Below are 72,089 nucleotides of genomic sequence, written 5' to 3'. Positions count from 1 at the left end.
ATTATCTCTAAGACTTACTCCCGATTGTATATGCTCTCAGCCTCATCTGAGTATGAAACTAAACTGATGCATACACAGCATAAATTTATACACAGATGTTCCAGCTATGTTGATGGTAGCAACCATATGTTGCCTATTCCACATGGAATGTTCAGGCTCACTTTGCTTTGCACAGTGGGAGTAATTGGGTTCAGTGGGAAGCATGACCTACTGAGATGCTGCACCTTTTTAGGTAAGAATGCAAATGAGTTGTTGATAAAAAGAAATCACTGTATCTGATAGCAGAAGAGTTAGAGGAAAAAGAATAAATACTTATTATAGTTAAATTGTGTGTCAAGAGACAATTAGAAATAAACAAGCGAAAGCCAAAGGAAGGAATAAGGTCACCCAGAGCAGACTAAAGAAAATACCTGAATTTCTTAGAATTAAACCTGGTATCTTTGGAAAGTATTATTAAATTCTGGCCACCAATTTACATGAAAATCAGAATATGGATCCCAGGACCATTCACAGATTGGTCTTTCAGTGATTTGGCAGTAAGCACTTTTCTGATCATTGGTCTAAATACAGAGATTTACAACAGTCAAAAATTAAGGAAGTACATGCAGGCAAGAAGGTTTAATAAGCACATTGTTAAGGCAGAGCTAGAAATAGATAACTACTGATATCCTTTGACTTCCTTGAAAACAGCTGATTTTAAACAAGCAGTATCCTTACCAGGACCAGCAGTGCCATAATTATGCAACACCTTGCCCATTACTTAATCAGAGATACCTCTAAGAAATAGCATTTCTAAATATAAATTTAGCACATTAATTCTAAAATTTAATTTTTTAAAAAATTTTATTTATTTTTTTGACAGACAGAGACACAGTGAGAGAGGGAACACAAGCAGGGGGTAGTGCAAGAGGGAGAAGCAGGCTTCCCGCAGAGCAGGAAGCCTGATGTGGGACTTGATCCCAGGACCCTGGGGGATCATGACCTGAGCTGAAGGCAGACTCTTAACAACTGAGCCACCTAGGCACCATAATTCTGAAATTTATTTGTATGTGCTTCTAAAAGGAGTAACCAGATTCATAATGTAGATAGAAAATTATTTAAATTCTCTGAAGCTATGGCTAGTCACCACACCTGTGCATCAATCCTGGCTGAACATTACTTAAGGCTACTTATAAAGCAACACATAACACCACTGTATCAGAAAGAAAGTTGCTGGGTTAATTTATTTTTTTCTTAAAGAGGGCTTTTTTTTTTTTTTAATTTCCTTTATATTTTATTTGACTGATAGGAAGCAATTACAATAGTTTTCAAAAGTCCATCCCTGACTATTGGAAATCCATGATATACAAATATGAATATGAAAAAGAGTGAATTTACTTTGTTTTAGTTTAGATTAAGGTAACAATGGCATCTTGCATTAAATTGAGAATATGACGTATGTCTCAGCTACCATTAGCAATGGATGTACCAAGAATGCTATAATAGAAGCTCACTAACTTTTTATCACCTGAAAGCTAAGAAGAGTTTTTACATTTTTAAAACGGTTTAGAAAATATGTAAAGAACATAATTATGTTGTTGTAGGTGAAAATTATATGAAATTCACATTTGTGCCCACAAATAAAGTTTTATTTGAGCACAGATACACTCATTCATTTATGTATTACTTATGTCTGCTTTCCTACTACAACGATAGAGTTGCAGAAATCTTATGGCTCATCCAGAAAAAGTTACCAACTTCTATTATAAGGTAAAAATAAAACAGCACATTAGTCTTTCCTTAGCAGGCTTAGTGGTTCAAGAGTTGACTCTCGTAGAAACTAAGGGTGTGAGGATTATAGACTAGAGCAGCTAGGTGACTGGATTGATACGAAAACTGTAGGTTTAAAATGTGAGGGGTTCATGATACCCACCGCTTAGGGTGTTCTCTTCCTATCTATGGTTGTGTCAGAGCAGTCAAAAACGTCTATGACTTACTTTGAGCCCTCTAAGGCCTCTTTTGATTTTATTTCTTCTCATTTTTAACTTCATGAAAATTAAGAGTTAAAAGGTAAATCTATGTATTTTCTAACAGAATATTTGTATTTACTTAAGGATAGAAAAATAAGAGTGTGTCAACCCCTCTGATGAACAGAGGTCATACATCACACTCCAGTTACAGCGATAGTCCATTAGTGCCAGGGTAAAGATTCAGGGCAAGACTACATCATCCTCTAGGTGCTTTCAGTCGCTTACCCTTGACCTGTGAAAAAGTTGCTTTGAAGAAAAGGTGGAAGTTCATGGAGAAAGGTTCTATTTATGTGCCACAGCTGCCCAATTAGTGGGGCATGGTGCTGAGTTTAAGGAACAATTATAAGAAATAGATGGACTTCCCTATGTCTAAGTCCCTTCTAAAAAAGGAATGATGGAGCAACTGATCACAAAAGTCATAAGAAAGTGAAGTGCCAAAAGATCACAACATGTTTACAGCAGTAACTTGAAGAGAACTCACAGAATGGGAGATGTAATCTTTTGGATATGGAGTTAAGATTATTTTAAAGCTGGGTTCATAAGCTATATTTTGTTGTTGTTCTTTTGGTTTAAATGTTTTTTTATCTCTAAACACGAGTCATTTTCCACTTTTCTATGTTGTTCATTCACAAAGATCTGTAATGAGAGAGGAGGAAGCAAATTTATTGCACAGCATGCATTCTTGAGCAGTGATGTGCTGATAACAGGCATTATTAGTAAGTACTTCTAGAACCATTCATTGTGGCCTGATATGGAGCCTCTTGCAATCTGTTCAATGGCAAGTGCTCATACAAACTATTTTCTAAAAATCTAAGAGCCTCTTAGAAAATGACAATAGCATCTGACCTATCAAGCATTCACTAACTGCTCAGTCACTTGAGTTCTTTTGGTGCTACTGAAAATAATACTTCACTTTTTTTTTTCTTTTTTATTCTACCTATTGGTTAGTTTTTTAGTATTACATAAATACTTAGTATTTAAAGGCCTTGTCAGAATTTAGAATCTTTCTTTAACATTTCTTGTTCTGTAGTAGAGGATAAATGATTGTACTCTCATCTAGCCAGCATTTTACTTGATTTTATTGTATTGACAGCAAAGGACTTAACTCTGAAGCACACACAAAATGAACACTGTCTTGTTAAATACATCTGATCTTTAAAAGGAGAGCTCACAACAATTCTTTTGAACGGGACTGTCTTTTATTATACCGACTATATTGCATTTACCTCTATCAAAACCTCAGTGAGGCATGATATATTATTAGATAATATAAATAAAAATGTAGAAAAAATTAAAAGGTTTTTGCTTATAAATTAAAATCTATAAGGTGACAATATCTAGCTTGTTAATTTTAGTAAATACTTGTTAATCATCTATAATAGTTCATGCCATGAAGGATAAGCTCACTTCCTAAAACAGAAATAAAAGTAAACATACAACATGATGATAACAGGTATAATGCGGTATGGTATATGTGAAAGTTGCAAAGGGAGTAGAGTGATTTCTCATCACAAGGAAAAACAAAATTGTTAAGTATATGAAGTGATGGATGTTAACTAAACTTATTGTGGTTTTACTATATACACATGTCATGTCATTTCACTATACATCTTAAACTTATATATTTATATATTATATGTTAATTTTGTCTCAATATAATTGTTGTATGCCAGTTATATATCAATAAAACTGGATAAAATAAAAATACTCATCATATGAAAATCAATAAAGGAAATTTCTTACTTATGAACCGGGAAGTTTTATTGAAAAGCATATGAATATATTCTATTATTATATTTTTAACATGGTATTTGGTACACTTGTGTGATATGTATGCAATGTGTTCAAGAAGAGTATGGTGAACTCCTAGCAGCCCACTGCTAAACTCAATTAAGAAAACTACCAACCAATCATTTTTTTACCTGCATATTCTCCTCCATCCCTCCTTACCTCTACTACAGATGAGTATCCCAAGTTTTGCATTTATCATTATTATGATTATTAAAACTTTATCATATTAAATGCAAAACAAATAATATAGTATTACTTTTACTAATCTTTATTAAATTATATCTTCATGTAGGTAGCTTTCTGGCAATCACTCTGCTCACTCCATTGTAGTTTAACATTTATGTATATCCTGAGTAGTTGTCACTTATTCATAGCTTGTTATTTCTCACATCTCATTGTCTACACTGCCATTTATTCACCTACTTTTTGTCAATATTTAGTTGTTTCCAGATGTTTGCTTTCCCAAAAACTGTTACTGTGAACCTTTTTTTTACATATCTCCTGGACCAAATGTGAAAATACTTATTTAAAACACATAATTAATTGATTTAGGATATGGGAATATTAAGGTAATGGCAAGGATTTTTCTAAAGTATGTTATCAATATATATTCTCACCACAGTCTATTAAAGGTTTCTTTAATCCACAGCTTCTTCACTATTTGGTATTAGGTTCCTTGGTAGTTGACAATCTAGGAGATATAAAATGGTCTCCATTGTGGCTTAAATTTGTATTTCCCCAATTAATAATTGTATTGAAAATTTTCCATATATTTATTTAATAAGCATGTCTTCTCTTCCAAGTAACACCTAGTCCTGTAATTTTTTCCCTCATTTTTATACCGTGTCATGTTCTTGCACACGTTTCCCTTCACACTGCCTTACGGAGTATGTCTTTTCAGGATCTTATATTACAGCAATAATATCATTCAGAGTACCATGCCAGAAGCCAGTAAAAATAGTTTTGACTATGTATAAAATAACAATAAAATCAGAATATAAGTTCAGAATTAGAGTATCTACTTTGACATCTAAATTTAAATATAATAAAAGCTCAAACCCAAGGGAAAACAAAAACACCTAGAACTAAGGGGTCAGTCAGGGCTCCCATGAGCTAGTACTTATGATGGGGCTTTATCATTACAGAGAGCAGAAACACCAAAACCAAAAATTCAAACTAAATCAAAGCCAAAAGCGAATTCCAAACTTGAAATCTAAAAGAGAACCCCCAAAATTTCAAATGGGTGAACACAAGCAAATAAAAATCAGGATATAGAGCCTGTTGCCAAGGACCAATACAAAGACACAAGTCCAAGTGTGAACCATTCTCAGAGTCAGTGGGAGGGGGCAGGGGCAACTGCCTAGAAATCCATGCTCTTGTCAGAGATGTGATCTTATACTACTGCCAAAATAAAATGAATAAATTAGACAGCTGAAGTCAAAGGGCCCAAGATGATAGGCATCATATTGTGATCTGCATAAGTTTTCATGAATTATTCAGAGCCAAGGCTGGAGTCAAATCAACTCATTATAAGTTCAGCATTCTTTGGTGTACAAGGAAGACAAAAATGTGGATTTGGAGAAAGGCCTGCCAGTTCCCAGGGGTTCATGTAATACTTAAGTCTAGAAGCAAGCTGGGGAAGTAAACGAAGGTCTGAAAAGTCCTATAGGATACACAGATGGCAATGATGCGCAAGGTAACAATCTGGGGAACTGAGGACAGGGATTGGAATGCCTGTGGAGAGAACACTGTGAAAAAGGAAGAGGTCAGTGAAGTGGCAGTTGCTGTCTCAACTAAGGCATATGATACAAATCCCAGTCTGGCCCCACTGACGATACTAAACAAAAATCACAGAGTTCTACTCACATTGAACAATCTATAAACTTTAATCCCATCAATCAAAATAAGAAGAAATCCCCAGGGCTTCTATCTATGATAATCTACATTTGCCTCAGGTAACACCTTATCAAACAAACTTGAAGTGTTCCTTTTCTACCTAGTGGGTATGAAACAGAAAGTTAACATCTATGTAATTTAACAGGCATATTAAATCTCAATCTGACAATGTCATGCTGCAACAGTGTCTTTTAATTTTTCATTCTAGATATTAATTTTGTTTATTAATCTTAAAGTCTATTGTAGCCAAAAACTTATTATTTGTGTAGTTTTTTATAAGATGTAACTTCAAATCCATAAAAATTACACAAACAAAATCACAATACACTTTATTCTTAGCTGCAAGTATTCCTAAGGAAATGCCAAATGTACTTGGTCTCTTGATTTCCATGCTGCCAAGTCATTGCCATTTGCAGCAAGCCACTAAATTTGAAGATGAGGTAGACTTGATTCATGTTTTAACATATAATCATCAGGATATGTGCCAATAATTTTTAAAAATACCTTTTTAATAGTTTTGTTCTTTTTCTCATTCAATTCACAAAAGAACATGGAAGGTGAGATAAGATATATTAATTTAAAAATTAATTTCAATAATAAAACAGCAAGAATAAGTGAGAGGGAAATTTACAGAAAAAAAAATTGCTTATTATTAGCTAGCTAACATATTTGTGTTCACACTTCTAGTACAATAAAAAGTGTTATTTAAAAGATGTCTTTCTGGGGAGCCTGGGTGGTGTAGTCAGTTGAGCAACCAGCTCTTGGTTTCAACTCAGATCATATTCTCAGGGTCTTAAGATCAAGCTCTCCTCCAACCATCAGGCTCTATGCCCCTCATTAGGCTCCACACTCAATGCAAAGTCAGCTTAACTCATTGCCTCTCCCTCTACCTACCCAACTAAAATAAATAAATAAACCTTTAAAAATAAATAAATAAATAGGGGTTTGGGTGCCTCAATCCATTAAGCATCTGCCTTCAGCTCAGGTCATGATCCTAGGGTCCTGGGACCCAGCCCTGCACAGGGCCCCCAGCTTAGCCAGGAGCCTGCCCCTCTTTCTGCCCCCCTCCCACTCCAACTCATGCTTGTTCTCTGAAATAAATAAATTAAAATAAATAAATAAATAAATAAATAATCTCTTTCTCTTAGGTTTTCTTCATAAGCTTATAGCAGGTAATCAACACACAAAACATTTCCACCCCACTGGATCATAACTGTTAGGAGAACATGTATTACAACTAGAAATATATATATAACAGTCTTCTGTTGAGCCAAAAAATCATTTTACTCTTGCTTCAAGGGTCTGGTTCGTTTCCGTGCATGTTTGTCTATAACTCTACTTATTCACTTTCTTACTACTTTGAATTAACAAAACATAAATTCAGTATTATATTCAGTCATAAATCTCTTTATGACAGCAAGGGCACTTATTTATTCATTTTTATATCTAGTTTCCTGTGGCAGTCTCTAATAAACTGACTTAACTTCCTAGATATTTTCTACTTCCATTTCTCCTTTGTATGTTCAGAACTGTAGTTTCTCTGTTTGCCCACTCTCCACCATTTTTAGAACAAAAGAAAAAAACAACCAAATAATGACATTTATCAATACAAATTACTATCTTCCTGGGAACAAACATAATTGTATTTATCAAAATAAGACTAGAACATATACTTGCACTTTAATGTCTATGAACATTTTAAGTTTTCCATTAGAATTTTAACTAATTAATTACAACATGTTTATATAATGCACTTAAACATTTTCAATCACTTAAAAATTGTATTTCAAAATGTAGTCAATTATTATAATGAAATCACACAGACCTTCTAGAATATAAATAATTCAGTTATATCAAAGACTAATTTTGACTTCTAATGTATCTTAAATGAGGCCACAATTACATTTGAGGAAGGGCATCTTTTCATATAAAAAGTACGTATACATCATGGTTTCTCTTATTTTAAAGTGCCCATGTATACTTGCATAAAGTGGGGTCTGGAGAACCAAATATTTAGTCTCCCATTAACAGCAGTACACATATAATACTGAAAATACCAGTCTCAAAGAAAGCTTTACCAAATGTACCATCATCAAATAAGAGGGAATGGCCTTTTAAACCTCTCAAAATTACTGATAATTTAAAAGTCAGGGATTATGTTATATAATAAAATAAAGTATAAATCAGAAAGCTGTATTCTGAATGGCTGAAGAATAAAAATACAAATCCCAAAAGTAAGGTTAGCAGGTTATACTCTGGGTAGGGCTGATAACATTAATTACAGAGTAATTTGATTAATGCTGAATTTGCAGCGTTCTTACTTTGCATAAACTCTAGTTTGTTAGAGATTGCGCAAAGTTGATTTTCAAAGGGTAACCTGCACTTTAAGATCACATTCTCAATAATTTTTACTCTGTCTCATTAACTCTTTTTTGGCCTTAATAAGTCAGTGCTACTGCAGAAAGCAGAGATTTTCATAAAGAATTTCAGGTCAATTTTGTTAAAATATTTTCAGAAAAGTAGTTCAGTAACTTATTCTGTAGGATTACAACTGAATGGTTTATTTTTGAGTCTGCTTTTTTTTATATAAGATTTTTTGTAAGATTTTATTTATTTATTTGACAGAGAGAGATCACAAGTAGGCAGAGAGGCAAGGCAGAGAGAGAGGAGGAAGCAGGCTCCCCATGGAGCAGAGAGCCTGATGTGGGGCTCGATCCCAGGACCTTGGGATCTTGACCTGGGCCAAAGGCAGAGGCTTTAACCCCCTGAGCCACCCAGGCGCCCCTTGAGTCTGCTTTTTAAAAAATTTTACATACTTACAAATTGTTTTAAAACAATTCACATATTTTTTTTTTGTGAAGAAAGTGATACAATTTATATTATTAGTCAAATAAAGAATTACTATAACGAACCCGTATGAAGACTAACTGACCTGCTGAAAAAGGGTTAATAGATTTGAATTGAGATTAACATTCTAGCAAGTAGGTGTCACTAAAGTATATGGGTACATGGATTCCATAGGCAGAGGTCACAAGGCAGTCATTCTAACATTACTCTAAACACTGAGTCAGATCTGTACCAGATAAGCCTATTGTTTTCAAATTGGAACCTACATGTTATGGCAAAGACCTCTCATGGCCCAAGTAACGTTTGAAGGTTTAATAAGGCAACTTTGTCATCTAGATAAACTCAAGAGTTACTGGATCTAATTTATATTGAAACTGACAATTGTGTCACTGACTCATTTTTTTAGACTGAACTATTCTCAATATATTATTTAAATTTCTTTAGGAGTACTGTGCTATTCCAACATCAAGCGTAGGGTAAATAATACTTTATGACCTTATAATATATAAAATTATTCATCATACCTGATTAGTAGTCAATTTCAAGTTTCTTAAAAATTTTAAATAGTACCAACCTTGGTCATATAACTCAGGACTGAAAATACATACTAGATTTTTTTTTAAGATTTTATTTATTTATTTGACACACAGAGAGAGATCACAAGTAGGCAGAGAGGCAGGCAAAGACAGAGGGGGAAGCAGGCTCACTGCTGAGCAGAGAACCTGATGTGGGGCTCGATCCCAGGACCCTGGGATCATGACCCTAGCTGAAGGTAGAGGCTTTAACCCACTGAGCCACCCAGGTGCCCTTACATACTAGTTTTTAAATTAATGATTATCTTTTCTATATTGATCAAACTAATCAAAACAAAGTAAATACCTTATTATTTCTGCCTAACTATGAAATTTTTAAAAAGAACAAAAGAAAGCATAAGTTCCCTCTGAAGTCATTTCTTTCTCCAGTTATCTATTGCACATCACTCCTTGGACCTCTCCTCCGAAGGTCCCTCGCCATTACATGATGCATTTGTTTACATTTTAAATCATTGCCCATACCCCTCAAACATGTTCTCCATCTTTACTTTTCTATCTAGCCACTAAAACTAAAAATCCAGAAGTCAACCCAAATTCCTTCCTCTCTGCACCATTCATATCCAGTTGTTCAGTAATTCTAGCCATTTCTTTATACTAATATCTCTCAAGTGTAGCCTTTTTATCTCTTCCACTAAGTAGTCTTAGTTTCAGACCTCATTTTTTCTTATTCCTGTTTTATTTTCCTTCAATTCCTTCTGCATACTCAACTTAATGATATTTCTAAAATAGACCCTTTTACATTGTAACATTAGATAGCTCCCTGAAGGATTCCTTGTAGTCTCATGATAAAATCCATATGCTTACCTCCTTGGCTTCCTTACACTCCTCTTTATTTTACACATCATTGTTTTCTCATGCTGTGTTCTGCTTTCCATTGAAACAAATGCCTATCTCATTCTTCACTGATGAGCTTCTAAGTAATTCTACTAGAGATCAGCTTTATCATCACCTCCCCAAAACTCTTTCCTTGGTCCTCAGTCATACTAGGCATACTTCTAACATGACATTGATCACAGTCTATTATAAAGTCTGTGATCCATCTCCATTGCCACATAGCTGACTGAGCATCATGAAGGCTAGTACTGTGATTTTAGCATCTAACCTAGTGACTAGTATAATTTTTAATAGTGAATAATTAATATTTGCTTAATGAATCATTAAATAAATGAACCCTATTCATTTCTCAATAATTATACTACAAATCTAGCAGCTATCTATCTCATTCAGTTCCAGAATTCTTGGGCAAAACTCTCAAACTAGTTTTATCCATCAAAGCATGGAGAATATTGTGGTAGAACTAGATTCCAACTGTATATTGAGTTTATAAGATAAAATGACTTTACACTAATTTATTCGGAGAAGTTGTTTACATATATATATACAAGGATTTCTTCACATTACTATCTATTTAGATATAGCTGGAGAGAACCAGATTGAATGTATTACATCAAAGGGACTTCTACATTAATAGGATTACTAATTCAAAACATTGGAAAAGTAGTTCTGAAGATCAGTGCAAAAATGTCCTTTGTATTGCTTAAACTTTTAACTACACACCTTGACAGTCACTTTGTTAAGCACGCCCAAACGTCAAGAAATAAGAACATACATACCCTCTGCCTGATACAAGGGCAAATAAAATAAACATAACAAAAAGTAGATAGAAATAAAAAGCTAGGGTAAACCACCCAACCCCATGAGCCCCAAACCAATGAAATGGGATATCTGAAGTATGAAAAAAAAAAAAAAAGCTATCATGTTTTAATATGTAAGCATATTATGGCAATATAAGATCAATTTCATTTCAACTCAAGCTAATTTAACTTTACACTGTGGTTAGAATTCTTGTTCTATCACATATTAACTGTATTAACCTCTTTATCCCAACTCTCACTCATTTGTGAAATATGCAAAGTAATAATACATAAAAAAATGTGAAAGCTAAACGAGATAATGCATGTGACCAATTAAGCACAGTGTCTAGTATATAGTAAGCATTTAATATATGCTAACTTTCCTGTGGAATATTTGCATAAATGACTTAAAATTTAAAAAAAATTAAAAAAGAAAACATTTATTTTTAGTTGAGAATTATTAGTTTGAGCAAATATTGATATCAAATGGATCTACTTTTTTAATAATCTGAAAGAATCCACTTTTACTGCATTTTCTTTCCAACACTGTTTGGCATTTTGTAGCTCTGACCTTGCATCACTTTTTACAATCTCAGAAGACTTACTTTTACTAAATTATTCAAAGTAAAATATGTGGGTTGTTTTCAACCACATATTTATTAGAATATTTAACAAGGGATTTAACTATATGACTCTCAATATAAATAATTAGCATTCCTTAGGAAAAAATGTACTTGTTTTCTTTTCAAAGTCATAGCATGTGTTTGTATTGACCAGTTATTGCACTTAAGTATAGTTAAAGTAGTTATGTTATAGGTATAGTTAAGTACACATAAGTATATGTATGTCACAGAGAATTCTTTTTAACTATTTTCTTATATTGAAGTCATAGTAACAAAAGATAAAAGAATAAAAATATTCTATAGAAATTAAGATCAGGCAGAAAATTTCTAAATTCAAATTTAGTTACCCCAAAGAGAAACTGTTGAAGTATCACTTTTTTAAAAATCTTGTCTAGGTGTTAGAATTAAATAGGCTCATATTAATTTTTAAATGTACAACTATTGTATTACAGCATTCCATTTCAAGTCTTGACAATTATCTCCCTGTTGGTTCTAAATCAGGAAATAGATGCCAGTAAACTGAACTATTGTTATGCTTATAGCTGCAGCTGCACCCTCTCAGAAATAGCTGTGAAAAAGAAAATAGAAAAAAGAAAAATACTGTAGAATGGTTTGCAAAAGGTATGGAAGTCATCTTAGATTTCTGAGAAATCTCAGTCAAACCATTTGCACCTGGGTTCCCATGAGGTACATTTTCTTCTAGATGACAATAACATAGTTGGGAAATTTCTTTATCAACAGTATATAGAAGCATGTTATAGCTTTTTGATCGTTTGTTGCTATTTCTGTCTTTTCTTATCCTTGGAGATAGGAAAAAAACAAAACAAAACCCACTAATGCCTTTTATTTGTATTCTTGTTTGTTTCTGGTTCTAAGTTTAAAATGCATGCGTGCTTATATGTGTATGTATTTTATAAAAATCATTGTTACAGAATCTATACCTTAATGGGAATAGATAAAACATGAATGCTTAAGCATGTTAAAATAAGGGAAGAAAGTATTGTTACCAAGGCAGCGACATAACTGACTAGGTCATTTCTGACTTCAACTCCTTCTCACAAGAACTAATGTCTAAACATCTGTTCAAGAACAAAATACCACTGAGACAATCCTAGAATATGAGGGTAAGACTGAAGCATCCCCTGCACCTCAGAGACCAAGACAGACTATATTGGAAGGGCAAGAGATGTAACTACACATTGACTGGTTGGTTCCTCCCAGGACAGCACAGCATCCTGCAGAGAGATCTTCCCTAAGCCTCTGTCTCCTCCAGTTAGAAAAGAAAACCCAATGACTTTGTGGGAGACACTCCTACCATGGGATTGCAAGATAATTTGAGGTGCCCAAGTTACTGGAAATGTAAATGTGGTGGAAAGTGGGGAGGGATTTGCAACAACCAGCATTTTAATCTTGACAGACAGAATTGATACCTAAAGTGCCCAAACAGTAATCCCAACCAGTGTCTTTGTTTACCTGCAAAACCAAGTTGGGAGTGCACTCTAACCAGGTATTTAGCAGGGTGTGGATCTGCCTGATTCAGATATTCAAACAAGGAGTTTTGGTGACTTTAAGCTTTCTTACCCAGGCAAGAAGCTGAATCATACCTGCTATAAGAGTGCCTTCTAGACTCATCTGAGCAGAAGGGCTGGCAATAACTCCTGGAAGTTATGCAAGCCAACAGTGTTTAAGCTCTGTGGCAGACCGAGTTGATTGCCCCCAGAGCAAAGCTAATGACAGGTTTGAAGGCTTCCTGTGATAAGATTAGGCAGGGGCTTAATATATAAGGAAGGATGAGGTCAGCTTCCAGCATTTCCCAAACAAAGAGCCTATCTGGGAAATCAGAAGTAGAGCAGCCCCTCAACTTCCATCTGGGCAAGGGGACAGATCCATAGCCACATGTACTATGGAAAATGTCTTCTGGTCCCATTTGACCAGAAGAACTGGAAAACAACAATAACAACAACAGCAACAACAAAAGAAAAGAAAACAAAAAAACACCTGAAAATTGTGTGGCCAAATAGTGCCTGAGCTGAGCTAAGGGCAGACAGAACTGAGAGTTAACAGAGTAAAGACAGTGGTCTCGTTCAGCCATGGAATTTAGAGTGTAGGTTGGACAGAATTAAGACAACAAAGAGTTTTACTGGTTTTCGCGCTGCTTCTCTCACTGCACCTGAACAGGGGTACTAATTCATAGCCCACTCATCACTGAATATAGTTTTCAGGCTGTCCAGCCAGGGTACCTAACTAGAATGTATGGGAAACTGCACAGCACATTCAATAGCCCTATGTATAGTGATATTTGAACAGAGAACACATCCCCCTGACTTTTCCCATCTGTAGAACAAAACTGGTGGCCTCATCAAACTAGGAAATTCAGTGCACACACAGGCTTTATTTGGGCCCCAAACAACAACTGATATAGGTCCTGGGCCCTGGCCTGATGCCTTTTAAGAGCAGGAAAACTAATTTATATACCCATCTACTACTGAATACTGTGCCCTGTCCCAACCATTAATAAGCCTAACTAGAGAATTTGGGCATCTGTGAAGCCCATCCTATAGCCTCATTTGAGTAGGGCAGTTCTATCCAACTGTTATTAGGTAATGACACTCCACCACTGTCCTCAGAGCTCAAATAGTTGCCTCATCCAAAAATAGACCATAATAGCAGGTCCTACCTGTCTAATGACATTACCAGAATACAGACACATAAACCCAAACTGAGCTGACTGGCAAAGAATTATCTCTGTCAAAGAAAACATGTAAAATCTGAAAGAGGAGCTCCATTACTCAAATGTGCAGATACCCTTCTAAGGAATCAAAGATCATGAAAAATCATGTAAATATGACACCTCCATATGGAGACCAATAAAACTATAATAACTACCCTGAAGAAATGGAGATATATGAATGGTCAGACAAATAATTCAGACTAATCCTCTTAAGAAAGTTTAGTGAATGGCAAGAAAATACAGAAAAACAACTAAACAAAAATAGGAAAATAACACATAAATGAAACAAGATGTCAGACAAGGAAAGAGCAACTATCAACCTCCCTGCAAAAAAAACCCAGAAATCCGAGTTGAAGAATATAGTAACTTAACTGAAGGATTAAATAAAGTTTCAAAAGTAAACTCAGCCATGCAGAAGAAAGACTCAGAAACCTGGAAGACAGGATATTGCAAATTACCCAGAGGAACAAAGGCAAAAAAGAAAGAAAAAGAATGAAGAAAGTCTACGGGAATTATATGACACAATGAAAAGAAATAATATTTGTATTATGGGAATTCCAGAAGAAGAGAAGGAGAAAGTATAAAATAATGGCTGAAAACTCCCAGCATCTGTGGAGAAAAATATACATCTCAATCGATGTGGTCCAAAGAATTAAAATAGGTGGAATCTGAATAGAGCTACATCAAAACAAATTATAATTAAACTATCAAAAGTCAAAGAGAAAGAAAGAATTTTAAAAGTCACAATCAAAAAAGTTATAAACAAGGGAACCTCCATAAGGCACTGAGAAAATTTCTCAATAGAAACTTTTTAAGCCAGGAGAGAAAGAAATGACATTCAAAATATTGAAAGAAAATAAATTCTAAGCAAGAATTCTATACCTAGCAAAGCTGCCTTTCAGAAACAAATAAGGGATAAAGACTTTCCAAAGAAATAAAAGCAGGGGAATTAATTACCACAGACCCGCCCTACAGGAAATGTTATAGGGAGTTATTTGAATGGAAGTGAAATAATACTAATTAATGTCATAAAAATATTAGAAAGTATCATAAATCTCACTAGTAATGGTAAATATATAGTAAATAGATTCTGCAATAATGGAGCATAACTCACAACTTTAAAGGTCTTTATTTTTCAAGGGTAGCAAAATTACCATAAATACAATTACTTGCTTTGAGTGTGTAGGTGTATGCATACATTTATACAAAAGCATATATATATATATATTATATATATATATATAATATATATAATTTACATGTTTGTTTTGTGTATATATACAAAACAAATATGTAAATTATAACTGCAATAACTTAAAATTGGAAGAGGAGAATTTAAAGTACAAAATATACACATTCTATTGAGGTTAAAATGTTAACAGCTTAAAATAGGGTATTGTAAGGTTAAGATATTTTATGTAATTCTCAAGATAACCACAAGGGAAAACCTGTAGTAATTTAACACAAAAAATGATAATAAATACATCAAAGCTTGCTGATACCAAAAGACATACAAACACACACACACTCACACACAAACACACACAATGAGATAGCAGGATGAGACACACAGAACAATGGATCTACAAACAAGTATACTACAATGAACAAAATGGCAATTGTAAGCCCTTACCTATCAATAACTACTTTAGACATAATCTGACTAAATTCTCCAATCAAAGGATCTAGAATGGCTAAGTAGATAAAAAGAAAGACCCAACAATATGCTGCCTATAGAGACTCACTTTGGCCTTAAAGACACATATACACTGAGAATAAAGAAATGGAAAAAGACATTTCAAGCAAATGATAACCCCAAAACAACAATAACAATAACAATAGAAATAAAGGCAGGGGTTGCTATATTCAGATAAAATAGACTTTAAACTAAAATGGTAAAAAGGAGACAGAGAACGTTATTACATAATTATACAGAAGTTAATACATCAAGAAGATATAGCAATTATAACTACTTATGTGCCCAACATTAGAGCATCTAAATATACAAAACACAAACTAACAATTAAAAGGAGAAATAGGGGTGCCTGGGTGGCTCAGTGGTTAAGCATCTGCCTTTGGCTCAGGTCATGATCCCACAGCACTGGTATCAAGCCCTTCATTGGAATTCCTTTTTTTTTTTTCTTTTTTTTTTCTTTTCAAGATTTTATTTATTTATTTGTCAGACAAAGATCACAAGTAGAAAAGAGAGGTGGGGGAGGGGGAAAGCAGATTCCCTGCTGAGCAGAGAGCCTGATGCAGGGCTCGATCCCAGGACCCTGAGATCATGACCTGAGCTGAAGGCAGAGGCTTAACCCACTGAGACAGTGAGGTGCCCCCCACACTGGGATTCCTGCTCAGCATGGAGCCTGTTTCTCCTTCTCCCATTCCCCTGCTGTGTTCCCTCTCTCATTGTGTCTCTCTCTGTCAAATAAATAAATAAAACCTAAAAAAAGAGAAATAAACAGTTCTACAATAATAGATGGAGACTTCAATACCCCATTTTTTAATATATTTTTTTAATTAATTTTTTTATTTTTTATAAACATATATTTTTATCCCCAGGGGTACAGGTCTGTGAATCACCAGGTTTACACACTTCACAGCACTCACCAAAGCACATACCCTCCCCAATGTCCATATTTTTAATAGGATAGATGGATAGATCATCCAGACAGAGAATCAATTAAAAAGAGAGAGAGAGAGAATCTTAACAATGCAATAGACTGAATGGACCTAACAATCATATACAGAATATTCTATCCACAATAAGAGAATATACATCCTCCTTAAGCACACATGCAACATTTTCTAGGAGAGATCAGGTGTTAGACCATAAAACAAGTTTTAGCAAATTCAGAAAGACTAATCATACCAAGTATCTTCTCTGACCACAACATAAACTAGAAATCAATAAAAAGAGGAAAACTGGAAAATTCATGAACACATGAAAACTAAACAATGTCTCTTGAACAACCAATGGGTCAAGGAAGAAATTAAAGGGAAAATGAAATGTTTATTGAGACAAACAAAAATGAACACAACATACCAGAGTGTGGGATGCAGTAAAAGTAGTTCTAAGAGGAGGGTTCATAGCAATAAACATCTACATTAAGAAGCAAAAGAGATCCCAAATAAACAACATAACTCTATGCCTTAAGCAACCAGAAAAACACAAAAGTAAAAATTAAAAAAAAAAAAAAAGCCAAGTCCAACATAAGCAGAAGAAAAAATAATACAGACTAGAGAAGATATAAATAAAATCAGGAACAGAAAAACAAAACAACAACAGAAAAGATTAACCAAACCAAGAGTTGGCTCTTTGAAAAGATAAACATTTCAAACTCTTAGCTAGACTAAGGAAGGAAAAAAGAGAAAGGATTCAAATCAACAAAATTATAAATAAAAAAGGAGACATTATAACTGATACCACAGAAATTCAAAGGCTCATAAGAATCTATTATGAGAATTATTCCCTAACAAAATGGACAACCTAGAAGAAATTTATATATATATATATATATATATATATATATATATATATATACACATACATATATATATATATATATGTATATCTTAGAAATATACAACTTATCAAAACTGAATCAGGAAGAAATAGAAAATCTAGACTAATCACTATTAAGGAGATTGGAACCAGTATAAAAACCTACCAATGAAGAAAAGCTCAGACAGTTTCATTGAGGAACTTAATATTTAAAGAAGAATTACCAGTCCTTCTCAAATTCTTCTAAAAATCAAAGAATAACAACAATCCCGAACTCATTTTACAAGGCTAGTATTATCTTGATATCAAAAGCAGAAAAGGACATTACTAGAAAAGTATAGGGCAATATACTGATTGATGAAATTAGATGTAAAAATTCTCAATAAATATTAGCAAACCAAATTCAGCAGCACATTAAAAGAAGTATTCGCCATGATCAAGTAGAATTTATCCTTGGGATGGAAGGATCAAATCAATCAATGTGATATATCACACTAATAGAATGAAAGCAAAATCATATAGTCATTTCATAGATGCAAAAAAAATTCAAAAAAATTTAACATTCATTTTTGGTAAAAACTCTTAGCAGATTAGGCACTGAATGAACATATCTCAACATAATAAAAGCAATTTATGACAAGCCCACAGTAAACATGATACTCGATGATGAAAACTAAAAGCTTTTCCTCTAGTATCAGGAATAAGACAAGTGTCCCCATTCTTATCACTCCTTTCAACATATTACTGAATGTCATAGCTAAAACAATCAAGCAAGATAAAGGAAAAAAGAAAGGTATCAGAATTGGAAAGGAAGAATTAAAATTGTCTCTATTTGCAGATGACATAATTTTATATATAGAAAATCCTAAAAGCTCAACTACAAAACCATTAAATTTAATCAATGAATTCAGTGAAGTTGAAAGATACAAAATTAATATACAAAAATAAGTAGCTTTTTATATACTAACAAAATTTCTGAAAAATAAGGAAATTGATCCTATATATATTAGCATCAAAACAATAAAATACTTAGGAATAAATTTAACTAAGGAGGTAAGAAATCTGTATACTAAAAATTACAAAATATTGATAACAGAAAGCAAAGTAAACACAAATAATTGAAAAGTATCTTCTGTTCATGAATTGGAAGAATTAATATTGTTAAGGTGTCAATACTACCAAAAATCATCTACAGAGTTAGTTCAATCAATATTCTAAAGGCATTATTCTATAGAAGTAGAAACACCCCTAAAATTTATATGGAACCACAAAATATTACAAATAACCAAAGAAATCCCAAGAAAGAAGAACAAAACAGGAAGTATCACATTTCCTAAATTCAAGTTATGCTATAAAGCCACAGTCATCAAACCAGTATGGTACTGACATAAAAACAGAAAAATAGACCAATGAAACAAAACTGAGAGCCCAGAAATAAACACAAGCATATACAGTCAACTAATATTTGAGAAGGAGCCAAGAACACTGAATGGATAAGAGACAGTTTCTTCAATAAATGATGCTGGAATAATTGGATATCCATATGTAAAAGAAAAAAATGGACAAATCTTACACCAATCACAAAGAATTAACTTGAAATTGCCTAAAGACTTAAATATAAATCTGAAACCATGAACTCCTAAATGAAAATAGGAGCAAAGCTCCTTGTGTTGGGTCCTGGTAATGATCTTTTTGGATTTGACACCAAAAGCACAAGCAACAAAATTAATGATAAACATGTGGGACTCCATCAAACTAAAATTGTTTTGCATAGCAAAAGAAACCATCAACAGTGTGAAAGACAACCTACAGAATGGGAGAGTATTTGCAAACCATATAGCATATAAGGGTTTAAAATCCAAGGTATGTAAAGAACTCATACAACTCAATAGCAGAAAAGACAAATAACCCAATTAAGAAGTTGGCAAAGTTCCTGAATAGACATTTCTCCAAAGAAGATATACAGAAGGCCATCAGGTACATGAAAAGATGCTCAACATCACTAGTCATTAGGGAAATGGAAATTAAAGCCACAATGAGTTATTACCTTATTCCTATTAGAATGGCCATCACTGAAAAGACAAGAGATAAAAAATACTGGCATTGATACTAAGAAAAGGAAACCACTGTGCACTATTGGTACAGCCACAATAGAAAGCAAAATGGAAAATCTTCAAAATATTAAAAATAGAATTACAATATGCTCTAGCAATTCCAATTCTGGAAATATATCCAAAGGCAATGAAAACACTAACTCAAAAAGATTATCTGCATTCCCATGTTCATAGCAACATTATTTACAATATCTAAGACATGGAGACAACCCAAGTATCCATTGGTACATGAATAGATAAAGAATTTGTTTATATATATATACATACATATATATGTATTTATATATACATATATACATGTATATACATACAATGGAATATTTTTCTGCCAAGAAAAGAAATGAGGAAATCCTACCATTTGCAACCTTAATGGACCTTAAAGGCATTGTGCTAAGTGAAAGAAGTCAGAGAGAGAAAGACAAATAAGACAAATACTATATGATCTCAAATCTAAACCAAACTCACAGAAAAAGATATCAAGATCATACTTATAGTTACCAGAGTTAGGGTAGGGGTAATCAGAGGAAGACAATCAAAAGTTATAATATGACTATAGCTAACATTGCTATATGATACATAGGAAAGTGGTTAAAGTAAATTATAACAGTTATCACAAGAAGACTTTTTTTCCCTTTAATCTTTCTCTTTCTCCTTCCTTCCTTCCATCCTTCCTTTCTTCCTTCCTTCCTATCTATCTATCAATTGTATCTATATGAGAAAATGGATACTAACTGTACCTATCATGGTAATCATTTCACATATATAAATCGAACCATCATACTATATGCCTTAAACTTATACAGTGATATATGTCATTATTTCTCAATAAAACTGGAAAAAAAAGAGAACCATCCTATAAAAATACTATTTTACAAATCAACAAGAGAAAATCTCTTTTAGTGAACAGATTTAACTTGATGTTTCTAGATTTACAAGATTGAATACCTTATTTATTATTTGTTTTAGATTAACAGGGCTGAGAGAATTTTAATTCATATGGATAAAATGTATGGGTGGCCTTACACAATTTTACATTTCAGAAGTTTGCAGTTAGAATGTAAAAAAATTATATTTATAGACAGCTATAGGCACTTTGTGCGATACATAAAAGTACAGAACTCAAATGTCCTCAAGGAGTTCTCAATATCTTCAGAAAATGGAGACCATAAAATACTACAACTGAGGCTAAAAGGAGATAACATACTTGTTTTTTGTTTTGTTTTTTTTAAGATTACAATGTATATAATCCTGGAAAATCCCAATTTTTATGGGAAAAGTACTGGCAACTATAGGTACTAGGATTGTTTATGAATATAAAAATGTACAAAGATGCCTTAATATCTTAAATATAGAAAGGTCTCTTATTATATATCTCAGGAGTATAGTTCACAGGTAAGTGCTTCCAGGAAAGATATCCTGTAAAGTGTATATGCAAGTAAATTAAAAGTGAGTAAAACATTTGCAATTAATGTTTTATAAAGAGGAATTATAAAGAAGTAGAAAATTCAGCTTGGGTTAAATACTAAGAGTTCTGAGTTCTTTTTTCAAGAAAAGAGTTTGGGAAACACTAGATGAAAGTTCTAGTCTTAGCACTGTCACTACTTTCTCATCTATCATCTTTAAAATGAGGGAATTCATGTAAAGTTTTTTCTGTTTTTAGTATTCTAGAATTCCCTCACTGACCTTGTGAGGTCAGTGCTGTGCAGAACAGCACATCCTTTGACTTGTCCTAAACCATGTAGCCCCATTAATTTTACATAGATCTTATTGTAGTCAGTGGATTTTCTGTAAGTCAGCAACATTCTTTCGTGAATCTCCAAAAATTAGCTGTAGTGAGTAACTATTGATAGAAGGCATCACACTTAAAAGAAAAATCTGAAAACCATCCCTTCCCTATGAATTACTGGTAGATATTCCCCCAATAGGCCTATGCTAAACATTCTGTTTATGTCTCTTTGTTAACCCCTAATTAGTTGAGCTGGAGGCTTCATCTGAGTAAAATAGAAACTAAATTTTCACTGCCTCAATAAAGTGGTTGAAATCCCTGTATAATTTTCTTAAGTTTAAATGGGTCTCCAATTATATTTTAATATAACCTGAAAATTATAATGCTGAAATGATTTTTGTAAAATGATTTTCTTAACAGTTATTATATGGTTATTACTTGTGCACTAGAATCTTGACTAAAACTAGGAGGATGTCTCAGTTTATGCATATATGTATACTTAAAACAGAAGGAAATTTTTAGCCTAACATTTTATGTCAAAAACAAAACATCCTCATTCAGGAATAAGAACATTGTGCATTTGCTTATTTCACTGTTTTACTGTTATTTGCAGAGCACTTTCAATTACTACTGAAAAAAATAAAAATAAAACCCGTTTTTGGCAAATAAGTTCACAGAATGAATTTTTCTCTATTTTCTTCAATTTGCTCTACAATGTTGGATGTCTGCTTTCATTTCATACATACATTTTTGCTCACATGACTGCAGCTTTCACTGTACACTGAGCATATTTTCTTTCTTTTTTTTTTTTTTGAGCAATTTTTAAAAGATTTTATTTATTTATTTAATTGAGAGAGAGAGAGAGCCTACACATGAGTGGGGAAAGGGGCAGAGAGAAAGGGAGGGAGAAAACTTCAAGTAGACTCCACATTGAGCATGGAGCCTAACATAGGGCTTGATCCCAGAACCCTGGGGATCATGACCTACATCAAAATCGCAAGCTGGATGCTTAACTTACTGAGCCACACAGGCTACCCTAAGCACATTTTCTTTAAATGCTAGCTTCTTAATCACTATTGGCATTCTCTATGCTTGTCAATGGACAAGGCATCATAAACTTCTTTTCACATGAACAATCACAAGATAATTTAAACACAAATTATCCTATTCTACCCCACTGCAATACTTCCAGTATAGTATCTAGTATATTCTGTTAGCAAGAGCAGCACTTTTATTAACATTCCATAGTCAATGTTATGGTTGCTACACTGATGTTTCACATTTGAGAAATGAGGTCATTCAACATTAAGATAACCCATTTAAAAAATGAGCTACAGACCTTAAGAGATACCTCATTAAAGAAGATATACAGATGACAAACATATGAAAAGATATTCCACATCATATGTCACTAGGGAAATAAAAATTAGAACAGCAATGAGATACCATTATACACCTACTAGAATTGGCCAGAATCTACAACACTGACATCATCATATGCTGGTTAAAGTTGTAGAGAAACAGGAACTCTCATACAATGTTTATGGGAATGCAAAATAGTACAGCTACTTTAAAAGACAGTTTGATGGTTTCTCATAAAACCAAACCTACTCTTACCATATGATACCACAGTCATGTTCCTTGGTATGTATCCAAAGGAGATAAAAACTTCTACCTACACGAGAATCTGCACACAGATATGTGTAGCTACTTTATTTTTAAGTGCCAAACCTTGGAAGCAACCAAGATGTCCTTCAGTAGATAAATGGATAAAATGTGATATACCCAGACAAGGGGATATTTATTATTTAGTGCTTTAAAAAGGATCTTTCAAGCCATGAAAATATATAATGTTCAATGTATATTACTGAGTTAAAGAAGCTATTATGAAAAATCTATATACTGTATTATTCCAACTATAATCCATATAGAAAAAGCAAAACTATGGAAAGAGTTAAAAAAAAAATCAGTGATTGGATGATGATGGGGGGAAACATAAATAGGCAAAGCACAGAGAATTTTCAGAGCAGTGACAAAGAGAAAACCTTAACTGCCAGTGTTTCCTCTCTTAATGCTCACTCCATTCTTCTCCACAACAGGCCAGACTTAAAAGTTCACTTTCTACCCCACAAAAGAGTCATTCTTGATTCCAGCCCTCCCCTAATCATATCCCTTAAATTCATTCCTAAGCATAAAAAGAGTTTTGCAGAATAAAACATGCTATAGGATGAATCAGATTTGGAAAACACTGGGCTAAATGAAGATAAACAATTTTCTTTATAGCGGGACTATTCAATGCTTGCATATACTAATATACATTAATACGTACTCATATGATTCTCCAAATGGGGAAAATAGTAGCTTTTCTCAAGCTTATTGGACTATGGGAATATGACTTAGCTGAATTCCTGATTAATACTGTTTGGCAAGTCCAGTTTGAGAAACATAGCCTTAGCTCGTTATCAACTATTTATACTTTAGTGTAAAAGGAGAATAAGAGATTGGGTTTAATAAGACCAAAATTAATTTTGTGTCAGTGAGCTTCCAAATATAAATGCTAGTTTTGGAGTCATTTTTACTTAGGGCTCTTTCTGGAGCAGGCCACCATCACAGATGCAGCTGATGGGCAGTAAAAGGAAACAGAGATTCTCTGTTTTTTCACATGTATGTGAGGACAGTATAAGTGCAATTTCCTATTTTCATCACAAGATTATAAGAACAGCTACATAAATACTCTTGCCAGAACAGCCTGGAATGCAAGAGCAGAGTAATGGGAGCCTTTAGTACACAGAAAGCAAACACTTCATCAGGTAATAAAATAATCTTACCTATAATGTGCAAATGGGCTACTAAAACAAAAAAAAGGAACAAAACCCCCAGATCTAGTTGAGCAATTTCTTATTGAACCAGTTTGTTTTTAATGTCAAAGTCACTTGCAGAATCACTCCTTCTTAGGAAGTTAGTAAACACCTTGAGGAGTCCACCTAATTATCCCATTAATACATATGTACTTTGTTTCCTAATTTGTTAGTAAAGAGATGTAATAGTAAGGAGATGTAATAACACTGCAGCTTATTTGCATGTGTATATGCTCTCTGTCCCCAATTATGTAGTGAATTTAAGGTTAAGTGGATGCCCACTTGGCTATTTTTCTTTAAACCTTTTCATTGCTACATTGTTTTTTAACATATTGAACACATTTGGTCAGCTGGATGCTCAGGCAGATAAGACTGTTCAGCCTCTCACAGCCACATTTAATTAACAGAATCCTACTAAATGGAAAAGAGTTCAGGTGTCTTTTTAAGTATCTCTTAATGTATGGATTTACTTAAATCATAGAGTGACTCAAGATATTAATTTTATTTTGTTCTTCAGGAGAATCACTCATTGCCTGTTCCCACTGACATCTCATTTCTCTAAATAAGTGCTCCAGTATGAAAAATCTAGGTGTCATAAAGTGTCTTTTCATACACAGAACTAGAGATTTTACCACTGACAGCTGAATAAAGAATAAAGAAATAAAGACTAAAGAATAGAGAAAATATTTTTATACAGTTTTTCTTTTAAGAGTCTAATAACACTTAGATATAAATTTTCTTTGTAACATCATAGCAGATTGCAGAATTATCTCAAAACAAGAAAAACCCAGTAACTGTCAATTTCTCTGTGACCTATTCCTTCAGTCAAGTAGCTACACACAGGGTCACTTATCACTCAGTTACAGAAGAAAATGTCTAATTATGTTTTTTTTTTTTTACTTAGCACAAAGCATACATTTATTTTATTAAATAAGGATCTAAGACATTTTCTGAGTCTGCAAAGTCTAAAAATACCCAGTCAAAGGCCCAGCCCTCAGAGGTTTTATGGGTGATTTGCACTCTACTTACCCCAGGCAGGCAGTTGATGCTTTTCCTTCTACTTGTCTATTAACAGTACTAATGGACTTTGAAAGATTTGCATTTCTTCGGCAGCATTATTCTGCCTCATTTTCTTAATGCTATCATGTGGGTTTTGTCAACTTCCCCTTTTATCTATTCTTCTAGTCTAAATTAAATTCAAACAAGCATACATCATTCTCTATGAATATTATATAACCTACAAAGCAAACTCTTCTGTGAACACAGCAAATAATACTTCTGAAGGTAATATTTAAGTGCAATTTTAAGCAAAGTCATCCCACTTTGTAATAGAACTAGACAATTAAACAAAATAAATTGCTTAAGGTAACATTAAGAAGATGGCTGCAGGAAAACTCAAAGCAAGACAACTGAATTAAGGTTTTGTTTTGTTTCTCCTTATTAGTTCAGGTGAAGAACCTAGGTATGTATGCTGAAATCTTTCCTCCTCTCTCTCATGAAGACTGTTTTGTCAGGTTTCTGTCTAGTATTCTTGCCTGTGAGGTTGCTTAGTAAGCAGGAGCCTCAGGAATAGAAAACAGAGAGGACTGTAGAACAGATACCATGACCTATTTCTAGGCAATAACCTCTTCTCACTTGCCATTCAAGTATCTTAAGAATTCTGTAAAAAGTGAAAAGTAGGCTTCAAGGCTACTGTTACTGCTCTGTATTAGAGATTTTCCTCTTAGGAAGCCTAACTGCTTCTCTAAAGTCCACTTGATGGATATGTCAAACTACAACTAATTCACAAACAAGACCCTATTTTCCTTCAGGTGGCTCCGCTATGGCATGAACACATCTGAACGTGTTTGCCCTTTGTCCCTGATGGGAAAAGGGCTTGAGTAACCGAGGTCACTGACTTTGACCCAAAACATGGAGAGCAGAAAAGAAGTTGGTTATTCCCACTGGTACCACCTTTTCAGATAGCCAGCAGATAATTTTGGCTTCTGGCATTTCCTTTATCTTCTGCTAGGCCAAAACTTAATCAGGGACATACTCACATTGTAACCTAACTTTCTCTGCTTCTTCTCTCTATTCCTTACATATAAATAAAGAGGAGACTGCAGCCCATGTTTTTCTCCCTCTACATGGCAAATAATATGTAAAAAATGAGTCATAAAAATAAATGTAGATCTTCGACACCTATTCTTCAGAACTCCATGTTTGGCTCACCTTTCTTAACTATCTAAGAAAGACAGGCCAGGTGAGTTGAGGAGAGGAATATCTGGGTCTACAACAAAACTATCAGAATTCAGGCAACTAAGCTACGGAACACAAGTATTTCAAATCAGTATAATATTCTTTGCTATAATAAACTTTCATGTAGTTAGTTTCCCTTCTCTCTCAAGATACCTTGTTTTGTGCTTTCATATTTGGTACCTAGAAAGAGCTTACAGTTTCAGTAAAAACAGCTAAGAATTCTGAGCTATGACTGAATTATTTATCAAACTGAAGGACCAGTTTGCTCTTTGCAGAATTACAAACAAGGATAGTTATAAAGCCAACCACAAAAATAACATTAGGAGCCAGAAATATTTGTTACTTCTGAACATCATCTCTTTAATTTATCTGGGGCCTCCTTTGCCCCTGGCAGCCCATTCAATCATCTCTACTCTGGGGCTTCCTCACCTTTGGGGCTCAAGCCTAGGTGAGGCAGACCCTCCCAGACTTACTGAGAACACTACTCTCCTTAATGTTACATTTCAAAACTTAGATCTCATTTTCTTCCTTTCTTGGGGCCCTTGAAACTCTTTTTCAGAGAGTCCTTTAGTGCATTTCTGTATTTTCTCTAATTCAGAAGGGCTGACAGAGAATAGACCTTCTTGATGTATACCACAAATGTTTGTGTATGTCTTATGCATTAATCATACTACCAAAAACCCAATTGTTTGTCCTTGATATCAGTGCTTGTAATCTTTTGTTTATTTAACTATTTTGTAAATTTCTTCTTAAATTTACTACATATTTTAAATATATCTAAATATATACTTTATTGTAAATCAATATATACTCTAAAAGATGTAATAGTTTGTTATTAATGATTATTAATATAATATTAATTTTATTTTAATTTAATAAATTAGTAATTTAATTTCTATTTAATTAAAATATTATATTATAATATTAATAGTCATTAATAGTATTGTAATAGTTTGTCATTAAAAATATAAGCTAGTCAGAGAAGTCAAATACTGCATAATTTCATTTACATAAAAGGAATCTAAAATGGTCAAACACATAGAAATACAGAATAGAATGGTATCTGGGAGCAAAGAAAAATGGGGAGTTCTTCAATGCGTTAACATTTCATTTATGCAAGTGCTAGAGATCTTCTGTACAAGGGTGTGCCTATAGTTAACAATACTATAAAAGACACAAAAATTTTAAAAGGGTATTTCTCATGTAGTGTTCTTACAATGGTTAAAAGCAGAAAAAGAAAAAAACATATATGTATATGCATACATAAAGTATAGAAAACGAAAACAAAAAATAATTATTTTGTCATTTTCTCTATGCTTTTTAGTAATCACTTTACAAACTATGTTTTAAAAGAGGTGTAATCACAAAGGGTGTAGATTTTTTGGTATATGCTTGTCCTATTTCTACATAGTCATAATAACTTACTCATCTATTGAATGGGTGCTAATGCTCTACTAGATGGATGTTTTATCATGTCTCCTACTACGGTGGCTAAGAGGCTATATTTTTGGATCACCTGGGTTGGAATTCTGACTTCTTATTTATTTCCTGTGGGATCATGGTAAGCCTTGCTATTTACTCATGCTTTGGTTCCCTTATCTTTAAAAAATAGTTTTCACAGTCTAAGGTCTACTGTGAGACAAAAGAATTACTAAATGACAAGTATTTAGAACCGTGCTTGATACACAGTAAGCCCTCAATACATGTAAATTAGCATTACTCTTTTCATTGGGCATGCATATGATTTCAGTATTCAATAGTTGCCAATGCAATCGCACTATGAAAAAAATTTAAGACATATATTTTATATTTGGTATTATCTTAGGTATTAGATCTCCTTTGATTCTTTTCACATACAAATTATAATTATTATTTTTTAATGCAGCACGTAAGGAAGTTTTGATAGGTACTTACTATCTTCTAAAATGTATACAAGACCCCAAAACTCCTATTTGAAATTTTATGTAGTAGATTTACTGAAGGTATCTTCATAAGGTTCTATTAATATTTAAATAAATAAATATTCTTTGAAATTAGTCCTTTGTATCTTAACAACTCACCTAACTGTTATTCAATAAGTTTCCAAATGTGCTTTGTAGATATACAAAGTATATGGAGTACAGAATAAGAAAACTTTAAAAAAAAATCATAACTTAGGTCACAGAGTATATGAAATAATGCTAAGCTCTAAATACACCCAGGCTCTCATTCACAGCTATGGAATCTTTTTTTACATGAATTCCTAACAGCCTTTTCTGTCACCAGTAGAAGAGAAGCAAAATAAAATAAGATTAAAAAATGGAAAGTAACTTAAAATTAAATTGAATTAAATTCAATTAAATGGAATTACAGACTAACTAATAGTTTCAATGAGACTAGTAAAATATGCTAGCCTATTGCCAGGCATCAGAGACAAGTATGAAAAATATCCACAAAACCATCACATAAGAACCACAAATACAGCACAGCGTAAGGTCATTTAACATAATGGCAAACAGCCTCACATAACTCAATATGCCCTGGGGCATTGCTTTATTAGATCACAAGACAATATTTTAAATTCTGACTGAATCATCAATGACAGTTTAAATGGTCTTCAATGTGTGCTATACATACAGGAAGGGATATAATAAATTTCAAAAACGTATAACAAAAAATGGGTATGATTTTTATTTTTAAGTGCCTTTGTTTAAGAGTAAAATAAAATATCACAAAATGAATTATTCAAAATTGACTCGTTCACAGAAGGTTTGCATTTTGTTTCAGAGACAGCCATGAATAAGTGACGTTCTGTGTTCCTTTCCCCTCATGGGTCCTCACAAATACATTGACTAGGCAAAGCAGAAAGAGAGAGGGAAGCCTGGACAGGACAGTTGTTGCAATGAACCAGGACCGCAGCAACCTGTCCTCTCTCATATCCTAGAGTTGTGTAATGAAAAGAAATGCACCCTTTATAAATTATATATAGTACTTATTCCACATGTCCTATTTTTTACACTCTAGAATTAATGGTGCAGTTGAAATAATACATTTCTTTCTGTCATGTATTTTAAATTAATAACACACTAACACTGGATTTTCTGAATTTGTATTTTTTTCCTTTTTGTTTGTTCATTGTGGTATATCCTAATTCTATTAAGGGAAGGCTATTCTCTGAAGAGCCCATCATTCCACAGAAACCATAGCAGCTTAGTCAAGAAGAGACCAGAACTATTGGTTCTATATTCTGCTCCATTAAGCAAAGCACAACTGTAATGAAACACTCAGTTGTATAATTTATTCAGAGAAAAGAATATTATGGTTATATTATCCATTTCACCTATATTGCAGTTAAAATTATCAGTCCCTTCCACTGTGTATACTAGAAAAATGTCTTTCCTAAAATGTAACTTAGTAATACTTCTCATTCATGCCTCTCCAGATACAGTAGTAGATTGTTTAAAAATCTGAGTAAAATTTAAAAGGTTGCTCATGTTCATCACTTTATTTTGTATTTAATTGAATCCAGCTGCTAAAGACAATCTCTGAGTTATGCAATAAAGATGTAAAACAGTTTATTACTTGTATATATATATGTTTAGAATGCTTAAGAAACTACAAAAAAATAATTTTACCTACAGATTATTTTTGGTTGTTAAGATAGTAAGTAGGATTTGGATTTCTTTTTTTTCCCCTTTAAATGTTATTTTTTAAATTGCCTGAAAATACTGCCTGACAAAAGTGCTCTGCCTAATACTGTAATTTAGAAGAGCACTGAAATGTGCCCTCAACTAGGAAAGTCACAGGTTCTTGGTTCTCCTGTTACTTGTGCAATAGGGAGTTTATAATGGAAATGACAACAGACCATTAACTATAGCACTGCTTGCGGGCATTGATATAAATATCATTACAGATTAAAGACCTCTGCAAGAATTTAGTCAAGTAGGATTAGCAAATAACTATTAGAGTTGAAGATTAAATTGTGATAGACCAAATAAAGTAAATTCCCTGCTTATAGTCAATTTGTTTCCCAGAGTGGCAATGATTCTTCCTGGTTCAGAAAATGCCTCCGAAAGTGAGTCCTGTGGCTAAAGTACAGCTGAGAGGTATGGGAGAATACCTAAGGTTCTGGTTAATGATAAGGAGATGGGAGCAGACACTTTGGGCTCAGTGTGTTTCAACTGTGGCTCATAATCCTTAAATGGTTTGGAGAAGCTACAATTTCAGAGCCATTAATTGCTGTGCATCTATAATCCTCAGCAATATGAACTTGACATTCTAATCTTTTGGACTTCATGGACTTGTTAGATTTCATGTTTCTCCCTGCTAGGAATTTCCTGCAGTTATAAGGATAATAAATGTTTTTAACAGATATTTGTTAGGTAATAACCTACTTGATATATAGGAATATAGCTATGTAAGTATGAGTGTTGATATGCATATGAAAGCATGTTTTTGTATATATGTACATGTGTTCCCTCAAGAAAATGTATTTCTTATCTTTGTTTGGCTTCCCCTGTTCACTGGTTTTGTTTTTACAGATGTCAGGACCCATGCAAACAGTGGCATTTTTGTCTTATTATTGGCAGGTAAAAAATAAAATTGCAGGGCGTCTGGGTGGCTCAGTGGGTTAAGCCGCTGCCTTCGGCTCAGGTCATGATCTCAGGGTCCTGGGATAGAGTCCCGCATCGGGCTCTCTGTTCAGCAGGGAGCCTGCTTCCTCCTCTCTCTCTCTGCCTGCCTCTATGCCTACTTGTGATCTCTCTCTGTCAAATAAATAAACTAATTAATTAAAAAAATAAAAAGGCCTTCCTGGGAGGTCTCTTAAAAAAAATAAAATAAAATTGCATACACGCTCACCTTCACCTTTATATGTATTCAGTGCATTAAAAACTTTATTGGTTTCCATTTATATTCACACTTTGGTTTTATGTGATATATTCCCACCTACTTCTAAAAGTATGCTATAATACAGCATTTCTGTGAATATATCAAATCACTCTATAGAGAAATATAAATTAATAATGTTAATTTAAATATACATTTGTTATATCTTTTTGTCATTCATTTTATTCAGATGTTCAAAGTCTATACATACTACAGCTTTGAAAGAAAGTCCCATCATCTGGCTCCCCCAGCCTCCCACCCGTATTGCATGGAGCACTGGGTGTGGTGCAAAAACAATGAATTCTGTTACACTGAAAATAAATTTAAAAAAAATTATATATATATACATATATATATATATATATATATATATATATATGTATATATATGAAAGAAAGAAAGTCCAAATCTGCTCAGGTTTCTTTCAAACACAGACTGTGAATCAGGAAAAAAGAATAGCACTAGTACCATAGAGCTGCTGCAGGAAAATTAGGCTTCTCTGGTTCATCCCCTTTCAGAGAAGAAATTGAAAGCATTGGGAACATTCTTATATAGCAACATCATGTGGAAATATGAACTGGTGGGTGAAATAAAAAATACATACTCAAAGCACTGCTTGTTTTTCTTTTTTACTTCTTCTCAAAAGATATAAGAGTAAAAATTCTGAGGTCACTGTCTGTCACCAGAAGCCTACAATAGTGACAAAGAGCTAATAGAAAGTTCAGAAAAAGAGATGGAATCATGGTAAAAAGAACAAAACAAAACAAAATTAAAATGCTGGCTTTGATTATAAGTTCTGGCAGGACCAGTGAGAATCAGACAACAAAATCCAATCAAAAATTCAGGCAAGAATTATGATGCCTAACATCAGGGTATAACTGGTGGTAAGGACAAGAAACCAGTGACAGATACAAGACAAATAATAACAGGTCACAACTAATACTCCACCTACAGTGAATAATGCCAAGAAGTTAGGCTGTGAGGGGGTACAGCAAGCACATGAGATGATCCCTACCAGCGTAAGGACCTCTGACTTCCATGTGAAAACATTTAGGAATAGTATATATTTTGATTTTATGTTGGGAAAGAAGATTTTAGAAAATTAAGTCCTTTTGCTTCTGACTAAAAGCATATTTTTGTTAAATAAATAGCTTAGACTATCAGAGGCTCCTTTATACATTAACTTAGTGATAGTACAATATAGGTATGATTGCCATATAAATAATGTAAGCATTCATATTTTTATTGGTACAAAAATAAATGATATAGTGCTTGTTATATTTCAGGTATTGTTCTAAGCACTTTACAAAAATTTTAGCATATTTAAATTTTGTAATAATGATATAAGGTTGATGCTATTAATATCCTAATTTCCCAGATGAAGAGTCCAAAACCCAGGCTCTCACTAGTAAGCTATGAAGCAGGAATAAAACCCAAGCAATCTGACTCTGTGTACCTAGTAAGTCATTTCTGATGGCTGCTGGCAAAGATGCACTTGAGTATAAAATTATGAGACAGCCTCTGTATTCCTGGAATGTTCTATATTCTTGGAATGCTTGGCAGAGAAATTGTGGGCCATATCTAGGAGAATTCAGAACATGTGCAACTGTCCTTTAGCTCAGAATCTCAGGTATTTACTGATGTAAGGAATTAAATCTATTTTATATTCCCAAAGCACATTCCAGATATAGTAATAAAAGGTTACTTATGTGATTAATTAACAGATAGTAGTACTTAATTGAAGATAAAGGTGCTGTAACAGTCCCTAAATTTTCACGATGTTAAGTCTAGAAGCAGTGTATTATTTTTTACTAAACTGTACTCCTTTAATATACTGCACTGATTCATAAACTCTACCATATTTATTCTGTCACAGGTATCTGTTTAGAAGTATATATGAAGATACACTAATAGGACAACTGCATGAAATATATTTGTGTGTGTGAGAAGAGGGGTTCTAGTTCTCTCATTGCTTTGCTATGCTTTTATTTTTGGTAGTTTAATTTTTTTTTAAAGGTTTTATTTATTTATTTGACAGAGAGAGATCACAAGTAGGCAGAAAGGCAGGCAGAGAGAGAGGAGGAAGCAGGCTCCCTGCTGAGCAGAGAGCCCGATGCGGGACTCGATCCCAGGACCCTGAGATCATGACCTGAGCCGAAGGCAGAGGCTTAACCCACTGAGCCACCCAGGCACCCGGTAGTTTATTTTTTTTTTTTTTTAAATTTTATTTATTTATCAGAGAGAGAGAGGGGGAGAGAGCAAGCACAGGCAGACAGAATGGCAGGCAGAGGGAGAAGCAGGCTCCCTGCTGAGCAAGGAGCCCAATGTGGGACTCGATCCCAGGATGCTGGGATCATGACCTGAGCCGAAGGCAGCTGCTTAACCAACTGAGCCACCCAGGCGTCCCCCGGTAGTTTAATTTTTAATGTCATAAAAGTACTATAAATATATACCCAAATACTTAATTTCTATTTTTCAAGTGTTGTTTTGAATTTATGTTCTGTGTCAAGTTTGTTGAAAAATTTAGTTAGCAAAGAAAATCATTGTAATTAAAATTATCTATGAACAAAAGAGGTTGTAGTCAAGATCTTATTGGAAGCAGGGAGGCACTGGCAAGTATTTGGAGAGTATACTGGTGTATTATGCAGAAAAGGCTAGACCATGCAATTCTAAAATATTAGCCACCAAACATCATTAGTTTAATCCTATAAACATTTGTTGCTTAGTCGCATAAGATGGAAGGGTTGGTCGATTTCCTTTATCCTATAGCAATTACTATCTGGACCACCTATGCTCTAACATTGCTATGACCTGGGAATAGAGTGGTAGAGAAAGTACACCATTTCTTAATATTCTCAGACTAGAAAGGAAACACATTGTTTATATTTTAAGTCTACTGGCTAGAACTAGTCATAAGACATGAATTTAATTTCAAGGGATTATGAGAAAGATAGGGGAACAAATGGAGAAATTTGAAACAATAAAGAATTAATTTTCTCTGCTACAAAGTAATATTAAAAGGCATGAGTCCAATATGTTAGAACTAATAGCAAGATAAAAAAGAACATATTTATTTTTAAAGAGAGTACCTTATAATGATGCTACTTACTTATATATTTTAAAATGAAAGTTAATAAAGACTAATGTGCTAATACACATCTCAGCCATACTTTAGCAAAAATATGATAAGAGAAATTCAAGAGGGCTAGAAATAAGAAAAACAGGCAGACCCAATGGAACAGATGCTGGAGGAGGAGATGGTAGGAGTAAAAATATTAGTGCATGAACAGAGATTAGCTACTTAAGCAATGGTTAAAATTATTGTTGAGTAGGCACTGAACTACCAACTTAGAATTGTCCATTGAGTTAGAAATTATTACCAATAAAGAAATGCGAGGAGCTGAAACTAAGCCAGCTATGACATAACAAAAGTTGCAGAGCAAGAGTGCAAACATATCCTATTGCCATAATCAAGGCCCCACTATTCCCCTGTAATTCTCTTTTCATAAAAGGCAAAAATAATTATGAGAAAATAAATGGCCTCTCTAGTTTCAAAAGTCTATCTCAACCAATAAACTATAGTACCGGATCCCAGATGATTGAGAAGCCATCTCTGGGACAACATATTGATTCTTACTATACAGTACTGTAGATAAACACTGGTTGGGAAGGATTCAGTATGATGATATAGCTGGCCATACACCTTAAGTCTACCAAACAGAGATGTACACATGAGTGTACTACTTAAACACACTGACCTTCACTCAGCCCCACTTTAAAATGAAGGAAATTATAGCTATCAAGTAAGTTTGTTCTTGAAATTTTGAGATAATGGAAGTAAATTTCATAGGTCAGTTACTTGTGTACAGAAAGCACTAAAAATAGATTTCTAAATAGTAGGCATTAAAACAATAAAAATCAAAGGTAAAACTGGATAAGGGTACACATTTTGGTGTACACTCTGTTAAGAAAACCCCTCCCCAGATATTTTCCCCTCAGTTTCTACAAGCGTACAAGTGTGACTGAGTGGAAAAATACGACTTTGGGGGGGTAAACACATGATAGGATCATACATGATGAAATCGTCTGTTCTGAGCTCAAGGGGAAAACCGAAATCGGAAAGGGCAATTTATTTATTTATTTTTTTGCCTGCAAAAAAAGCTATCTCTCAAGCTGAAGCAGGGCATCAAGTCTGTTGATTATGTATTAACTGACCATTAGGAAAATTGGTTAATCTTGGGACTTAATCATTTAGGTTCACAAAGATATCATTCATTTCAACAAAGAAAATAGGAAACAGGATTTTTTGATTGAATGCATCTTTTGTAGTATTTATAAAACATCAAGAACCAGTGAAAATAAGCTTTAAGACATCAATAATCTTGATGTTATTCATGATTTTATTTGAAAATTAGTTCTCATATTGATATAAATTTATCATAAATAAAAATTAATTAATGAACCAATTTATTTGGTTTCCCATTTTTATTAAATGTGCATTTTTGGATTTTCATATAAAATAAATTATAAGGATTAATTATAGTTAAAAGGAGAATCTTTTTTTATAATATTATCCTTAAGTGGGTTTAAAATCAAAACCTATTCAATAACAACCTGTTCTTAAAATACAATGACAAATACCTATAAGCAATATCGAATTAAAATAAGTTTGATATACTATTTAAAAATAGGATAAAAATGTTGTGGCTTAATTTCAGTGTTAATAGAATATCTATTTACATTGAAGACCTTTTACCAGTGTGAAAACAAAATAAAATGTTAAAGGTGCAACCTGTGCCCTCTTCCAGTTTTATTTATATACAACATCAATCCTTTGGGTTGATAAGGTTCAGTAGCTTTGACTCCAAATATTTACACGTGGATAAACTGATAATGGAATAAGCAAGGAGCATCCCCATGTGATTTCTCTAGAAACAGTACAATATTGTGTGGGTAAGTTCAGGGCATTTTCACTTTAGAAAGGGTCACCTTAAAGTTTCCTGAGAACTTGGTTTCAATTTTTTTAAAAAATTGACTATTACTTTTTTAAAGATCAGTTTAAGAAAGTGAGAAAGAAGTCTATTCTATACAAAGTGCTAGAAACTCCAGGAGTGACTTGAAAATGCTCTAGTGCCTTAGCTCTACTTCATTATTCTGAATGCTCCTAATCAGAATAACTACTGGTGGAAAGTAAACACATGTTCAATTTTCTATGACCTTGTCCAATCCTAAATCCTATTCTTAGTGATCATCATTGCTTGGGCTAATATTTCACAGGGTGGGTACTGGATAACCAAATTTATTCTCCTCTTAAAACCAGTTTATGCTTCTTAAATTGGGAAGTATGACAGAAAAGAAAAAAAAATAAAAAACAACTTGTCAGAAGAAGTGTAATGATGAGTTTTATATGTCAACCTGAATTGGCTATGATACTGTTAGTCAATCAAGGAGCACTAATCTAGGTATTTTTATAAAGGTAGTTCATAGATGTGGTTCACATCTGCATCTCTTAAATATAGGAGATTACCTTCAGTGACATGGGGTGAGCCTCATCCAATCAAATGATGGTCTTAAGAGCAAAACCAAAGTTTTCAGGGAAGAAATTCTGTCTCAAGACCATAGCATCAGCTCCTGAATGAGTTTCTGTCAGTCTGTCTCAAAACTTTTTAAATCCCCAACTCCTGTAATTATGAAACATTTCCTTAAATTAAATTTCTCTTGATAGATGATAGATAAAATAGATGAAAAATCTGAGAGAGAGAGAAAGATTGTACATAGTTACAGAGATTAAAGTAGAGCTATAGATAAAAATATAGTATAGATATCCTACTGATTCTGTTTCTCTGCAGACCCCCAACTACTGATAAAGTACTCTACTAATTTTTTAAGTTAATATAATGTGCCAGCAAACTTACTTCTTAAATTTATCTTTAAAATATTTTAAATGAGGCAGTTATTATTCAAGATAATTTTCTAGATCTCTTAAATGTTCATTTTCCTAAAATAGCTTGTTATTATTTCATGTGTGAAATATCTTTTTTTTTTAATTTTTCTTTATTTTTTATAAACATATATTTTTATCCCCAGGGGTACAGGTCTGTGAATCACCAGGTTTACACACTTCACAGCACTCACCAAATCACATACCCTCCCCAATGTCCATAATCCCACACCCTTGTCCCAAACCCCCTCCCCCCAGCAACCCTCAGTTTGTTTTGTGAGATTAAGAGTCACTTATGGTTTGTCTCCCTCCCAATCCCATCTTGTTTCATTGATTCTTCTCCTACCCACTTAAGCCCCCCTGTTGCATCACCACGTCCTCATATCAGGGAGATCATATGATAGTTGTCTTTCTCTGCTTGACTTATTTCTCTAAGCATGATACGCTCTAGTTCCATCCATGTTGTCGCAAATGGCAAGATTTCATTTCTTTTGATGGCTGCATAGTATTCCATTGTGTATATATACCACATCTTCGTGATCCATTCATCTGTTGGTGGACATCTAGGTTCTTTCCATAGTTTGGCTATTGTGTACATTGCTGCTATAAACATTCGGGTGCACGTGCCCCTTTGGATCACTACGTTGGTATCTTTAGGGTAAATACCCAATAGTGCAATTGCTGGGTCATAGGGCAGTTCTATTTTCAACATTTTGAGGAACCTCCATGCTGTTTTCCAGAGTGGCTGCACCAGCTTGCATTCCCACCAACAGTATAGGAGGGTTCCCCTTTCTCCGCATCCTCGCCAGCATCTGTCATTTCCTGACTTGTTGATTTTAGCCATTCTGACTGGTGTGAGGTGATATCTCATTGTGGTTTTGATTTGTATTTCCCTGATGCCGAGTGATATGGAGCACTTTTTCATGTGTCTGTTGGCCATCTGGATGTCTTCTTTGCAGAAATGTCTGCTCATGTCCTCTGCCCATTTCTTGATTGGATTATTTGTTCTCTGGGTGTTGAGTTTGCTAAGTTCTTTATAGACTCTGGACACTAGTCCTTTATCTGATATGTCATTTGCAAATATCTTCTCCCATTCTGTCAGTTGTCTTTTGATTTTGTTAACTGTTTCCTTTGCTGTGCAAAAGCTTTTGATCTTGATGAAATCCCAATAGTTCAATTTTGCCCTTGCTTCCCTTGCCTTTTGCATTGTTCCTAGGAAGATGTTGCTGTGGTAGAGGTCGAAGAGGTTGCTGCCTGTGTTCTCCTCAAGGATTTTGATGGATTCCTTTCGCACATTGAGGTCCTTCATCCATTTTGAGTCTATTTTTGTGTATGGTGTAAGGAAATGGTCCAAGCTTTTCCGCTAAGGTCAGGAACACGGCAGGGATGTCCATTATCACCACTGCTATTCAACATAGTACTAGAGGTCCTAGCCTCAGCAATCAGACAACAAAAGGAAATTAAAGGCATCCAAATCGGCAAAGAAGAAGTCAAATTATCACTCTTCGCAGATGATATGATACTATATGTGGAAAACCCAAAAGACTCCACTCCAAAACTGCTAGAACTTATACAGGAATTCAGTAAAGTGTCAGGATATAAAATCAATGCACAGAAATGAGTTGCATTTCTCTACACCAACAGCAAGACAGAAGAAAGAGAAATTAAGGAGTCAATCCCATTTACAATTGCATCCAAAACCATAAGATACCTAGGAATAAACCTAACCAAAGAGGCAAAGAATCTATACTCAGAAAACTATAAAGTACTCATGAAAGAAATTGAGGAAGACACAAAGAAATGGAAAAATGTTCCATGCTCCTGGATTGGAAGAATAAATATTGTGAAAATGTCTATGCTACCTAAAGCAATCTACACATTTAATGCAATTCCTATCAAAGTACCATCCATCTTTTTCAAAGAAATGGAACAAATAATGCTAAAATTTATATGGAACCAGAAAAGACCTCGAATAGCCAAAGGGATATTGAAAAAGAAAGCCAACGTTGGTGGCATCACAATTGTGGACTTCAAGCTCTATTACAAAGCTGTCGTCATCAAGACAGCATGCTACTGGCACAAAAACAGACACATAGATCAATGGAACAGAATAGAGAGCCCAGAAATCGACCCTCAACTCTATGGCCAACTAATCTTCGACAAAGCAGGAAAGAATGTCCAATGGAAAAAAGACAGCCTCTTCAATAAATGGTGCTGGGAAAATTGGACAGCCACATGCAGAAAAATGAAATTGGACCATTTCCTTATTAATGTTTTTTTTAACCTCTTCATTTAGTTTTTTTCTTGGAACAATTTTCATGTACCTGTTTTCATAGCAGTCTAAGACCTGTACCTAACTCTGATTTTACCAAACTCCTCTGACTTCTGAGTCTCACCAGGACTTTTTCTATGAGAAAATTAAGTTATGGAGAAATTAATTAATTAACTTGTCACATTTTCATAATAATCGCACAACTTTCTATTTCAGGATGGCACAATAAAATGAGAATGAACATACCAAAAAAAGGAGTAAGTATATCAATAGAACTGTTGGTTATAGGAATAGATGAAATCTGTGACCATAGATACTAATTTCCCAAATAGGAAAATAACATGGGGTTATATTGAATGATAAACAAAAACAGATGTTCCATAAAAGATTATGTATAGCAGAAATCTGGAGTACATATGGGAAGTTTTGATGAGAACTAGAAGGTACCAAGAGCAAGAATTGGCTTAATGTTCAATAGAGGAATTAATTACAATAAAATAAGACTTCTTCCTGTCTCTTACATATGCTTATACAAAACTTTTAGAATTTTTTCTTTAATTTGGAGCTATAAAACTTTATATCTAATACTTTTCCTTTTATCCTGCTCAACATGCTGTGGAACTTTACAATATCATGATTTTTATTGGATTTTCAATCATATTAATTTTCTTCTATTACTTTAATTATTCTTTCTCCCCATGATCTGATTTCAATTCTGGATATCCTATTTGGTGGAGGTTAAGCAAATTGGAATTTTCCTCAATTCCTCTCATTTATTCCATATCCTTATACTTTTTTTGTGTGGGTAATTTTTTAAGACTTTATTTTTTTTAATTTTTTATTTTTTATAAACATATATTTTTATCCCCAGGGGTACAGGTCTGTGAATCACCAGGTTTACACACTTCACAGCACTCACCAAATCACATACCCTCCCCAATGTCCATAATCCCACACCCTTGTCCCAAACCCCCTCCCCCCAGCAACCCTCAGTTTGTTTTGTGAGATTAAGAGTCACTTATGGTTTGTCTCCCTCCCAATCCCATCTTGTTTCATTGATGCTTCTCCTACCCACTTAAGCCCCCCTGTTGCATCACCACGTCCTCATATCAGGGAGATCATATGATAGTTGTCTTTCTCTGCTTGACTTATTTCTCTAAGCATGATATGCTCTAGTTCCATCCATGTTGTTGCAAATGGCAAGATTTCATTTCTTTAAGACTTTATTTTTTAAAGCAGTTTTATGTTCATGGCAAAATTATGAGGAAGTTACAGAGATTTCCCACATACTCCCTCCCCAACACATGCATAACCTCCCACATTATCAACAACCCTCACTAGTGTGATATGTTTGTTCAGCTGATGAGTCTACATTTGAAATATCATAATTACCCATAGTTCATAGTTTACCTTGCTGTTGTACATTCTGTAGATATGGACACATTTATAATGACTTATATCCATCATTATGGTATTATGCAGAGTATTTTCTGTAGTAGACCTGTGCCCTCTGTTGTTCACAATATTTTATCATTTTAATGCCCATGGGACCTTTCATTTCTAATGTTAATAACTTGTGTACCTACCCTGTCTTTTTTCCTTAGTTTACTTGGCTAGAGTCTTATCAATTTTATTAGTCTTTTCAAAGAATCAAATTTGGTTTAATTGATTTTCTCTATTGATACCCTGTTTTCAATGTCATTGATTTCTGCATTCTTTCTTGTTTACTTTGGATTTAATTTGCTCTACTTTTCTAATTTCCTAAGGTAGGAACTTAGATTATTTATTATCTTTCTTCTTTTCTAATACAAACAGTCAATGCTACCAATTTCCCTATAAACACTACTTTTGCTACATCCCATATTATTTGTATTTTCATTTTATTTATTTCAAAATACATATTAATTTCTTCTGACTTCTTGAGTCATACATATGTCATTTAGCAACGTGTTACTTAATTACCATATATTTGGAGGTCTTCCAGTTATCTTTCTGTTATTAATTTCTAAGGTTATTTTATTATGGTCTGAAAGTAGATGTACTATGATCTGTTCTTTTAAATTTATTAAGGTATGGTTTATGGCCCAGATTGTGGTCTATCCTAGTGAATGTTACCTTGAGCTTGAAAATGGGTTAGATGAAGTAGTCTGTAGAGGTCAATTATATCCTGTTGTTTGATGGTGTTTTTGAGCTCAACTATGTCCTTACTGATTTTTTGCCGGCTCGATCTGTCCATATCTGATAGAGAATTGTTGAAGTCTCTTCCCATAATAGTAGATTCATCTATTTCTCTTTGACATTCTATTAGTTTTTGCCGCATGCAGTTTGCCACTGTTATTAAATACATATACACTAGGGATTGTTACAACTTCTTGGAATGTTAATCTCTTTATCATTTTTTTAAAATTTTTTATTGCAGTTGAATTAGCATAGTGTTATATTAGTGTCACGTGTCAACATAATGACTTAGTAATTTTTTTCAATAATTCCTTATATAACTCAGTGCTCCCCATGATAAGTACAGTCACCATCTGTCAGTAATGTTACTACCAATCTTACTGACTACAATCCCTATGTTCTACTTTTTATCTCTGTGACTTATTTATTTTGTAAATGGAAGTTTGTAACTCTTAATCTCCTCATAATGCCCTTCTTTGCCCCTATAACTTACCCTCCTTTGAAGTCTCCTCTACGAAATTAATATATATAGCTACTCTTTAGTACTCTTGCTTTCTTTAGTGTTTGCATGATGTATTTTCTTCATTCATTACTTTTAATCTATATGTTTCTTTAGTGGATAGCATATAGTTGAATATTTTTTTTTAATTCACTCTATTACTATTTTTTATTGAATTTAGTTAACTGACATTTAAAATGATTACTGATATACTTAGATTAATACTTACCACATTTGTTGTTATTTTCTATTTATTGCCCTTGTTCTTCATTTTGTTTTCCTTTTTTTGTTGCTTTTTAAATTTTAATTGAGCATGTTATATGATTCTGCTATCTCTCTTTAATAGTATATCAGATATACATCTTTTTTTGAACTTTATTTTAGTAGTTGCCCTGAAATTTGCAATATATATTTACAACTAATTCAAGTCCATTTTCAAATAACATTGCAATGCTTCACAGGTGGTGTGAGTATCTATAATAACAAATAACAAAATAATCCTAATGCCTTCCTCCTTCATTGTGGTCATTCATCCCACTTATATGTAAGCTATATAAGCATATATATCTTATATATAATCAAATACAGTATTGACATTTCAAATAATTATCTGTTAGATCAAATAAGAATAAGAATAATATTTTAATCTTGACTTAACTCCTTCTTCAATATCTTTCCTTAAATAAATCCAAGTTTTTAAGATATGTTATTTCTTTCTCTCTAAGGACTACCTTTTAGCATTTCTTTCTAGGCAGATCTATAGGCAAGCTTTTGTTTGTCCAAGAAAGTCTTTATTTATTGATAGCTGGATATGATGAACTAGATAAAAGGAACCATGGTAAATTGGCCTTTAGTACTGAGCTGGTGAGGTGTTGGAGGAGGGGAAATTTTCTATAGCCCTATTTTTAGGTCTCAGTCTTTTAGTGAGCCAATACCTCTGGACTATGCACTTTATATGTGTTCCTTTGTTTGTTTTGTTTTGTTTTCCTTCCCCCACTGGTAACACAGGATGGCTAGAGTGGTTTGGAGTTGGGTATATTTTTTCTTCTCGTCAGTTAGGCCCTTACCAGTTAACTAGTTTCACCTGAGGTAGCTTTTGTTAAGAAGAACTGGGTACTCTGGACTATTCCAATATGGTTCCTTTTCCCCTTTTCCCACAAGAAGGATTTTTAGTGATGAAGGAATTTTATGAATATTTACTGTGAGAAGCTGGTTGTGCTCCTAAAGGTAAATCTCACAAAACTGTGGACTCTTTCCTATGACTGACTAAATGTGGAATTCAACACTTAACCTCCTTAATTCACCAGTTACAGTTCAGTTTTTCCCATATCAGCGCTAGTACCTGCAGTGGTATCTGCTGCCAAATCTCTGCTTCTATCAGCTGTGACTCCCTGCACTTGAATGGCTGCATCTCTGCTATGGGGGCAGCATTATCCCTGTGTCACCTCTTATGGATCCTAGAAGAATTACTGATTTTTCAATCTTTGCAGTCTTTTTTCACTTTGTTAGGATACAGTGATGACTTCTAAGCCCCTTACATGCAGGATTACAGTTTTGCACTTTTTCCCTTTTTAAATTAAACCTATTTAATCTATTAACATTTTGGTTTTTGTCCCTATTCTTTCTGTCTTTGTATTTATGTATACGTTATGTTTGTTATTAGAAATTGTGTTTCAAAATTTCAGGTCTATCTTTTTATTTATCATCCTATCTCTTAAATGTCTTATTTACTTACAAAAAAAATATGGGCCAATGTACTTTGGAAATCTTTAAATATATCAATAAATATTATTTTTTTAAATTGTCTTCTACTTCCTAAATTAATTGTTATCTATGGCTATTATTCTTTTTTTTTAACCTTCCTCTTTTCTTTTAATGTTCTCAGTTTTCTTCAGCTATCTGAAGTTCTCTGATTAGTCTCATCATATATTATGAATGGATATCTATCATAATCATAATTAGTGTATACAACTGGGTATCCCTAGCTGGTATGTAAGTGTATGTCTCTCTTCACATTTTCTGGCTATAGGATGGTTGACCTAGGCTCTTAGAATATTGTGGCACTTTTAACTGTCAGCCTTCATTTTGAGGTTTACAAACAGAACAAGTAGAAAGGACAGATTCCTTCAAGTCTAAATTTTGTATTGTTTACTGTGGGGGCTGATTTGCACTTAACTATAACTCTGTTCTGGACATACCTGTTCTCTGAAGGGTCTCTTTTCTGTTTTAAGTCTGGCCTTTCCTCAGTCTCTGCCCTGGTTCTTTCCTTCTGAGGTCAGCATGGACCATGTCATTCAAGCAGAACTCTCAGCCCTTAGAATATAGGTTTTAGGAAATACCCTATGAATAAACACTACCATTGCAAGTGACTTGATAACAGAGGTTCATGTCAGATCAGCCCAGTTCTTTTGTTTTCTATCTGTTGATAGTCACATAATTATTTACCATGATTACTAACTCAATGTCCACTCCCATTTATATATTTATTTGCCTTAAATTTAGTATTTTCCAGGGCTCTGTGGGAAAAACACTTAGCTGTGGAGTAAGTAGCTAAATAATTTTTTTCCTCTTTCTGGTTTAGAGAGATATAGACTAATTTGGATGCAGAGTGAACTACTGATTAATAAAAAAAAAAAGACAATTTGATTCACAGAATTCTGTTCAGACTCAGAAATCAGAGGAGGCTGATACAGAGAGACTCAGGTACAGATCCTGGACAGCTATAAAAGGAGGTGCATGAAATGAATGCCTATTTCCTAAATCAACATCCCCAATCCCCACAAAACACCAGAAACATAGAGAGAAAAGGGATAATGTGCCAACAGAATAACTAAATCAAGAAAAAAATCCTCATTAATAATCTGAGAGAGATAGGGGCACCTGCATGGCTCAGTGGTTAAGTGTCTGCCTTCAGCTTAGGTCATACCATGGTCCTAGGATCTCACCCCACAATGGACTCCCTGCTTAGCACAGAGCCTGCTTCTCCTTCTCCCACTTGCCCTGCTTATATTCCCTCTTTTGCTGTCTCTCTCTCTGTCAAATAAATAAATAAAATCTTAAAAAAGAAAAAACTGAGAGAGAAGATATTTTACAAATGAAATAACAATGTATTTTGGGAAAAAAAAAGAGCAATAAGAGAAGAAAATGCTCTTAAATGTTTATGTGTAACTCCTACATTTAAAAAGCTTTTTGTTTTTCTTTTTAATTTTTAATTTTTTATAAACATATAATATATTTTTATCTCCCGGGGTACAGGTATGTGAATCACCAGGTTTGCATTTAAAAAGTTTTAAACTTAAGGTGTTCTCCTAAGAGTAGAAACAAAAGAAAATGGACAAAGAAAGAAAGAAAAATTAAAATATTAGTCTCAATCCAGGAAGTTCGATTTCCTATTAGTGGGGGTTCAAAGGTGAAAAAAAAAAAAGGAAAATAAAAGAGGGGAAAACTATCAAGGGATTAATACAGGAACATTTCACAAATGTAAAATCCACAGGCCCTTAAAGAGTAGAATGACTTATTTAATAAGAATGACTCTCTCCCAACTAGGCATATCATCATAAAATTTTTACCACCACGGATAAAAGTTTTCAGAAAAAAGTAGTTAATATATAAAGGATTAACAATCAGAATGGGACTACACTTCTCAGCAGCAACCCAGGAGGCTAGAATAAGGGAGATAAAAACTTCAATATTATAAGGGACAATAATTTTCCACCTAGAATTCTAGGTAAGCCAACTAATCAATTAAGTATAAAGGCATAAAAATACATAAGAAATATAGGGTGTTATAAAATTGTTCTACCACATACTCTATTATGGGAGTTCTTAACACACTATAAATGACATGAGCATATGCCAAGAAAGAAGAAAGTCTAATAACAACAAGCAGTGGATTCAACACAGTAATAGAAAGATGGCAACTCTGTAGTAGATTTGGGGAGCAAACTACATAAAAGTAGAAGTACTGTCAGTCATAGAATTGAGGTCTCTGAGGGAAAAAGCAGGACATTCAATAAAATACCTTGTATAAGCACATTAAAAAAAAGAACTTGTATAGTCATTAAGGATATGTGAATTTCAAAATATGTAATACAGAATGAAGAAAATAATACAATATTCAATAAAAAATGCAATCATAAAATACTAACTTACTCTGCAGAGAACAAAATGAAATTGAAGGATGTAAACACTTATTATTAGTTAAACTAAAAATAGTGATAGTACTATATAAAGAAAAGAGAGGAAGAGGAAATGAAAATTTGGTTGAGTACACTAAAATTCACTATTATCAGAACAGAAAGCCATATGAACATATTGTATTAATGAATCATATACATATATATACACTATCTATATACACACACATGTTCTCTCTCTCTCTCTCTCTCTCTCTCTATATATATATATATATAGTACAGAACCTATACACAAAATTATACATATGGGGGCGCCTGGGTGGCTCAGTGGGTTAGGCCTCTGCCTTCGGCTCAGGTCATGATCCCAGGGTACTGGGATGGAGCCCTGTATTGGGCTCTCCGCTCAGTGGGGAGCCTGCTTCCTCCTCTCTCTCTGCCTGCCTCTCTGCCTACTTGTGATCTCTCTGTCCAATAAATAAATAAAAATCTTTAAAAAAATTATACATATGTTATATATGTACATATTCTTGATTTTAAGCTAAACTCTGTCTTATCTTAGCAAATTGCCTTAAAGCAAATTGAATAAATATCTAACCTTCATTGTCTTCACTGTAAAATGAAAATATATAGAGAATCTACTTCAGAAGGTTGAAATAAATTTGATGTAATAAATGAAAATACTTGCATATTTCCTAATATGAATTCCTAATCAGTAGTAGTTTTATAAAATTTTCCTTGATTTTTGTATTATGTTCATCTAAATGTGTTTGTTTCTATCATAAACATTTACTCAAACAAGTCAAGTAAATCAAAATTATTTACTCAGGATTATATAATTTGTCACCATTTAAGCCCATATTTCGATATGCATTTATCTGACTTTAAAGTCATACCTTTAATGTTAGGATTTAATAAAGTTTAAGCATGTAAGACAAATAACAGATCTTTCTGAGCAAATGATTTTGTTTCAGACTAAAAATGATCATAAACATATATGAAAAAAACCCAATTTGTGAGAAGAGAGAAGTTAAGCTTTTTCAGGATTTCTCCATCCAGTGTAAATATTGTGTTATTATGACACAGTATTCTTGAATATGCATAATAAGTTTACGTAACTTTCAATCCAATACTGAAAATATTCTGACACTGAATAAAACTCAGTGATTCTAAATTTTCCCCGGTTCTTTACAAGATACCAAAATGTCCTGATTATCCAGAAAGAGACAAAAACAGAGTGCCTAATATAATCCTTTTGAATAAAATGTTTTTCTTTGATTTTATTCTAAACAGGAAAAATGAACTTTGTTGGCAATGGAGAAAATCAAATATTAAGATAGAAGGGTCAGTAGCTGATACTGCCCAATGTATTTACACATCACTGGACTTTGATGTAATAAGATGTTTTCTTTTTCAATACAGTAGTTCAATGCTGCGGAAAAAACTATCACTACAAAAAAGAAAAATAATTCTGTTAAATTAATGTTATTCAGATTCAAAGATTATGTTGCCATCCAATTTTGTATAGAGCAAAATTTAGGTGAAACTTTGGTAACAAAAGTTCACTTACGTCAAGCTACTCTTTCCTATTTGATCAAATTCTTTCCTAAAACAGTTGTAGAAGAGAAACACTTTTAATAAAAATGAGGTAGCTGATACCCTCAAAACCTTCAAGTCAAGCTGCTAAAATTGCATGATTTCATCCTAAACTCACTATAGAAGTGAGTTTGCCTTAAAAATAATAACTAAATTGCCTTAAAAATAATAACTAACTAAAGTTTTAGGTGCAGATATGCAAAAGTTGTAGTAGACATCATGATGAACAATCTTTTTTTTTTTAAAGGATTTTTTCTTTATTAATCTGACAGAGATCACAAGTAGGCAGAGAGGCAGGCAGAGAGAGAGGAGGAAGCAGGCTCCCTGCAGCGCAGAGAGCCCGATGCGGGGCTCGATACGGGGCTCGATCCCAGGACCCTGGGATCATGACCTGAGCCGAAGGCAGAGGCCTAACCCACTGAGCCACCCAGGTGCCCCGATGAATAATCTTAATAAGCAAAACATTCTCTCTAACATGTCTCTTAGTCCTGATTTCCATTCCCTTCCTCTTACTAGGATAACTGCTACTCACATTTACTGAAACCAAACCCGTCCTTCAAGTTCCAGTTAAAATTCTAGTGCCTTCTCTGAATAAGCCAATCTAATAAACTCCCTCCTTTGAGCACCTTTGGTTCTTACTATCTTTATTACTTGGACATTTTAGATTTTCTGCCTTAGGTAGCTATTTCTGTGTGTCTCTTATGTCTCTAACAAGACCAGACCTGGCTACACATTACTGCAAGGCTCACTATTACCCCTATACCCCCACAGAGAAATACGTATTATTAACCAGAAAATCACACAAATAATAAGCACTTAATATTTTTTATTTGAAGAACATAATCTAACTATATTTTAATAAATAAACTTTATATTTGTTTAACAACATGACAAAACTATGTAGGGACCAAGGGAAATGAAGTAGAGTTTTGAGAGATTCTATTGTCTTTAAATAAAAATCACACCTTCTAGGAGAAGTAGCAATAAACAAACAAATAAAAAAACAACCTCTTTGATTCCTATTTCAATGTTGACTGTGTATGATATGAATTTTTAAAAAAACGGAGAAAGTATGAACAGAACAATTTTGTATATTTAAGGAATCTCTTTCTCCTAGATATAGAATGAATAGCATCAGATTTAGAATATCTTAGACACAGAGTGATGTTCCTTTCTGGGAAGGAATAGAAATGTTGAGGAATAAATACAGGGAACTTAGCAAAGCCCCACTAACATCCCTTCACATAGAGGCATGGGACAGAAGGCATTTGCACATCAAATCAAAAGGAATGAATCCGAAAAACAATCTGAGGGTTTTGAAGGGGCAGGGGGTGGGAGGTCGGGGTACCAGGTGGTGGGTATTATAGAGGGCACGGATTGCATGGAGCACTGGGTGTGGTGCAAAAATAATGAATACAGTTATGCTGAAAATAAAAAATAAATTAAAAAAAAAAGAAACGAATCAAAAGAAACAAATAAATTCATCAACAACTCCAACAAGAGAGTCAGATACAAGCAGCTACACTACACTCTTTAGATCATCTAAGCTGGCAATTGCTCCTGGTTAAATAATTTTCAGACACAACCATAACAGTCAAAAAGTAAACACACTGCTAAATCTGTTTTTTAAGAATGACTACCATGCTTACATATACAGTGAAAACAGTCACCTACCAAAGTAAGAAAGTAATGCCAAACGCTGAGGAAAAACCCAGGAGAGAGGACACTTTCTAGTCAAATTACATTGAGCTTTAGCCACCTTACCTTTATCTTCAAGCAGAATATATGAAATAGAGCAGCCAAGTATAGAAACTTGAATATTCTTCCTTTTCATTTGTCTGGATCTGAAAGATATAAACAGAATTCATTTCAAATATGAATACCAGAAGATCAAAATAAAGTAAATAACAAGAAAAAATAATTCTTGAGCTATATGAAAACTCTGTATTTTAAAAGAAAGGAAACAATTCTGAAAGACAATTGTAAACAATGCTATTATAAGAAAGAACATTTAGAAATATTTTATTTAAGTTCTCAAAACAACTCAGTAAAATTTATACAAGGGGAAACAGAAAAGACAATATGATTCTATGACTGCTTAAATAAAAACCACAAAGGAGATGAGATAATCAGATTGGACATTAAGGAAAATAAGATTAATAAAATAAATAACAGTCTTAAGGAATTACCTCAGAAGCCAAAGAGGAAAAATGTAGAATACTGATTAAGATGATCCAACCCAGATGGAGGGAACAAAACTGACAGGTTATAAAAAGGTAGATCAATGATTTTTAAATTAATAATTAAAAATAATTCTGTATTAAAGAACTGAATTTATGTATAAGAAAAATTCAAAGAGGGCCGCCTGGGTGGCTTAGTGGGTTAAAGCCTCTGCCTTCAGCTCAGGTCATGATCCCAGGGTCCTGGGATCGAGCCCCCCGAATAGGGTTCCCTGTTCAGCGGGGAGCCTGCTTCCTCCTCTCTCTCTCTGCCTGCCTCTCTGCCTACTTGTGTTCTCTGTCAAATAAAAATAAATAAATAAAATCTTAAAAAAAAAAAGAAATAAAAATTCAAAGAGGTCAACATTAGTTAAAAGATACCAGAAGTCAAGCATGCCTTTGTGAAAGTGTTTCATGTTTAAAGGATTTAAAAAATACTCTCTATGCACTTCTAGGGGGAAAAAAAAAATTAGTACCTACAAAAAGGAAAAGTAGTTGGCTGACTTCAAACACTTGAAAGTAAGATTGCCAAAAGATAATAAAGATTGTAAAACAAGATCTCTAGATAAAGCCAATCTAATTTTTATGCAGAAAGGCAAAATCAATTTAAAATAAATTGTAAAAGTTTTTCTTAAACATCTCATAAAATATGTCATCTACATTTTGTTTAGAAAAACAAGTATTCAGTGACACACTCTAAATAACTGAGAGATTATTCAAATCCTAAAAATTCTAGAATGAGACTTTTTATAATAAAAGAATCAGTAATATACAATGTATCCAATAAAACATAGATATAAATACTTTAATAAGATAATAAAACTTTATCCAAGTATCAAAAATAACTATTATAGAAATTTCACTTGAAATAATATTAACATTGATGATATCAAGTTACAATTCTGTTTATTTAAACAAAACCTCAATAGAAAGTAAAAGAGAACCAAACTGTTGTACCTGTAGAAAACAGAATATAGACTTAAAATATGACACCAAACCAAGATACTGACTATAAAATCAAATAAAAGATATTTAAGATGTGGAAAATGATCAAAATAAATAAGGGGCAAAATCAACTTCTCAACTGGTACAAACACATAATTACCAAGTGTAATTATTCATACACCAATACTTACAAAATGTTAGCAGCCATTTGCTTTGCATAGTAGACTATGAGTCTTTAATATTCTTTTTTATATTTTGCATGTGTCACAATTTCCAAATACATAGACCTTTTATAATCTGTAGTTTTAATAAAAAACATGTTCTTATAATAATACAGATAAGATCAAACTTTACACATAGGATGAATTTTTTTCAGTCTCTTTAATAGGTAGAAATTAAATTACTACTTATTCTAATGGATTTTTTTTTTAAATAAATGACTTTGTAAGATATTGTCTCAACTGGGACCAAGTGGTTGTTGGCCTGGTGGAGCCTGGTCCCACACACTGATATGCATTTGTATTAGTGAATATGCTGGGAAGGTTTTAGTTGTGTTTGTTTGCTTTGCTTAGTTTAAAAAGTAGGAAATTAAGCACAAGAGGCAAATAAAAATGGCCAAAGAAATAAAGAATGAAAGATATTGTTCTGGCTCATTGGAGAAAGGGGTACAGGTAGGATCCTATGTCTGTTTTGAGGCTTGTGAGATTCAGCATAAAGAGTACTACCCATAGAACCAGAGAACAAAAATACACCATGGAATCGAAGAGAAAGACTACATCTTTGCTAATTCTACCATTGGTTTTGAGGCAGCCTGGATATCATCCTAAGGCTTTGGGACCACAGCCAGAGAATTGCTATGACAAGTGTAAAAACAGGAGAGTCAGAAGCTAGCCACAGAACATTTCCATGAATGAAAATAGCAACATGGGATGGGGAAATAGTGTGCAGCAGTTTGTGAAAATTAGAACAGAAAACTATTAGGAAAAACTTCTTGATAACTAATCATCAGAATTGTTCATGAGATGTCCTCTGAGATTCCTAGTTTCTCCATTTCCTTTTCAATACACTTAGAATAATTAATTGCCCATCACAAGCAGTGGCCAATGCCTTTCTATCTAATATGACATGTGCCTCCTGCATCAACCTCATTTGTTACCATTCAATACCCACACTTCTCCAATACAATTTTGCTTGATCTAATGAAATATTTTTTAATCTTTTTTTTTCTTGCAATGGCTAGTATTTCTAAATCAGTATTAAAAATATATATATATTGGGCTTGTTTTATTCCATCAAGCCTTCAACAGAAATTCTTTTAATATTTTTTCAGTGATGTTTCCAATAAAACATTAGAAAGTTATGTACAGATACTTTTTTTTTCATTTTTCAATTGTATTAAATTAAGAGTCAACTACTGTTATTTTACTAAAGGTTGAAAATCAAATAGTTTTAAAATTTTGTCATATGCCTTTGTAGTGTATGCTGAGATGGTCATGCTTCTTTTCTTTTTTAAAAAGACCTTTTTATATGGTTAGCTATGTGAGAAGATTTTCTATTTTTTAGCTATCTTTGCATCACTGGAATGATTTCAAAGAAATTCAATAAGTTCCTAAGACTATATCTATAGAAATGTGAGAAAAATAGGAAGTGGAGATGGGAAATATACGAAGGATGTTAAAATAACAAAGAATTGATATATAAACTCAATGACTACTTTAAAAAAAAAAACTCTTTAAAAAAGAGTTTTACTGATTATCATGACTCATATTCCATAGCCCTCAAAAAACATTTTAGGGTGACTTGAAGTGGCCACTTGACATGAAATTAGACCATCATGCTTATTAAAATAAACTATAGAAATACAAAGAAAGTCTATGAAAGAAGATAATTTTGAATAATTAGATACATCTTTAACTTCTGATACTTGGGTTTACAACTTTTGGATAATTTTCCTTTTCATGGGTAAACCCAGAGACAATATTAAAAGAAGAAAAATTTAGTCATCTTTTAATTTGATTGACTCATTTTATATTCTCCCCCCACACCACTGGCTATTAAAAAAAAAGAAAGACATTCAAAACTATTGTGAAGTTTTTTACTTGGACAGAACAGACACACTGTAATTTATAAAAGGGAATTTTCTTCCTCTGTGAACAATCACATCTCATTGTTCATAACATTGATAATCATGTGTAGTTATGTACAAAAAGCTTGAAAAATACTTTTTGTGTGTTATTTAAAGCTGCCAATTTGCCTAGGCTTATTAAAATCAAGGCTAAATCGTTTCAATGAGCAGAGTCTTAAAGTTGTAGTTGCACTGTCATAGACCCAAGAATAAATTAAAATGTAAAACTTCAGCTTGAGAGAAATTTAAATGATCAAACTAAAGCATTAATGCAGGATAAACCTAATCTTAGCAGTACAGGAATGAGGCTTTACTAGCAAGTCTCTCCCAAGAATCAATAAATGTTAGTGAACAGTATTAAGTGACATGCTTAACAGTCCAACTATTAATACAGTTAACCTGGTTTTCTCAAAAGAGAAGCTTTGGCCACCTTGGATAGAAGCAGCCTGATACATTAAAATGTAAATTGTCTCTTTCCAAGTTGCTTTTTTTTTTTTTTAACTACATAATCCATTAGTATCAAACTTGATTTTTTAAATTAAGACAAATAATGTCTTTTGCATATGATACAATTGTAATATAAGAATCTTTTTTTTTTAAAGATTTTATTTATTTATTTATTTGACAGAGAGAAATCACAAGTAGATGGAGAGGCAGGCAGAGAGAGACAGAGGGAAGCAGGCTCCCCGCTGAGCAGAGAGCCGGATGCGGGACTCGATCCCAGGACCCTGAGACCAGGACCTGAGCCGAAGGCAGCGGCTTAACCCACTGAGCCACCCAGGCGCCCCTGTAATATAAGAATCTTAATACCATAAAATCTAGATAGACCATTCAGACTTAAGCAATCTCCTTGTAATAATATCCCCTGGTAGAAAGAATCCTTACTAATGATTAGTTATTTTTATAGATAGCTTTATAGTATAGAGGCAGAGTTAAAGGTAACTCTTTTCTGTGGCTTTCATTTCATTTAAAAACAGATATAATACTGAACAAAGGTGGTCTAAAACACTCAAATGTACTACATACTTAAAATGTTTTAAGGGAACCTAGTTGTTTCTTATATTCATTTAAATTTTGAAAATTTTATTCATTATGTGCTTTCACTTTCTTTCTTTTTTTTTTTTTTTAATCTTTATTTATTTGACAGACAGAGATCACAAGTAGGCAGAGAGGCAGGCAGAGATAGAGAGGAGGAAGCAGGCTCCCTGCCGAGCAGAGAGCCCGATGCGGGACTCGATCCCAGGACCCTGAGATCATGACCTGAGCCGAAGGCAGCGGCTTAACCCACTGAGCTACCCAGGTTCCCGTGCTTTCACTTTCTATTGCAACTATTAAGACTTAAGATTTTGTGTAGTTCAATTTTTAAGAAATGCTTGTGCAATGAAATATATGTTGATATTTCATGTATTCTGATCTCTGTTTTTCCTCATATAAATCTCAAAGATATTTATAATCTCTTTGAGGTCAGAATATCTATTTGTTCTACCCCACAGGACATATTCACGTTCAACCACAGGTAACAAAGTTTATTCCAGGCAATTATACTGGTTCATCAACTCTCCATGACTCACTAAGGTTGCTGTATTTTGTCTACCCGGCTTTAATGATCCTTCTATCTATATTCAGTTTAATTTCTACTTTTGGCCACTTTTTTTGTGTCATCTCTATTTTGCTAAATGGACTTTAATTGTACACTTGGTTCTAACTCATTCCACCCTCTATATATCATCTGCAGTCCGTATGGTGAAGTTTTCTTTCTCAGTCTCAGAGCTTGATCATAACCACCCCAAGTTAATCCATTACTCAGCACCCAGGAGACAGGGAGTCAGATTGAGTTATTCGCAATGGGTGATATAATAATAACTATTGTTCACTTATTAATCATTGCTCTTAAGGAAACATGTTTAAAAGGTGGCAAAATTAAGAGATACACACACACACACACACTTACCTCAAATATTTTACATACTAAGCTATTCTAGAACTTGATTAAAACATAATAACCTATATACCTCACCATGGGTTAGATAAGTCATACAGATTACTTTTTATCATCAAGCCTGGTAGCATAATTTATTGTTGTAACCATTATAGAAATGGACAAAGCAAGTTAAGGGATTAAATTACATTATACTGATTAACTTATAAAGTGAACATTAAGCTCAAGTAGAAGTCATTCACCAATGCTGTATTATATAAAACTAATCATTTTAATTATCTTAATTATTTTATTTAATTTATTAATTTTTAAAGTTATTATTTATCAAACTAATTATTTTAAATTAATTTTCAACAAGTTATTATTTAGCACCATGTATGTGTTAAATACTGTTTGAGCAATGAACAAAACAGAAAAACTCATGTTTTCATGAAACATTTTAGTGGTAGAAAATAAGTTACAAAACAAAATTTAAACAAAATGTAAAACAGTATATCAGTTGTTGATTTTGTAAGTATAGTATGGAAAAGTAAAGAGGACAGAGAATGTTTTGAAGAAAAAGACTTTGCAGGGAGTGAGAGTTGAGTAATGACCTTAAGCACACGGAGGGAGTGAGTAATGAATTACATAGAAAATTTCATTCCAGACACAGGGAATAGTAAATACAAAGGCATATGAGAGAAATATATCTGTTGTATTTAAGGAGTGGAGAGGTAGTCACTGTGGCAAGTGTAGAGCAAATTAGTGAGAAGGTGATAGGAGATAAAGTCAGAGAATCAGGGTAGCAAATTATATTGATTTCTGTATTCAATTTAAAGGAATTTCTTTCTTTTTTTTTTTTAATTTTTTATTTTTTACAAACATATATTTTTATCCCCAGGGGTACAGGTCTGTGAATCACCAGGTTTACACACTTCACAGCACTCACCAAATCACATACCCTCCCCAATGTCCATAATCCCACCCCCTTCTCCCAAACCCCCTCCCCCCGGCAACCCTCAGTTTGTTTTGTGAGATTAAGAGTCACTTATGGTTTGTCTCCCTCCCAATCCCATCTTGTTTCATTTATTCTTCTTCTACCCACTTAAGCCTCCATGTTGCATTTCTTATTCTTAATAAACTAGGAAGCCTGGGTGGGACTGGGCAGAGAAGTGACATGGTCTAACTTACATTTTTAGTAAGACCACCTTGGCTGCTATGTTTGGAAGAGTCTGAAGAGTGTGGGCTAAGAGCTAGAAAAGAAATGTCAGTTCATAGGTTGTTTCATTAATCCTAGTTTGAAAATGATATCAGCTTACATAATAGTCTTCACAGTAATAGCAGTGTAAGATGGTAAGGTTTGGTAAACATTAAACTGTGTAGCAGATAAGATTTACAAATATATTTGTGAAGGAAAGAAGTTAAGGATTATTCCAAGATTTTGAACCAAGTAACTAAATAGCAAATATAAATAGAAATACAAAACAGAAAAACTGTGGGAGGAAAAGTTCTGGAGGAGATTAGGAGCTCAGTATTCAATACTGGGTTTGAGATGTCTATTAGACATCTAAGGAGAGACATCCAGTAAGTTAACTGATATACATGTTGGAAATTGAGGGGAAGAATAGATAATACAATTAGGAATTGATGTAGATCATATATTTGGGATTAAAGTAAAGAAGAGTTCCTTTTATTGAGCCTTATTAAGAGGTTAAAGGATTGAGAAATTTAGCTCATATGTGGAAACTGATGATGTCACACATGTACCAAGAAGATATAAAAATACTTATTACTTTTAAGAGGCTTTATGGAGACATCAAGGAAAGTCCTCCCAAATGGATTCAAAATGACTTGAGAGGCCAAAGAAGGGGGCCTGGCCTGGAGTTTTTATTATTGTTCAGGGTGGAGTCAGGCTGAGGATTTCTGTGCATAGTCAGGAAACTTGTGTGGATTAAATCTGCTATCTGATGCTACCAAAGGAGTGAGCACCTAGGTTTTCTTATAAATTTGCTTAGATGTGTGGGCTGAAGGAGAAGAGGAAAGAATGAAAGCCAAAAAAATGTCTGCAGTAAAATTTTAAAAAAGGTGGGGACTCAGTTCCTTATTTTAGATAACTAGAAAATTATCACCTTAGAGTTAGGAGGTTATCTCAAGAGAAGTAGAAAAAGGATGTTCTGAGAAGGACTGAGTTATCAGTGGGGCCAAATATTGATGGTAAATCCAGTAATACAAGTGGTCTTTATGTCCTTAGAAAAAGCAGTCTCACTGGAGTGCTGGGATAAAGTCTTAAAGACCTCTCAAGTAAGAATGAGAGAGGAGATATTGGAGGGTGTGAAATTAGACTTTTTTATAGAAATTCTACCATGAAGAGGAAGGACAAATATAGAGTGGGAAGAGGAGATAAGAATTAAGTAAAACCAAGAGAAGCTTGTGCTTTTTTTTTTTTTTAATAGATTATTTATTTATTTATTTGGCAGACAGAGATCACAAGTAGGCAGAGAAGCAGGCAGAGAAGGGAGAGGAAGCAGGCTCCCTGCTGAGCAGAGAGCCTGTTGTGGGGCTCAATCCCAGGAACCTAGGACCACGACCTGAGCCGAAGACAGAGGCTTTAACCCACTGAGCCACCCAGGTACCCCGAGAAGCTTGTGCTTTTAAGTAATTTTGATGCCTAATACTGCTAAAATTGTCACCTTCACATGAATTTCAAATTGTCCCAGGCAAATAGGCATCGACAATTAGAACTTTAAATTTAGAGTTTCCAGTTCAATACTGCAAACTTAACAACTATGTTTTAGGTCCCTAAATCTCATTTAAACAAGAAATCTATTACAGTTCTAAGAATGGCAGGACAATTCATCTTTCATTATTATATCATTAATTCTTTTAAGGGATAAGCAAGAATGGAGGAAGACATAGACCAGAACATACTCATTAGCATGCAGAATGGCAGAAAGTCTCTCAGCTTAGTGACTACTGACAACAGTAATAGGCTGTGAGAAACAGTCAGGTTAAATTAATCAAAAGATGCATTCATAAGACTGAGAATCTCCTACATATTTGCCCCTCCCATATTACAACATGGCAAGCTATTATGTTGCTCTCCATTGTTCCTTGTCTACATGGATATTTCTACTCTATAGTCTAAAAAAGCAGTAAGTCTGAGAATGAGAAGGGTACCTAGTATGACTATTTGATTCCAAAAGTTTGTTTGTTTGTTTGTTTTCCTGTACTAGTATGGACTCCAGAATGTTCATGTATTTCTCATTAAACCTAAAAGTGAGTCTTGCTGTCAGGAAGACCTTCCCACATACTCAGTTCACCCAAGTAGATCTTACAACTGAGGAAAGGTCTGTAGTGGAAACACAATGCCACATAATCTAGCTACCCGTCATAATTCTAATCCTAAATTCACCATATGCATAAGAACTACCGGGCACCTAAGGAAAATTAATCGTATAAAGAATCAAATTGAAGAAAGAGAACTTAAGCCAAAGGAAGCAAAACCTTTAACATATTAAGTATAATTAATAAATCTAGAGTTATACATAATGAAAGATTCAAGAACAAGAAATAGCTCTAGAAAAATAAAAATACAATACAATTCTCAAAAGAACTGAATAAAAGTTTAAAAGGCAAAAGTTAAGCAGAAACAATGAAGGAAAAATAATGAAATATACAAAAATTATGACATTAACATGTTTTCAGAGTTAAGGACTCAACACGACAAATGAAAACACTTCCATTTGGACATGCGGCTTATGAAATTTTAGAATATCAGAGAAAATAGAAGCTACAAAAACTTTGAGAGGAAAGAAAATCAGCTTATCCTATAAAGGTATGAAAATAAGATGATCTTCAGACTTCATCAGTCATATTAGATCTTAGAGAAAAATAGAGCAAAGATTTCACTGTTCAGAGGAAAACTGATTCTACCTAGAATATGCAAACTAGAAAGTTATCAAATAAAAAGGAAAGGCACTTTCAATTGTTCAAAAATTAACAATTAAATTCCATTTATTTTTGTGTCTAAGGTGAAATAAGAAAATAGAAAAGTGGGAGAAGACTGTCATAAATAATGGAGCTAATTCTCCATAACAAACTTCATAACTATATGAATATGAGAGACAGAATATTGGAGTGATTGAGAGGCTTTAGTTTTCCACTGTCTGCTACACCATTAATTCCATGATCTTTGCCAAGTCATTTCATTTCTGTGTCAGTTTCTTCATTTGTAAAATGAGCCATAATTGGACCAGCATCATAGAGTTTTGTGATAATTAAATGAGTTAATACGTGTGAAATACTTAAGTATGATTATCTCATTAACAACGTGAGCACATAGTATCAGGTTATATACTGGCCATCAAAAATTGAAGGAAATACAGGTAGAATGTTTTTAATTATATAATGGAATATACGGTTGACCCTTAAGCATTGTGGGGGCTAAGGACAAAATCCACATATAACTTTTGACTCCCCCAAAACCTGACTACTAATAGCCTACTGTTCACTGGAAGCCTTACTGATAACATAAGCATTCAAATAACACAAATTTTATATGTTCTAGGTATCATATACTGTATGTTTATAGTATATTAAGCTTTAGAAAAGGAAACATTATTAAAAAATCACAAGGAAGATTCTTTCCATAGTTTGGCTATTGTGGACATTGCTGCTATAAACATTCGGGTGCACATGCCCCTTTGGATCATTACGTTTTTATCTTTAGGGTAAATACCCAGTAGTGCTATTGCTGGGTCATAGGGCAGTTCTATTTTCAACATTTTGAGGAACCTCCATGCATGGAATACTACGCAGCCATCAAAAGAAATGAAATCTTGCCATTTGCGACAACATGGATGGAACTAGAGCATATCATGCTTAGCGAAATAAGTCAAGCAGAGAAAGACAACTATCATATGATCTCCCTGATATGAGGAAGTGGTGATGCAACATGGGGGCTTAAGTGGGTAGAAGAAGAATCAATGAAACAAGATGGACTTGGGAGGGAGACAAACCATAAGTGACTCTTAATCTCACAAAACAAACTGAGGGTTGCTGGGGGGAGGGAGGTTGGGAGAAGGGGGTGGGATTATGGACATTTGGGAGGGTATGGGCTTTGGTGAGTGCTGTGAAGTGTGTAAACCTGGTGATTCACAGACCTGTACCCCTGGGGATAAAAATATATGTTTATAAAAAATAAAAAATTTAAAAAAATCACAAGGAAGAGAAATTTACACTACTGTACTTTACTGAAAGTGATATGAATATAAGTGGATACACATAGTTTAAACCCATATTGTTCAAGGACCATATTTAAGGGAACTAATAAAAGAAGAAAGCATTAAAACTGGAAGTACATTAAAAACTCAAAAGATTCAATTACACAATGAAAGATATTATGATTTATATATATGTATAATCTTTTCATAAAGTAGAGAATATGTGAATGGGTGGAAATAGGGCTGGGCAAACTCGTGTGCTTGACTTACTAGTAATTATATGTTGAATAAAGAACTTTTATCAAGCTTTGTGCTAAAAAAGTCCAAGTCTAGGCAACTTCTCAGTTCCTCACTGGTAAAATGTGTCTATTGGACACATTGCTGGTAGAAGAGGATGTAAACAGAAGAATGAGCTTCCTTCCTGGTTATAGCAGGCTCTGGCTTCACCCTACTCTATCTGCTAACACAACTGTCTAAGAGAAAGAAGTTTCTGAGTATAGTATGAGTCACTTTGTGCTAAGGAGTTTGAGTTGTGTCAAGCTGCAGTACGAGATTATGAGCTTGCTGCTGTAGGAGCTGCCACAGAATCAGAAAACCAAAGTTTATAGACCTGGCTCTCCCCAGTCTCCATAGAGGCAATGTAGCAAAGAATGGGAAGTCTCCCCATAGTCAAAAGTTTAAGGCAGAAAATAAGATTTTAAAAAATCATGATATATTGAGTATTGTGTTTTCATTGCTTAGACATTGAACAGAAAATTTATATCTTCATGAATAAATATAGTGTTATCAACATTGAATATATTAAAGTGGTATAGAAGAACAAATTGGACAGATTAAAAGACTAAGGAAGATTTGAGAAACAAGTAAGGATAGAAGTTTCTTTTTACAAAATAGGTTAATAACATAAATGTTGAATTTTGGTGTATCAAGAAATATTATTAAATCAACTAATAGATGATTTAATAATAAAAAAAAAGCAAGTCAAAAAATTGAAAAAGAGCATAAGAGGGATAGGATGAGTTACACTCCTCTTCTTGAGAAGAAGAAAGTCATCAGACACTGTCAAAGTTGATTAATCAAACTATGGTCATATAAACACATTATTTGGAACTAGGAAGACAACTACCAGAAACATCAAAAATAAAATTTAACCTGATTTCTTGTGGAGAGAGGGAAAATGGGGAAAAAAGAGGGATATGTGTGTGTGTGCGCGCGCACACGTGTGTGTGTGACAGAGGGGAGAAGGAGAATAAGAAGGAATGAGGCAGTCCTAATTACAGCCAATTGGAATTAACATTTCTGTTAAGAATCAGCATTGTTTTGTTGTTTACTCAGGTATATCAAGCCAACTATACAACAGAGACTAGAACCCAAATTACTTGACCACCTTCACCTTATAAAACTTTAAGAAAAAAGAATTAACAGTAAAGATAGAACATTAAGTATCCAAAGTGTTATTGTTTAAAGAACTTTGTTGCTACCTTAGAAATCCATGGATATGCACAAAACAATCATTGTTAGCCAACAAACTGAATTAATATTATGGGTTGAATCATCAAGAAACAACCCACACTCAAGAAGTGTATTCATAGCACACAATACTTATTTATTTATTTTCTGTTCAGAAGAATAAACCATTAGAGTCAAATCCTCAAGATGGTCTTGAGGTCAAATTGCTAGTTACTGAGCTGTGCTGAATAGTTTCTTCAGCCACAGTTAATAAACTACTTGAGGCATGCTGGCTGAAATGAGCCACACAATGGTGAAATGAAGATAGAAAAAGACACTTTTGAACAAGATTTGGGGGACTCTGCTAATGCACTAAATGACATTATGCAGTCTCTTGATGAGACCATTTCAACATTTCCTAATTTCCATCACAATTTAACAGTTACAGCAGACCTAGTTTCCTTGAAATTTGTTGTGAGGTTAGTAATGAATTAATTCTACCTGAACTAGATAGAGGAATAAAGAACTCATTTTGATTTAAAGTAGCTGCACATCCTATTATGTCTATCAACATTTTTGTCTGCCCAAGAAATCCTTGTGAACTATTTCCACTACCACCCTACGCCCATAGGATTAAAATTAATGTCAAAGAACAAAATTATCTCTCAACACACCAATCGAAAGTATAATATATAAAATATATAATACATGATTACTATATACATATATATCCTTGGAAGATTTTTTTAAATCATCAGTCTCTCTGGTGAATATCTGATACTGTATAATACTCGTAAGTGTTATATCTACTGTTTTATTAATATTTTAATTTATTCCCATACCATTTGTACTAGAGTAGTTGTAACTTTAACAGTGCACTAAAAATATACAATGTTACAACTGTAGCTAAAACAAAATATTATTTCACTAACATAGTACTTTATTTTTATTTAAAAAAATCTTTAATAGTGACTACTGAAATACATGTAGTAACTCTTTAAATTTTCTGTCTAAAATTTTCCCAGGACCCTGAGATCATGACATGAGCCGAAATCAAGATAATTTTTAAAAATCAGAGAAATGTAACATGAAGTTTACCTATAGGAAGTCGCCATATGGTGTAAACCATTCCATAAAGTCCTCTTACATGTGTTCTTCAGTCTGCATAGTTATTCTACTTAATACTTCTTAAAATTAGATCATAGCACCTATATAATTCTGTTACTGCAAACTTACTCACTTGTCAAACATTGTGAGAAATCGCTAGCAGTTTGAAATTAAACAGTTGTATTTGAACACCACCTTAATATAATACATTTTCAAATAACTAAGGACATCCTATAATGTTAAATGTATTATTATTAATACAGATTCAATAATTATATTTCCATATGCTTTATATCTTATCAATTTTGCAGTTAGAAGTTTTATCGATAACTCCATGACTGGCACAAAGATCGGTGAATCATGACCTACGTATAGTTCAAACTCTCCACTTTTTAACTGACCCAACATAATTTTAAATAACTGTGTTTTTAATGTGCTTTATTATGACTTATTCAGCTTGAAATTCTACAATTGAGGTATTCTCTCATGAGTTCATTCTAACTCCTGGGAAAGAGTACTAGGGAAACAGAATAAAAAAACATAGTAGAAGGATAAATGAAGAGTCAGAATCAAAGTTATTGTAATGCATTCATCTTGTTCCCCAGAGTATCTACAAACATGCCAAATTTGGGACAGTAAAGCATGCCAGCTCACCTAATTCAGCTTGTTTATCAAACATATCTTGATATAATGTTTTAGGCTAGTACATGTCTTCTATTTTTAATTGTCATAAAACATATATAATATATTTATCATTTTAACTATTTGTAAATATACAATTCAGACATTAAATACATTCACAATGTTGTATAACTGCCACACATTCTATAACCCACATTTTTCATCATCCCCAACCAAAATTCTGAACTCACCAATCACTAACTCCATTTTTTCCTTCCCCCATCCTTGGTAACCTACATTCTTTTATTTTGTATCTATGAATGTGCCTATTCTGGATACTTCATATAAGTGCAGTCACATAATATATGCTCTTCTATGTCGGGCTTATTACACTAAATGTAATATTTTAAAGGTCCATTCATGTATCATGAAGCAAAATTTAATTCCTTTCTATGTGTGAATACAATTTAATTGAATGTATAATAATTACATTTTTTAAAAAAGATCCCAGGACCCTGAGATCATGATGTGAGCCAAAATCAAGAGTCACACACTTAACTGAATGAGCCACCTAGGTGCCTTAACAATTACATTTTTAAAGTAAATTTAAAAAGACAAACATGGCATATATAACAAAAAAATTCAATACTTTTATACTATATTTTGGGTGGCCAAGTGAATTATTATTCTTTTTTTCTGAGAGTAAAAGGAATAACTAATAACAATTAAGCCTGGACAACAGGCTTATACTAGGATTCTCTAAGGCAAACAAGAAAATTGGTCATCCTAGGTAACAAGGAACTCATTGCGGCAAGCAGCAGAATATGGATAGTTACCTATGGCAAACAAAGTATTTTCTTCATGAAGAACTAGATATGGAATTGCTTTCTGGGATTCCTTGATTTTGATGTATTAAAGGTTTTTAAAATAAAACAAAATTAAAATGGCAAAGAGTATCTTTAAAGATAACTCCGTTTTCCAAACAAACTGGCCTTGCAGGTTCCTAAGAATTGGTGGGAACCAGAAAACCTTCATTAGCTGGTTAGAGTACTGCAGAAATCACCATAATTTTACCTGAACATAGCAGACTCAAGTCATTTTGAAAACCTAATTTCATCTTGTGCTATGGTTACAGAACAAAGAGCCTCTTAAAATCAGTAAATATTCTTCACTCTTCCTCCACTTCCATTTTTACCTAAGTCATTTCAATTCTTTTATCTATCTTTCAAAATTTTACTCATCATGTCACTTTTCACCAGGAGCCTTCCCTGAATATCACGGCAGATTGTCGACTTCAACTAGAGTACTTCGTTTTCCAATCTTATGATTGAATCTTATGATTATATATACTTTTAATACATATATTTGGAGCTTGAGATGATTGGTATCTTCCGTATTTTCCATCATCTAATCTATTGTACCTTCTAAAATAGAGTTTCAGGGCCTCTGGGTGGCTCAGTGGGTTAAGCCGCTGCCTTCAGCTCAGGTCATGATCTCAGGGTCCTGGGATCAAGCCCCGCATTGAGCTCTCTGCTCAGTGTGGAGCCTACTTCTCTCTCTGCCTCTGCCTGCCCCTCTGCCTGCTTGTGATCTCTGTTTCTCTCTCTGTCTAATAAATAAATAAATAAAATCTTAAAAAAATAATAAAATAGAGTTTCACAAATGTATAAAAGTAAAATAATGGGTTAAGTTCCGCCCACAAAAGAAATAGCTCTTTCTTGAGACACATAGGACACCTAATGCTCTCCTGGCCAAAATTTCAAGTTCATATGGGGTCTAAAAACAATAGAAGAGGTTGCTGAAGTTGGGAAATATTTTTCAGAGTATCATAATAACTTTTATCTGCTGCAGATACCTAAAACAATCAAGGGCATGCTAGAGTTTGTCATAGTAATAGCATTGCATCAGGGAAAAATATTATCTTAAGAAAATGATTTTGACTGAAGGACTAGAAGCATAAAACTTCAGAATTTGAGTCAACCATAAAATTCATCCTTTTTAGAAAGCTACCTTCTCCAATCTTCTTATAATGTACTAATTTACTGGACAATATACTAGAGAGATGATTGTTCTAATTCACCTTAATACCTCCATTAATGGGAGCTCATTACCAGTTGAAAAAGCCTCTTCAATTTAGTGTTAATGTGTTCTCAGGGCTAATTTAGAAAACTTCAGTTTCATATATATTTTGTGTGTGAAATATTACTCTATTCCTCAATATTCTTTAAGATTTCATGCTGTCTAAATGAATCCTATCCCATTCATATAGCTGGACCTATTGTATTGAGATAGGATATAATATAAAATAATGAGAGTCTTGACAGGAAGTTAAAAGCTTGGCTTTTAAGGATGGGATGTAAAGACCTTATGCTATAGCGACAGTGTTTGAAGTGCAGTTGAGAAGTGTAATACTTCTACTTCCTGGAGACCAGATAACCTTTCCCTGAAAAGGGGAGAAATCATAAAGTAAAAAGTAAAAAGAATCTAAGAAATATAAGAAGTCATAAAATAAAAAGTAAAAATAATCTAGGTACTTCTGTAAGGCCCTGAGAAGCATGGGTACTCCCATGTCTAAGTTTTTGTTAGTGGGGAGGGCTGATAATAGAAACTCCAAAAATTTCAAGTGATCTCCATCCCTCACTCCTGCTCCCAGTAAAGGTTGAAATTTTGCAAAACTTAGAGAGCCCATACAGATCAGTATCCCAAGAAAAAGAACAGTTTTGTAAAGTGTAAAGAATGGATCTGGAGAGACAATAAGAAAATATCTAATAGAAATGCAGCAGGATTTATGGAAGGTCTGAAGGCTCACTTGAGGTTTGCAGCCATCAATTCAAAGACAGACCCGTCAGTGAGATTGCATTTTCTTCTCTAACCCCTACAATCAGCAGTCTGGATATATTGCAGAAATAGTTGCAGAATTTAGATTTTGTCAGGTAAGTACAAAAGGTGTGTGTGTGGGGAGGAATATTGGAGTAGAGATTGTATTCATGATACTGATTGTAGTGTTAGATCAGGTTATAAACTGAAAACGGAAAAATGATAGACCTCTCATTCTGCAAACAACACAGGGTTAATAAATTAGAGGAACTATTAGGGTGAAACATTTTAAAATTGGATATAGAATAGGAAAGTAGAAGAGAGTGGCCAGAAATCAGAACATTTGTTATCTGAGATGTCTGAAATTGACACACTTGGTAATTTAAGAGTTGCAGAATGAGCATGATAGTATTTTGCTGAAGAGGTATGTTAATGCAATGATTTCCACAATCAAGGTTCTTTCTTCTATTAAACTACATTAATTTTAAAAGGGAGGGGTGTATATTAGAGGAGAAATTCCTGGTATTATTTTGTCCAGGGGATTTCAAATCCTTGGATAGGTATTGACTTAAAAAAGAAAAAAAAGATCCTCATAGGAGTTTTACTACTAAAATGTCAGTCAACTATTTTTATTTTTATTTTTTTTACATACTGATGGTATTGGTTCCATATCATGGAGGCAAAGAAGTCATCAGCACATGAAAGAGTGCAAGGCATATAGTAAGTATTTAATATGTATTTGTTTCATGAGAAAGAGTATTTGAAAGAATTAATATAATTTTAAGAACTAATGAGAAAATAATTATGAAAATGATTATTTATTCAGTTATTCTTTGTGTCACAAATAGGTAGTATATCTGAAAGCTTTTTAGATCTTAAAGCTTCATTATCATTACATTTCTGCAATTTTGATGTATTAATATCCATTTAACAACCATTTATAGAAAAATGCTGTAAAGAAGAAAATTTCTAAAATCCTTAATATGAGACATATATCATTTGGGTTGTTTTTGTATTTTTAAAGATTTTAGTTATTTATTTGACAGACAAAGATCACAAGTAGGCAGAGAGGCAGGCAGAGAGAGAGGAGGAAGCAGGGTCCCCGCTGAGCAGAGAGCCCAAAGCGGGACTCAATCCAGGACCCTGGGATCATGACCTAAGCCGAAGGCAGAGGCTTTAACCCACTGAGCTACCCAGGTGCCCCTCAATTGGGTTCTTAAGTTGGCCTTAACATCCTTCAATTACATAAAGAATGGTTTTGAAAAATATAACCTTGTTTTTGACTGTTGAGTACCACTAATCCAGTGCTGTGTTTACCCATTTTTGTCTTCATATAATAAATGTTGCTAATTTTATTTATTTAATCAATTTTATTTCTTATCTAATTTCATTTCTTTCTACTCTCCTCCTTTTATTTATTCATTTGTTTTCTTGCAGGAGTAAACAAAGTTTGTCTTTAATCCTGTGTTCCTAACACTTAGAGAAGTATTTAACAAATAGTAGTTTCCCACAGAACACTGGTAGGTTTTCTAACATTAACAGGTCTGTAAATCTCTCCTTTTAAGATTTCTTTAAAGGATATCCATAGTTAAATAACAGTACTGTATCAGCCAGTCTAGTCCAGATACAAAAATTTCAACAGACAGTTTAACAGAGTTTTTGGTATAAAGAATTATACACCATGTCTCAGAGAACTAGAAAGACAAAAAGGAGATACTAAAGTATCACAGAAGGAAGCAATTACCACTTTCATGGCTGGGAAACAAAGAGATAAGGTTGGAATAGGTAGCATTTAGAAACCTGGAGGAAGAGTCCTCTGAATGTGGAACTCAGATCTCTGAGGAACAGATGATGTTAAGATGGGGCTATGTATGAGATGCCACAGCAGAAAGTTATGCTTTCCCATAGCATTAAAAGATTGAAAAGTGTAATCAGCTGCTACCACAGGAATTGGTTCTTTGTTGCTCTAAGGATAAAGAAGTGCTGTGGTGATGGCCAGAGAAGCAGGAAGCTAACAGAAGTCACACGTTCTTCTTCCTACAACCTTCTTTACCTCTACTGAAAGACTCTAATAAGGAACCATCTATCAAAGGAAAAAATTGGTTTGCAAAATTCCAGCCCCACGTCAAAACACAGTACAAAAGTATCTGTTTGAAGTCAAGAGCCTAAGTTAATAACCAAAATATTTCCTAAGAATATTTAATTTTTATTTTACTTGGGTAATCTTCTAATTAAATTTTAAAATTTTTAAACATGACTTTAAATACTTACTATATTTGAAATTTAATTTGTTAAATGTTTTGAAATTTATATAATTAACTTGTCTTCCACAGTTATTTTTTGTCCCATGACTATTCATTGAATAATTCTTTCATTATATAAAATTCTTTTTATATATCTAGTGAAGGGAGAGAAACAGTGCAGATAGAGATACAGAGATGCTTGGTTTACTTTTTTTTAAAATTCCTGTTCTATTTTCTGATTTCCTCAAATCTTTTAATCTTTCAATTTTTTAAAATATCTATTCAATTATTTCTTTTTTTTAATTTTTATTTTATTTATTTATTTGATAGAGAGACATCACAAGGAGGCAAAGAGGCAAGCAGAGAGAGTGAGAGGGAAGCAGGCTCCATGCTGAGCAGAGAGCCCGATGCGGGGCTCCTGGGATCATGACCTAAGTGGAAGGCAGCGGCTTAACCCACTGAGCCACCCAGGTGCCCCTATTCAATTATTTCTTAAAGAGAAAGAGAGGGAGAGGGTGAGCTGGGGAGGAGCACAGGAAGAGAGAGAATCTCAAGCAGACTCCCAGCTGAGAGCAGAGCTAAACACAGGGCTCTCACAACCCTGAGATCATGACCTGAGCCAAAACCAAGAGTCAGATGCTCAACTAACTGAGCCACCCAGGTGCCCCAGTTCTTTCAATATTTCTATCTCACTAAACGATACTACTTCCATCCCTAGGCCTGGGTGTCTTCTTTGTCTTCATCTTCTATGCTTTCCTTTCTTGCCTTTCAGGGAATTCTTATCCCCTTTTTAATTTGTTCTCTCATTGCAGCCAGGGTGATTTTTGTTGGTAATAAAAAAAAAGGATCACACTTTCTTCTTACTTGAAATGTTACCATGGTCTTCCTTTGCTCTTAAGAGCACATCTTTACCATGTCTAAGGAGGATTAACATCATCTGATATATACCCCCTATCATAGTCTCACCTTTCAATGTACTTCTTTTCACTCACCATACTTTAATTCCACAGGAGTTTTCCCCCGATACTGCTGTTTCTGCTCCAACCAGAGTCTTAAAGGTTCCTTTTGCCTTGAAGAGGCTAACCACTCGCACCCACTGCAGGTAGGAGCCTCTTCAAATTATTTTTGATTTTACATATTTTATCTCTTTCTTAGAGTAGTTCCTATGAACTCCTTTACTAGGTTACAGTCTTCTATTATATAATAACTTTATAGGCCATATGACTAATCCTTCTGCCGCTGGATAGTAAGTTCTGTAAAGGCAATGTTTGGCTCATACATTTTATCCATGGGGTATTTGCCATAAACTGATTATTCAATAAATATGTGCACAGTAAATTAACAGAGATAATACCTTCTATTATTAGGTATATAATTCAATTATTTGTTTGCTTCAGTTTCCTTCTAAGAAACATTTATAATGCACATTTTTAAGTTCTGTATATTTTTATTCATTTAACTAGGCATTTTATATTTTATGTTGCCATATGGAACTCTTCAAATTGTATATTCAAATAAGATGAATTTTTAAGGTTTCAACAATGTTTTAATTGAGCTTCTTGGGAGATATTTTTTAAAAAAACAATCAGAAATAAACTCACAATTATGTGGTCAATTAATCTGACAAAAAAGGACAAGAATATGCAATCAGAAAAAGACAGTCGTTCAACAAATGGTGTTGGGAAAACTGGATAGCAACATGCAGAAGAATGAAACTGGACCACCTTTACAAACCATACACAGAGAAAAACTCAAAATAGATTAAAGACCTAAATGTGGGACCTGACACCATAAAAATCCTAAAAGAGAGCACAGACAGTAATTTCCCTGACAGCACAGACAGTAATTTTTCTGACATTGGAAGTAGCAACATTTTTCATATGTCTCCTGAGACAAGGGGAACAAAAGAAAATTAAACTATTGCAAATACATAAGGTAAAAAGCTTATGCACAGCAAAAAACAAAAGCAAAAACAAAAACAAAATTCAAAAAAACAGCAACAGCCAAAAAAAATGAAATGAAAAGACAACTCAATGGGAAAAGATATTTGCAAATGACACAACCAATAAAGGGTCAGAATCCAGAATATATAAAGAACTTACACACTTAACACATACACACAGACACATACACACAGGCATAGACACACATCCATTTAAAAAATGAGCAGAAGGCATGAACAGACATTTCTCCAAAGACAACATACAGATGGCCAACAGACACATGAAAAGATGCTCAACATATCCCATCTTCATGGAAATGAAAATCAAAACCACAAAGAGATATTACCTCAGACTTGTCAGAATGGCTAAATCAAACATGCGAAACAGTAAGTGTTGGCAAAGGTGTGGAGAAAAGGAACCCTTATGCACTCTTGTAGGAATGCAAACTGTAGGAATGCCACTGTGAAAAAGAGTACGGAGGTTCCTCAAAAAAATTAAAAAATAGAATTACCACATGATCCAGTAATTCCACTAGTGCATATTTACTCAAAGAATATGAAAACACTAATCTGAAAATATATATGCACCCCAATGATTACTGTATTATTTACAGTAGCCAAGATACGGAAGCAGCCCAAGTGTCCATCAACAGATGAATGGGTGAAGAAGATGTGGTATACATACATACAATTGAATATTACCTAGCCATAAAAAAAATGAAATGCTGCCATGTGCAATGACATGGATGGATCTAAAGGATATAATGCTAAGCAAAATAAGCCGGTCAGAAAAAGACAAATACCATATGATTTCACTCATATGTGTAATTTAAGAAACAAAACAAATGAAAAAAGAAAAAGGAAAAGAACCAAAAAAACAAAAACCAGACTCAACTATAGAGAACACATTGATGGTTATCAGAGGAGAGGTCAGGGGAGGGGATATGTGAAATAGGTGAAGGGGATTAAAAGTACACTTAGTGTGATAAACACTGAGTAATGTACAGAATCATAGAATCACTGTATTGTACACTTGAAACCAATGTAACACTGTACATTAACTATACTGAAAAAATTTTTTTAAAAGAATCACTTCTGCAAAGGCTAATAAGACTAATGATAATTTTCCTTTCTTTTGATTATCTATCCTTTAGTCTTTCTTGATTATTATCTAAAACATCCACAAAAAAATATGTAATGATAGGAGCATAACATTATTCTTACAAACTCCTTTGGGAAAATATTTTGGGGTTAAAATAAGAGAAAGAGTAAGTTACACTAATAAGTAGTAGAAATAATGGAACTGTCCAATTTCTACTTTACACTTACCTTGTTAAAAATACTGTCCACGCTTGGTACGTTGTCATTCTACTTCCAAGACAATGCTATATTTTTTCTCCTTTGAATCCCTTTAAAAAGTTTCCCATATTC

This window comes from Mustela nigripes, chromosome 5 (genome assembly GCF_022355385.1).
Source record: "Mustela nigripes isolate SB6536 chromosome 5, MUSNIG.SB6536, whole genome shotgun sequence".
NCBI classification, from domain to species: domain Eukaryota; kingdom Metazoa; phylum Chordata; class Mammalia; order Carnivora; family Mustelidae; genus Mustela; species Mustela nigripes.
Note: the sequence above shows the minus strand (reverse complement) of the source record.